The following is a 72,089-nucleotide window of genomic DNA, read 5'->3' on the forward strand; positions in this document are numbered from 1 at the left end:
GGACGACGAGTCCCGAGACATAGGGCGAGGAGGGGTGCTGACCATGGGGACGACGATGACGACCAGCCTGGCCACGTTGGAGGAGGCACACACGATGGAGGTACTAGCACACACGATGGCGGTCATGGAGGTGAGTGGTATGGCACAGGGCTCGGTGACGGGGCTGACACTGGTGACGCTGGACCTGGATCGGGCCCTCTTGGAGATTACTTCGTTGGTGTGCCAGCGGATGATCAGGCTGAGCAGGGTGGTACACCTTGGCGCATATCGAGATCACAGTGGGCAGACTTTGTTGGGTCAGACTCGCTTGTTGGGGACTTCGGGAGTCCACGCTTCCTAGATGAGATCACCGCCATCATGCAGGGTGACGTGACCCCCCGCAGAGGTGGCCAGACCTCAGGGATCCAGCCCCCCTTAGATGTTGATCTGAACGAGCCTCCATCCTCATCCGCTGGTCAGCAGTTTCGTCTTGGAGGTACCCCTACATCCGCCTTCACTGCTGCATCAGAGTCTGTCGCAGGACCGTCGGCAGCACCGTTGCGTGTTGCGCCACCAGTACAGCCTGCTCCGCAGGAGGAGGAGGATGAGATAGAGGATGAGGAGCCACTTGTCCGTCGAGGTCAGAGGGCACGGGTAGCACGTCGCTGTGGTACTGGTTCGCATCTGTTTAGATGAGTCACATTTCATGTATTTTGTTTCCTCTATTTCAGTCATGTATGATAGTTAGGCGTACTTTTCTTGTTATGTAGTGCTCTGTTTATGTATGTTGTTCGTAACTTATGTTCGGGGACGTTGACTATTTGTATTAAATGAAACATGACAAGGTATAATGATTTCGTTTAGTTATTAAAATGAGGATCAACGAGTCCTGTAGCAGTACTTGTAATGAAAGACAACATATTCATTACTACTCGCAACAACCAAAGTACAATGCATTAATCTCAACAAGTTACATACGTGGTCAAGCAATGCATCTAACAAGACAACTTAAATGTAAATAACACTAACAATAACATCATGGAAGCTAATTTCGCCCTATCTGAGACGATCCTACTACCTGTGGGCAGCTACGTCTAGTGTGTCCGGGTTGGCGACAAAGGCCACACCGTTTTGGCCTGTTCGGATCTGCCTCATCCATATTTGTCCGTATCCTTGTGGATCTAGGCCTCCCCTCTCTCGCACGCCGTCTGTTTGGGTCCGGAATCACGGTGGGCCCATCGTAAGGTGGCCAGAAGCCCTCCGGGATTGGAGGTGTGAATCCCATCCGATAGACATTGAACACCGAGGTAATCTGATAGACGCTATGAACATAGGAGCTCCAGCTGACACGTGCGTAGGCACAGCATGCAAGTGCGTGCTGACACGGGAAATGAAGCGCCTGAAAGTACCCACAGTCACATGTCCGGGAGGCAAGCGATGCTCGGTAAGTACCCAATGAGAAAGTACCAGTCGGAGTGGTCTCCGCTACGGTGAACTCGGAGTTATCACGGTCATACAACGTCACCGTGAAGCACCTGGCCGTCTTCAAGTTGGCCTCAATACACTTCACCAAATGCTGACTGAACTGCTGTCCGGTGCCCACCTGGGCCTCAGCCTCTCGCCCCTTGCGAACAAAGAGTTCGGCCAGCCTACCATATGTTGCCTTCACCAGGGATGCTACAGGAAGATTTCTTACACCCTTGAGGATTAAGTTCACACACTCGGAGATATTCGTCGTCATGTGACCGAATCTCCTCCCCTCATCGCGATGCTGCGTCCACAAGGAGTAATCAATACGGTTCGCCCACTCACACATCGCCGGGTTTTCAGACCGCAGTATATCAAACCAGTAATCAAACTCAACCTCAGTCTTCGCGTACGCTGCATTCACGAGAAGCCTCCTAGCGTCTTTGCCCTTGAAGGTAAGGGCGAAATTAGCCGCTACGTGTCATATGCAGAATGCACGGTACGCAGATGGCGGTAACCAACCTTCGTCCGGGGCCTCAAGCGCAGACTTGATGCCGTTGTGCCTATCCGATATAACCAGCAGACCGGGCTGCGGGGTCACGTGCTGCCGAAGGTGCGAGAGAAAGAATGTCCAGGACTCCGCATTCTCACCCTCTACTAGTGCGAATGCGACAGGTAGAATGTTGGAGTTCCCGTCTTGTGCAATCGCAATGAGCAACGTTCCCCCATACTTACCATATAGATGTGTGTCGTCAATGCTGACTAGCGGCTTGCAATGCCGGAATGCCTCGATGCACGGAGGGAAAGTCCAGAAAAGTCTGTGGAAATAAGCTTCAGACTCGTCCACCTGTCCTCCAACTCGAACCGGGCTCGTCCTGAGGACCGCAACAGTACCAGGCATCGTCAGCTGGACACCCAACACCCACCTAGGTATCTCGCTGTATGACTCATCCCAGTCATCGTAGATGAGGCCAACGGCCTTCTGCTTCGCCATCCATACCCTCCTGTAAGTCGGCCTAAAACCAAAATGCGCTGCCGTGGCGTTCAGGAGCACCTTGATCCTAACCGATGCGTCAGCCCTAACCATTGGCATAATGAACGCCGAAATCACAGAATGATCCAAACTTCTGTGATCACTTGATATGGATGTGGCCAGGCAAGTGTGAGGGCCATTGTACCGTTTGACCTCCCAAATGCCCTTGCGCTTCCGGAGACTCAGTCGAATCAACCATGTGCACCCATTCCCGAACTCGGAACACTTGCCCACATACCGGCGGTGATCGGACTCCACCACCTTGTACTGTACCCCTCGCCGGATGCTGTAAGTCTTCACACTTAACAGGGCCTCATCTTTATCCTGGAATTGCTGACCAACCTGGAACTCTGTAAGACCAGCATTCCCTTCCGCATCTCTAGCTCCGAATCCAACAGCGTGCCCTAACGCACCCTCATGCGTCGTGGCGTCCAGGTCCAGCGAAGAAAAATATGGTGGATACTGCTGTGTGCCAGAGCTAGAACCACCGCCAGCCAATGCAAGCCCAGCCGCTACAACCTCGTCCCCGCTATCATCCTCAATTGTTTCGGGCTCAACGTCGTCCTCATCAGGATCACCCAATTCTCCGTCTCCGACGCCAACCGGTGGAACGCCGTGTAAAGCGTTTGGCAGAACATCAAAGGATCCTACCTCGTCACGGACGCCGTCATTCAAATCAACAGCAAATGACGGGGAGGCGACAAGTTGGGCCGTTGGCTCGTAAACTGGGACGGAGGAAGAAGCCACAGCAGCCATGGAACTGGAGCCAGCTGCCGTGGCTACATTGGTGGTATTCCGGTTCGAACCCTCTGAGCTGGATACCACATCAACCAGCTTTGCCAGCAACTCTGGTGTGCGGACCTCCGGAAACTGCCTCCGACAAAGAAACATGACTTGGAGGTCCTCATCACTACCAATCGTGAGACAATCATACTTCACCGTATCGTGCAGGATCGTGACTGGAATGCGATAGAAAAACTTCTTAATCCGCTTCGCACCTTCCAGGCCAAGTTTCATCAGCACAGATCTAACCAGGTCATCATAGCTTGTCGTTCGATTCACCACAATATAGAGAGGATTCTTATCTGTGAACTTCACTCCGGACCGAGTTTTCCTCTTGATGGATCCTCTGTGGTGTACCAAAACAGCAAAACTCTCCTCCTCACTAGCCATCTTACACCCTCTAATGAGAGCAAATCACGTTTACAGCGTTTATATAGAGCTCTGAGTCCTACTAATTCGAACTAACCTGGTTCGAACCATGATACATGTAATTCGAACCAGCCTGGTTCGAATTACTACACTCAACCTCTCTCCTCATAATTCGAACCAACCTGGTTCGAATTATTACACTAAACTACTCTCCACATAATTCGAACTCAACCGGATCGAATTACATGCTCTCCTGGTTCGAACCTAACCGGTTCGAATTATATACATTTTTCCAGTAGTAGTTCGAACTGAAATGGTTCGAATTACTTGCTAATAGAGTTCGAACCTAGGTGGTTCGATTTATATAAATATGCCGCTTGGCTTATTGCTGAAACAAATTTCTGTTTGGCGTATTTTGGTTACACATTTCTGCATGTGACTTAATATGGTTTTTTGCCCTAATTTTTATACTATTTTTAATTTTGTAATTATGTTATTGTCAATGTAAAAAATATTTGAATTAATAGAATATTTTTTTACAAATTAAAAATATCCATCATTAGAAACCTAATTAGATCTTTAGCCACATATTTTTTATAAAGAATATTCCGTTAATTTTAATATTTTTAATATGAAAATGGCCTAATTATAAAATTAAAAATAGTATAAAAATTTAATTGAAAGAAAAAAAAGTATAAAGTCCTAATTACAAATTTAATAAAATGATAAAAACTAACAGAATAATTAAATTTTTAAAAAATTATAACTTGCTCTAACATAATATATAATATTAAAATTTGACAGTAGAAAGTATTTAAATTAATTAATAAATAGAGTTAATAATTAAATTACTTTCTAATTTTTTTTTCTATCATGGCATGTCAGATTCTTTAGTAGTATGTCATCTTTGTAAAAGGGTTGCAAAATCACAACTAAAATATGAAAATCAAGATTCAAGAGAGCACAGACATGGATGAAGAAAAAGAGAAATTATGAAGAAATAGTGCATATATAAAAAACTAAAAATATGAAAATTAAGCATATATAACAAACACATATTATGCGTATGTATAGGCAGAAATAAAAGGGTAACTACAACACTAAAACTATTATTATGCTACCTTATTTTCTAATAATATGGTAGTTAACGTTTATATCAGTGATTAACGTCGTTAATTGGTTAACTGGTGGTAACTTGATTCATTTAAAAACTAAGAACGTAGCTTAATCAGGTTAATTAAATACCGAGAGACTTATTTAATTATTATCTCATAACTTCTGGAGACCAATTTAATTATTTTATTAGATAACAAATTCAAAATACATATCTCAATCCATCAAATTTAGTTGTGATTTTCCTCCTCTCAAGTTATTCTTAACAGTAATGATGTTTAAATCATGAGCAAGAATTACATGATGAGAGGTAGAATCAACAAGTATTGATGGATTTTTTATGCATATATTGTTGGAAGTTTATTGTAATTTAAACTTCTGTTGTGGTCTAATTGTAATTATTTATAAATTATTAATGATTTAATCTCATCCGTTAATTCTAATGTTTGATGGACACATTATATTTAAAGATAATAACACATAAAAGGTGGGTTCTCTTTCTACCTCAATACACACGACGTTTTACAGTTTCCACTCACTGAAAATACCGTAAAACTGCCATCCTGATGAACGTCTGAAGGAAAGGAAAGGGAGAAAAACCAGTGTTGAAGATCAACTCTACTGTAACCAAAGCTCTGCACAATCAGTCTTAAAGTTCAACTCTACTGTAATCAGGACTTGTTATGATATGAAAATCACAACTTTTAAGATCCTAATTAATGTTTCCGCTAAAATAAGTTTACATATGGTATCACATGTATTTTGAAAGTATGTGATTTTCTCTGATCTAATTATGATATTCACGGTGCTTCATGTTTCTGATTAATTATTTATAATTAGATTTTAATTAAGTGGATTTTAAATTTCATGCCATCAAAAAACTGCATATTTGTGGTTGTATATGTTCTATATGTTTTCTTCTGAATATTTTAATTTGATCATAAATTATACTCATGTATGAATTTAATCTTGAGTTTAAGTTTAGTATTGATGACAATTATGAAATTATTTTGAGTACGTAATATACTCTAATTTTATGAAAAATCTATAAATATTTTATTTATAATATTAAATTTATTTAGATTATTTACTGCTTGTGTACACCAAAGTGACCAACTTATAACGTAAAATGCTAGTATATTTAATAATGTGTTAATTAAATTTAGAATTAGATTTACCCAAAGAAAATCTCTTCTATTATTAATAGACTTGAACGAGAAAAATTATTATTCTTGAGTCAGATATATGTATTGTCCAAAGATGGTATATGTATTTGGCAGAAAATTTTAATCTTCAAGTATAATAAATATGGCAGTTATTTGTATGTTAATATGTTAGTATATTATAGAATTTTACCCAAAGGTGAACTGTAATATGCTTGTTATGTTCTATGATCTGAGTAGATGATAAAATTAAACTTAATATGAGCATTATATGATTAAATGAAAGGTATTTCAATTCATTCACAAGCTTCATCTGTTACCATGTTTAATGGTTTAAACTTCTCTGAATGGAGTGAACAAGTGAAGTTCCATTTAGGTCTTTTGGATCTTGACTTGTCACTTTTAGGAGAGAAACTCATTGTCACTGATGAGGATGAAAAGTATGCACTTAAGACATGGGAACGTTCTAATAGATTAAGCCTTATGTTTATGCGAATGACTACTGCAAGCAATATTAAGACTACCCTTCCACAAACAGAAAGTGCTAAAGAATATCTTGCGTTTGTGGAAGACCGCTTCCGTTCTACTGATAAGTCACTCGCTAGTACATTAATGTCACAGCTCACGGCCATGAAGTTTGATGGGTCTAAGAGCATGCAAAAGCATACTATTGAGATGACTAATATAGCTACAAAATTAAAGTCACTGGGTATGACAGTTGATGACTCTTTTATGATGCAATTCATTCTGAACTCATTACCTTCTGAGTATGGAGCTTTTCAAATTAATTATAATGTCATGAAGGAAAAATGGGACGTTAATGAATTGATTGGAAAGCTCATACAGGAAAAAAATAGACTTAAGAATTGTGGTGGTCATTCTGTCAACTTGGTTCAATGAGCTGGCAAATCAGAAAAGAAATTAAAGACAAAGCCCAAGAATTTTAAGAAGAAAGGACATGCCAATACAAGACAGTGTCATTTCTGTAAGAAGGAAGGACATTTCCAAAAGGATTGTCCTAAACGTAAGGCATGGTTCGAAAAGAAAGGTATATTTGAAACATATGTATGTACTTATAAATCAAATTTAATTGATATTCCTCATAATTCTTGGTGGCTTGATTCTGGTGCTACAACTCATGTATCTAATGTAATGCAGGGATTCCTTACGATCTAAACCACAAGTCAAAGTAAGATGTTTCTCTACATGGGAAATCGTGTGAAAGCGCCAATTGAAGGAATAGGAACTTATCGTTTGGTGTTGGATACAAGCTTTCATTTAGATTTACCTAAGACTCTTTATGTACCTTCAATGTCTAGGAATTTAATTTCTATTTCAAAATTAGACAATTGTGGTTTTTCTTTTAATGGTGGACATGGTTGTTTTAATTTATTTAAAAATTCTAATATTGTTGGTTATGGTGTTTTAATTGATGGCTTGTATAAATTAAAACTTCTTGATCAATTTTCTGAATCCTTGCTTATTGAGTACCAGAATGATATAGTTAGGCCAAATACGCCTAAGGAAAGTTCTGCATTTTTGTGGCATAAACGCTTGGGTCACATATCCAAGGAAAGAATAGAAAGATTAGTAAAGAATGAGATTTTACAAAATTTAAATTTTACTGATCTTGGTTATGTGTGGATTGTATTAAGGGAAAACAAACCAAACAAAACAAGAAAGGTGCCACAAGAAGTAGTCAGCTTCTTGAAATTATACACACTGATGTATGCGGACCTTTTGATGCTCCATCTATTGGTGGAGAAAAATATTTCATCACTTTTATTGATGACTTTTCACGTTATGGATATGTCTATTTGCTTAAAGAAAAGTCTCAAGCAGTTGATGCTATTGAGATTTATATTAAAGAAGTTGAAAGGCAATTAGACAAAAAGGTGAAAGTTGTTAGGTCAGATAGAGGTGGTGAATATTATGGAAAACATAATGAAACAGGACAATGTCCTGGTCCATTTGCAAAACTTCTAGAAAGACATGGCATATGTGCACAATACACAATGCCATACACACCACAACAAAATGGTGTGGCAGAAAGGTGTAATCGAACGTTAATGGATATGGTTAGAAGTATGATGAGCAATTCTTCTTTACCCACATTCTTGTGGATGTATGCATTAAAGACTGCCATGTATTTGCTAAATAGAATTCCTAGTAAAGTTGTTCCAAAGACTCCTTTTGAGTTATGGACTAATAGAAAACCCAGTTTACGACATTTACATGTTTGGGGTTGCCCAGCAGAAGCAAGAATATTTAATCCACAAGAAAAGAAATTAGATTCTCAAACAGTGAGTGGTTATTTTATTGGCTATCCAGAAAGTCTAAAGGGTATATTTTTTATTGTCCAAACCATAGTCCAAGAATTGTAGAAACTGGTAATGCAAAATTCTTTGAAAATGGTGAAGTTAGTGGGAGTGAAAATCATCAAAATGTAGAAATAAAGGAAATTAAAATTAATGTTTCTATACATGTTAGTGTTCCTTTATCCACACCTACTCAAAGAGTTGTTCCAACTATTGTTGAACACGTTAATAGTGATGAACAAGATTTGAATGATAATGCTCCCAATGAAGAAACTAACTCACAAATATCAGAAAGAAATGAGTCTCAAGAAATACCATTGAGGAGATCTCAAAGGAAAAGAAAGTCAGCTATTCCAAGCTATTATGAGACTTATTTACAAGAAGAAGATATTGGAATATCTAAAGATCCAGTTTCATTTACACAAGCCATAAATAGTGATGATTCAGAAAAATGGATTGATGCCATGAAAGAAGAGTTAAAATCCATGGAAGATAACAAAGTTTGGGATATTGTTGCATTGCCAGAAGGTGCTAAATGTATTGGTTGTAAATGAGTCTTCAAAGTTAAGCGAGACTCAAAAGGCAATGTTGAACGATATAAAGCTAGACTTGTTGCTAAGGGATTCACTCAAAAGAATGGTGTTGATTATAAAGAAACATTTTCACCTGTTTCTAAGAAAGATTCATTGCGTATCATTATGGCACTTGTGGCTCATTATGACTTAGAGTTACATCAAATGGATGTAAAAACTGCCTTTCTGAATGGTAATCTTGATGAAGAAGTTTATATGGATCAACCTGAAGGTTTTCCAACTGAAGAAAAAGGTCGTATGGTGTGTAAACTTAAGAAACCAATATATGGACTAAAACAAGCCTCACGACAATGGTATATTAAGTTTAATAATACCATTCTATCTTTCGGTTTTGAAGAAAATATTGTTGATGTATGCATATACCGAAAGTTCAGTGGGAGTAAGTTTATCTTTCTAGTCTTATATGTTGATGATATTTTACTTGCAACAAATAATTTGGGAATGTTACGTGAGACTAAAGAATATCTTTCTAGAAACTTTGAAATGAAAGATATGGGAGAGGCATCCTATGTGATAGGAATTGAAATTTTTCGTGATAAATCACAAGGATTGTTAGGATTGTCTCAGAAGGCCTATATAAATAAAGTTCTAGAGAGGTTCAACATGGAAAAGTGTTCCGCAGGAATTGCACCAATTCAAAAAGGGGACAAATTTAGTCTTATGCAATGCCCAAAAAATGACATAGAACGGAAGCGAATGGAAGGAATTCCATATAGTTCTGTAGTGGGAAGTCTTATGTATGTGCAAACTTGCACAAGACTGGACATTAGCTTTGCAGTAGCAATGCTTGGAAGGTATCAAAGTAATCCTGGAATGGATCATTGAAAAGCTGCAAAGAAGGTTTTAAGATATCTTCAAGGTACAAAGAATTATATGCTCATGTACAAAAGGTCTAGCCAATTAGAAGTAATTGGTTACTCAGATTCAGATTTTGGTGGATGTGCTGACACAAGAAAGTCTACATTTGGCTACTTATTCTTATTTGGAGAAGCTGCCATATCATGGAAAAGTTCCAAGCAAAGCGTTGTGGCAACATCTACTATGGAAGCAGAATTTGTAGCATGTTTTGAAGCTACAAATCAAGCTTTATGGCTGCGAAATTTCATTTCAGAACTTGGCATTGTTGACTCAATTGCTAGGCCATTGAAAATTTATTGTGATAATTCTGCAGCAATATTTTTCTCAAAAAATGATAGATATTCTAAAGGTGCCAAGCATATGGAAATAAAGTACTTTGGCATTAAGGAGGAAGTTCGGAAACAAAGAGTGTCCATAGAACATGTTAGTACAGAACTTATGATTGCTGATCCATTGACTAAAGGATTGCAACCAAAGACATTTAAGGAACATGTACATAGAATGGGTCTTGGTTCTTCTGAATGATGCTAACACTCTGAGCTCACTATGTTTATTTATGTGTTTTCTGAACATTGATAGTTTGTTGTTTCTAGTTAAAGTAATATTATTATATGAGTTATAACATAATGATCTAGAAACTTTATGGGACCGATATAAAATTGTGTTATTTATGTAGTTTGTGTAGTAAGATGCTAGTGGTTGTAGTATATGGAAAGAAATGTGTTTCATATTAAATGCATGACTGCCATAACTCACACAAAGTATTTTACCATATTAAAGCAATTATGTAATGTGTGAGAATATGATTACACTTAGGTCAAGTGGGAGAATGTTGGAAGTTTATTGTAATTTAAACTTCTGTTGTGGCCTAATTGTAATTATCTATAAACTATTAATGATTTAATCTCATCCGTTAATTCTAATGTTTGATAGACGCATTAGATTTAAAGATAATAACACATAAAAGGTGGTCCTCTCTCTGCCTCAATATACACGACGTTTTACAGTTTTCATGAAAATACCGTGAAACTGCCATCCTGATGAACGTCTGAAGGAAAGGAAAGGGAGAGAAACCAGTGTTAAAGATCAACTCTACTGTAACCAAAGCTCTGCACAATCAGTCTTAAAGTTCAACTCTACCGTAATCAGGACTTGTTATGGCAACCAATTCAGGTATGAAAATCACAACTTTTAAGATCCTAATTAATGTTTCCGCTAAAATAAGTTTACATATATATGTTTTAGTTGTTATCTACATGTTCATCACTGTGTTTTTTTCTCACACTATTGGAGTAGTCTGATTTTTAATTTTCAGCTGAGTGATAACATTTCAAATGTTGCAGGCATTGGAATCATGGTTTATGTGAAACTTACATAAGAACTCTACCAATGATAGCATCTATGCAAGCTCCAAAATAAGCTGGTGTTGATGATTTGGTGCTGGATGGAGATGATGTAGTTGGGATTATTCAACATATGAAACAACTATTGGATGAGAATTTTCGAATCGAGAATTTGGAAAGCTAAAGGTTCTCTTTTTTTCCCCTCTAGATGGAAATTCCAAGATCTAAATAGAGTAACGGTCAATAAAAACTTGGATTAGTCGAATAATTAGTTTACTTCTTTATTTTAGTATATGTTGAGAGTTTAAGTTTATCTTATACATACAATAATCTATTAGTTAACAACAAATTTTTAAATAAAATTTAAATCCGTAACAGAATAGTCTTTAACTTGTCAAATTAAAAAATATCATATATATAAAAATAATTATATATATAAAAATATCATAGACAAGATAATTAATTAAGCTTCGCAAATCATAAAATAAACCTCTCAAGAAGTTGACACTATATCTAGATTAATAAAAATGCAAGAAATGACTTTATTATTAGGCTTTTATTATTTAATATAGATCTTTGTTTAAAAATATTTTTACTCTTTTGAGTTTAGAAGTTATCTAAATAGAATTGTAGAGAGCAAGTTAGAAATACGATGTTGTCACACATTATCCTTTTATTTCAAGTTTTTAATATCCCGACTTCGTCATCGTCAATAGTGGAGAGTATCTGTAAAGACTTCAATGCTCAAATTTACATGGATCGCAAAAAAAATTAAGATAAAGATCTTACACCTAAATCCACGTATTTAAAATAATACATATTGTGTGTTACAATATTATGAACTTCTCTTCTTGGTCATTTTGAGGTTATAAGATATATTTTAGTTTTATGTTTTTTTTTTTTGTTTTTTGTTTTTTTGTTTTTTTGCGTCTTACATTTTAGATATAGTTGGTCTAGAGAAATAAATTGATTTTCTTATAAATTGCTTAATACGTTGTTGTGATATCATATATTAAATTATATTTTTTTAAATATATATATGTAGTCAATATTATAACTTTTTCTTTTAAGAAGAAAATAATGATTATAATATTATCATTAAATTCGTAAAATAAATTATTAGATATTATGTCAATTGATAAGAAATTAAAATGATCTCCTAAACATCTTTTATGGAATTTTTAAGAAATCGAAATAATCATCAAAACGGAATTTTTTTTTATATTTTTCAATCCAGTTCTTAGTAATAATAAATTTAGGGAAATATTCCAAAACAATCCTAATAAACAAATAGATAGATAGGAGATCGTATGATTAAATTCTTAAAACACTTGAATCCCATCTAATGTAAATCATCAACCAATAAAACTAAGTAATAACTAGTAACTGAGTAACAAACCATCCATCCATTCTTCATTACATTTTTTTCTATTCGTCAAATAAAATCCAGTTACCATTTGCTTAACCCTATCACATTCTCATCACTCATGCATTCTCATTACTCATCAAATAAGCTAAAATATATATATTGCTTAATTTATTTTTAATATATATTTTATATTAATAATTATTTTTTATGTATATCTATTATAATTAATAAAATAACCTTTTTTTTCTCCATTATATTGGTGAAATTCGAATAATTCTCTTCTAAAATAAGAGATTAGTAAGATAAAAAAAATATTGCCTAATTATTCTTAAATTAAAACAATAACATTTATGAATCAAACTCTTTTAAATTAAACAAGTTAATAAACTAAAAGAAATGAAAATTTAATTATTTTTAAATTAAAATAATAAAACCTGCGCATAATTATTTTTTTATTTTACATTTTTTGCTTACTTTTAAAAGATTTTTTTTCACAATTTACATATAATAAAATTATAAATTTAATAATAATTAATCAATTTTGATTTATATTTAGAATAAAATTTTTTTGGGACAAAAATGTTATCAACACGATAGGTCAAAGATTAATCCGTCATGGATCTGAGCTCAATTTAAGAGTTTGCCATTGGCCAATAGATTACTGCATGCATAAGGCAATTTAGACCTCCGACACTTGTTTAAGCAAACGAATGAGCTGACCACTCGACCAACTCAAATTGGTTATATATATACTCTTATATTTATTTACCTAACTATGTAAGCGTATATAAAAAATTAGTTATTATTACAGATTCGAATTTCAACCTCAACGATCCAACGATGACTCGGCCCAAAAATCTGAATCATCCTTCTTAGGTCTAAAATTTTGACACCTATCAAATCAACACATCTCAAGCTCCCAAGGTACCTTACACACACTTATATCAATCCTATCTCTAAAATATATTTTGATTTGAGCGTCGAAATGTCTTTATAAATTATCTCTACCATTTGTTCAATCGGATCGAAAATAACAAAGATTATCAGCTAGATGAACAATAAATCTCAATATTTTAAGTGATTTACGAATATTTATCAAATTAATTAGTAATATAAAATACACATAAAAATAAATTAAATAATATATATTTATATAAAAATATATAATAATTAATTTAGTAACTGAGTTTTGGTACTAGGTACATTTTTGTTATTTACTCGTGAAATGAAGCGTGTTAAATTAGGTGCGTAAGCGTGACTGGATGGTCGCAGGTTCGCTGGTGTTCTAACTTCTAAACCCCAAAGCACACAAAGCACAATCCCGAGTCAAACTTAAATCGCTCTTCTTCGCCTCCATTTCGCTCCTAATTTCTCCACACTTCCCATTCTCATTTCCTCGACCCACCCATCAAATATAATAAAGTAAAATTATTATTATATTTTATTTATTTTATTATCATTACTGTAATAGAGTTGGTTCCATCAAGAGAGAGAAAGAGAAGAATCAAGAATGGGGCCAAGTGGTGGTGCCTTGTCAGCGGCGGCGAAGCAAGCGGAGCAACTCAGAATAGATGGCAACGCTTACTTCAAGAAAGACCGTTTCGGTGCCGCCATCGATGCCTACACAGAGGTATGCTTTCTAACCCTTTTCCTTTAATTAATCAATAATCATATTTCTTTTCAAAAAATGAAAATTTGTAACGTTTTTGGGATTATTGCATTGTTTGTTTTTCTTTTTTGGGCGATTCAAGGCAATTACTTTGTGCCCTAATGTTCCTGTGTATTGGACGAACCGTGCTCTCTGCCATCTTAAGCGCCAGTAAGTATAGTATATGATAACATAACTTCCTGATTTTTAATTTTATTTTATTTTTTTTTAACTTCTGCTTGGGTATTTTTGTGTTATTATTATCTGCTTTATTTGTTTGTAGTCATTGGGAGAGAGTGGAAGAAGATTGTCGGAGAGCGATTCAGCTTGACAACCATTCGGTTAAGGTCTTTGTAATCTCGTTTTTTTTTTTTTTTTTTTTTTTTTTTGTGATCATTGTTTAGTCTTTACTCTTTAGAGATTTCGGAGTCTTTAGCTTCAATGGTTGTGTTGTATTGGTTAAGTATAATATTCGATTTTCTTCTGAGTTTAGTGTTTTTCAAGTTTGGTTTGTTTGGTCTTAGATCTCAGTAATGGCAATAGATTCTGGGAATCTAGTTGTTAGTTCTCTTGGAAAGCAATCATTAGCTGCCATTTTAAGAATAGAATTGCATTTCTATACTGTCGTATTGCATTTTAACAATCATTAGTTGTGAGTTACCTTTCTACATTTCATTATAGCTAGCTAAGCTATTGACTGTGTTTGGCTGTTTGGAATGTTCGGATGCATCGTTTTATAATTTGATATTTTGTTGCAGATTGTTCATGATCTTTTCATTTTTAGATTATGTTCTTTGATCTGATTATCTTGTGCCCAGCTGAATTTTCTTACGTATATATTTTAGGCTCACTATATGTTGGGACTTGCATTGCTACAGAAACAAGAACATACCAAGGGTATCAGAGAATTAGAGAAGGTTAGTCGTCATTGAATATCTCTTGTTCATTTGTTCATTAGTTATAGCTGTTGCTTGAAATTATTTAATGCTTCATTGCATGGTTAAGCCTTTCCATGGTGTATGAGTGTTTAGCTTTTACAATGTTTTGCATTTTACTTTTTGTGAATTTAATAGTAGATCACTTTTGTACCTGATGAATGGTTCAACTACCTATTGGTGCACATGGATCACTTTCCATGAGTTAAAGGCTTGGTTAACAAATATATACTGATCATGCCATTTCTGGAATTATAGCGTCATTTTTACAAATAAATGCACAAGTCATTTTGTGTAGGTTTAATAATATTGCAGAGGTCTATGTGCATTGAAGTTGAAGATAAATTGCAGGGAAAAGAAAGGAAGAACAAGTTACATAAACCCTTAATTATAATATTAGTTCTTAGAACAATTATGATGGGGGAGGTTCCTTTTTTTTTTTTTAATTTCAAAAGTGCGTCCTATGAATTTGAATTTTGACTATCAGAAATGAGCTCTTGTTATGCTCTTTGATATTGCATGCAATCACCAATCTTGATCCCTCTATGTAAATTGCATTTTTAGGATTGTGGTGGGGTTGCCACTCAAACCTTTGTCATGGAAAGATTAGCAATATGGGTTTCAGTTAGTGCCTTATAATGTCCTTTCATGTGGTTTAGCCCATTGGTAGTGTGATTTAGTGTTTGCTTGCTGTTCTGGTGGATGGCTGGTGCAGGATATTTTGCTTTCCCATTACTGTTCTCTAAATCATGTATTGTCCCTTATTTTCTTTTGTTGGTATTGCAATTTGCCTGCCATGTTTGAAGATATGAAAACATGGATACCTAGTAGGTTCATGTTAGGTTATGAGAGCCAATGGAGAAAAGTAACGGCGCTACAAAACATTAGTTAGAGACAATTTGTATCCATTCCCACATTAGCCAACACTCATGTCTCCATCCTTATCATTTCTTATTTCGATGATAATATACTTTGTTATAGATGACAAGTCACAGATTATCTGATCAATTTGGCTTACTATTGAATTGCTAAGGGACATTGTGCTTCCTTCTCTTTGATTTGACTAGCATCTGATTAAATATAAACTTCACTGCTGATTTTCTGTGTAATGAACTTTTCTAAGATATTTACATTGATTTTTCCTTATTCACACTGATTGTGATACTTAATTTAAGGCTTTGGATCTTGGGAGAGGCGCCAATCCCAAGGGCTATATGGTAGAAGAAATATGGAGAGAGCTTGCGAGAGCAAAATACCAAGAGTGGGAACGGACATCTTCCAAGCGATCGTGGGATTTGCAGAGCTTGAAGTATGTTTTTCTGGTGATTGTCAGACCTATTATCCAAGGGTCATCATGAATGATTGGTTATTACTATCAGCTGTGTTGATCATATTTTTTATAAACTACGTTGTGATTTTTCATTTTTTCTTCCACCAGTTACCAAAATTTCAATTCTATATTGGTTAATGGTTATTGAAAATTTAGCCATTGTATCTAATATTATTTTCATAAAATATCTTCTTGTATCAGGGAAGCTTGCGAGTCCGCTCTAAAGGAAAAACACTCTCTTGATATGTCCCACATGGAAGGATTTTTAGATGATGCTACCACTTCTCAATTGGAACAGTTAGAGGCTTTACAAAGAGTCTTCAGTAAAGCTGCAGAGGGTGACACACCTACTGAGGTGTGTACATGCCATTTGATCACTATCCTTTCATATGTGGTGTCTCAAAAATAATGGCATATCATTGATCACATGGTTTATTGAGTCTACAGGTGCCAGATTACTTATGCTGCAGAATCACACTTGATATTTTTCATGATCCCGTAATCACTCCGAGCGGAATTACATATGAGAGGGCAGTGATTCTTGATCATTTGCAGAAGGTTATTTGATTTTCATGTTCTAATCTTTTATATCAAATGCTTTTAATTTTAAATTCAGTATGCATTCATCTAAAATATTGTAAAATAGGTTGGTAGATTTGACCCTGTGACGCGAGAACCACTGGATCCGTCGCAACTAGTACCGAACTTGGCCATTAAGGAAGCAGTGCAGGCATACTTGGACACACATGGGTGGGCCTACAAGGTTTAAAAATTTAAGTTAGAAATTAACAGTTTTATCTATTCAACAAACACATCAGGATTCTTTGTTTTTTGGTAACTATGTTTGTGGATTCCCTGTGGTGCCGTCCAGAAGATGAACATCTTGAGAGCATCTTATTATGAATTGTACATATGGTCTTGATTCTCATATAATGTGAAAATGTATATAGTTGTCAGCTTCCTAATAGTTTCTTGCTGGCTCATTGTCTTGTTAAGTACTCTTACACACACACCCTCCTTCCCTTTCCCAATGGGCTCCATATATCAACTTCCTAGACATAGCTAGGATTTGAACCCGGTGCACCTCCTAGCAAGTTAAACATAGTTGTCACTAAACCAAGCCTTGCAGTGCGTTTATGTTTATCCATTAAATTCATCTTTTGCTTTCTATTCTTCTTGGTTTTGACGACCTTTCATTCAATAACGTTCAGAGAGGAAGCATGGTTTTCTATAGCCCAAAAATTCTCCTATGTTATTTAATGTTTTGGAATCGATGCATTGGAAATGTATGCTTTTGATTTTTGTAATCTCATTATGGCTTTTCCAATGCTCACTCTTTGTATAGGTTATAACATTTCCCATTTCCTAATTAGCATGATGCAATCAATAAATGCAAACAGGATGGTATTAGCATGTACATTTAGGATAAGGATGCAATGTGACCGTAAAATGTTTCAGTGTAAAATGTAAAATCTTTTAACTTTTTATCTATAATTAATTGAACCACCAAAATATTCCATGTGTGAGATGTTTCACGTGTGAGGCAATGTGAAATTGTGAATATTTGATAATAGAAACAGTAACATGGCAACTCCTTTTTGTTACTGTCCCACACCTTTTTGTAAACACCATCTAATGCTATAATTGCATTTCTTTCCAAGTTTCCTCTAATTTTTTATTTTTTTTCAAGAGTGTATTTTTAATGTATTGATAATGTAAAATATTATATGATTATTTAGTTAAATTTATGTATTTGGATGAATTGTGAATTTGAAAATTAGTTATATTTAATAATGATGTGTTAATATTTGATTCAATGTTTGTATAAAATTATTTTATCCCATAATTCTAAAAATCAAACTGAATCGACCGAATCAGAAACCAAAAGTCAAGTAGTTTTGGTACTTGAAGTCTTAAAACAGGCAGAAAATCAACTAACAACTAAAAACCGATGAACCGAATTGAATCAAGAACTAACAAACTAATTGGCATTTATTTAAGGTGTTTGTTATGGTGCTTAAAAGATGTTCTTTAATTGCTAAAATAGGTTAAATATTTTATTTTAAATTTAAAAGTATAAAAGTTAAAAAATTTTAAATAGTTTAAAGTTATTATAAAAGATAATTTAAGTAAAAGTTAGACCTCAAACAAAAGATACCATAGAATTGGCCTTTATTTAAATCGTTTTAGGCGGGAAAAGGAGGCAAAATTTAATGAAATATGAACATATCCTAATATTATTTGTCGGTTTCTCGCTCAAGTTTGCCGTTGTTTTGGCCATCGTAGTCGTCATGTTCTCACCTTCTTTCAGATGCCGTCATCTCCTCTTGTCGCGATTCCAGGAGATATTATTGTCTCTTGCATCTTGCCTTCCAGCCACCCTCTTCTTTATTGTTGCTTCATTGCCTCACTGGTCTCTCGTCCATCTTTGGTCATGTTCTCTCTCTTTTCTTAGATGAACATTTCTGGTCCATTTATTGTCCTTTTACTGTTATTGATTTTTTTTAGTTATTGTTGTATCGATTTAGATGTTTAATTGTTAGTTAGTTATTGTTGTTACCTGTTGTTAGATCTAGCTTCTTCTTGTTACTATTGTAATTCTGTAAATTTACTAAATTGTAATGGTTAGTGTTATAATTGTTAATTGAATTAATTGTTTTACTGTTGTGTTACTTGTTCAATGATAATTTTCAAATCAATTTGGATTATTCAATCGTCAGCTCACTCGTTTGTTTAAGTAAATGTGTTAGAAATTCGAAATTCACCTTGTATATGCAGCAATCTATTGGTCAGCAATATATTCTTAAATGACACTTAGATACAGAACAGATGAATCCTTAGCCTGCCAAGCCAGAAAACAGTAAGAAAAAAAAATTCAGACTACCAACAAATGCTCAAGTTTGATACATCATTTCAAGCCGAAAGGAATTTCTGTTTTACATGGTAGTCCTAGTAGAAAAAAATGGTTGAAACTAGAAATCCTATCTTCACTTCAGTATTTCATACTCACTTTATTAAGTCTTTCTATGCCAATGAGCTTTAACTCACATAGCATATCTCCCCTTCCTCACCTCAAAGGTCACAGGTTCAAACCCTACCGGTTGCAATCAAGGAGAAAATGCGATAAGTGTGTGAAGAGTGTGTGGATATGTTGTATACTTAAGATTGGGGGTTGTCCAATCCACTTACCAAAAAAAAAAAAAAAGTCTTTCTATGGTCTCCATATTCTTGTCAAATGATTCACCACTTGTCAGATAAATCGGTGTGTTGGTTATAGACTTATTATCATGCCATGCCATGTCCGAAAGCCACAAGAACGTCCACTCTGTCATGAGGTCCTTGATGTGAGGCTATATCTTGCCATTCTTAATTGTTGGAGGACATTATTGTGCACTTGGTGTAGTTAATGAACGACAACACTTGAACGAGACTTTTAAGAGTACAAGGTACTTATCCATTATAGTTAGGAGTTACTCTCTCATTTGAGATTTTTATACAAAACGTGAATTAATAGACATGTTACACCATAATATATAATGCAAATTTAAAAGCTTCTCAAACCTGTATCATTACCACAAATTAAGTTATTTTGAAATACCAAATCATTCTTAATCCATATTGCATATATTATGGCAAGCCAAAAAAAGCCTTACCAAACACATTTCTCAGCTTCACGCCTTTGCATTCCTGGCCAGCTTTGTAATGTGACTAGTGGGAATTGCCTTAATCCTCATAACCGTATATCCTATACATCGTTTATGTTCGTTATTTATTTGTTTTCCGAAAAAGATGTTTACTCAATTCTTAGATAAATAGATAGATGTATGATAATGTAGGAGTGATCTTCCCTTTTTCTTGTTTGTTTATCTTCAAACAAATAGCAAAAAGCCAAAATCTATTCTTGAGATTTCTTATTACCTACCCGGGCTACCCCTATCTCATTCAAAGATCTGCTACTGGCCAATGAGTTGCGGCATGCACAAGACGGAATTCAAATCCCGACAATTGTTTAAGCAGACAAGTAAGTTGACCACTCGGCCAACCTAAGTTGGTTTCCCCTCCCAACTTTAATTAGTATGTAAGCGACTAAGGTCCATGTATAACTGAAAGTAGTACATTAATAATACTATGTGGATTAATTTTATGATCACGTATAAAACATAACATGTATTTTTAGGAAACATGTGGGATTCAGGCAATTTAAATGCAATTTAATTATCCAACGGCACAAAGCCAAACTAAAAAATATATATACTTGATAGATCCACATTGGTGATGATTTATGTGAAAATGTCATCCAATGATGTCTACTACATATTTTCCCTGTAAATTTCTTTTTCAATCACTGATTAACAAGCCAAGAAGGCAATGCCTTAATTAGGGGTGACAATGAGTAGGGTAAGATACAGTTTAGATCCAACCCTAATCCTACCTGCGGGTTGACAATATTCCAATTCTAACTCTACCGTTCTTAACCCGCGGATACTCGACCCTACCCATGGGTTACCAAAAAGATGCAACATTATTATATAACTGGATGATAATTTACAATAGAACTGACTTTTATATATAAAAAAAAAACGTATTAAATTATCAATTAATGATCTTTTCTTAGTGGCTAAGGATCTTTTGCATTTAGTGAGAAGTCTTTGGTTTCACATCTAGTTGAAACATATTTTTATATAAGTATATAACATATACATATATAGGGTGCAGGTTGGTCGGGTAAGATTGAGGCTCAACCCGCACGAGAACCCAACCCTACCTGCTACGGATTGGGTTGGCAACCCTACCTGACCGGATTGGATATCCGCGGGTAGGGTGCATGTTGCCACCCTTAGCCTTAATATGCAATTTAAAATTTGGCATAAAATTTGTTCAGTGCAAAAACTGAGTTTGAAAAACGTCTCGAATACGAAAAGTCCAACAAATGTCAAACAACATTCATCTTCTTTGATGCAGTAGTAGGTATGGACATGAGAACACAGAGATGCAGATAAAAGATTCTTGTCTAGAACAACAGCAAGCAGAGAAAAACTGTTTTCACCCAAATATTTATCATCAAGGTCTTTCTAATTGCCCTATTTTGTGGTTGAAATTGTAGTTAACATATTAAAGAGGAAGCTTTCAGCTGAAAAAATCTAGTTTTGTATGAAAACTAACCAACAGGTTTATAGTTTATACCTAAGAAGCACAGACACGGACACGGACACGGAGACACACCAAAATTAAAATTTTACCGGACACGGACACGGCATATATATATTAAAACTCAAAATTACCTCCCCCTTCAACCTTATTTTTTTTCACAACAAATTTCCATAAAGGCTTATCCGCAGAGTCCTCATTTTTTTCAGTTCCAGTAACCCCAAGAGAACTCATCATTCCTAAATAATTTAATAAAAAAAATCAATAATGCAGATAACAAGTAACTATTTGTAGTAACTAGTAACTATGGAGTATAGACTTAGTGAGCTAACATTCTAACGATAAAATAAAAGTTCAAAAGAAATTACCTCAACCCCTAAGTTGCTAAGTTGCTGCAAGCAACGATTTGCAACAACTATTGTGGCAAAAGAGTGCCACCGGTGAAGAGGAGCAAAGCAGAGAGGAGAAAAGCACGAAGCAAAGAAGATGAGAACATAGGGAGATGAGCGCACAGAGGTAGAAGGAGCGGCGTGCAGTGGAGCGACTCGCAGAGGAGCATCGCCGGAGGAGCAATGCACAGAGGACCGGCCTGCAGAGGACTTGCGTGCAGAGGACCGGCGCGCAGAGGACTTGCGTGCAGAGGACGGTGCGTGGAGGAGGGTGACTTTTGCTATGCTCTGAAGGTGAAGGGTCGTGTAAAAAATGAGGGTTGTTTTTTTATGAGTTATTTAAAATGTGTGAGAGACTCCTTGTGCTTATGGGGTCCAAGATTTTTTTTGGGTTAAAGGTAATTTTTTTTTTAAAAAATTTCTGCAATTTTTACATGCCAATCGTGTCCTGGCGTGTCCAATGCCGGGTCCTCGTGTGTCCAGTGCCGTGTCCTCGTGTGTCCAGTGCCGTGTCATGGCGTGTCCAAGTAAAAAAAAAATTTTTTTTTGCGACACGTGCTCAGGTGTGTCGGACACGTGTCCACCGCGTGTCCACCGCGTGTCCGACACGTGGACACGGCAGTAATTTGGTGTGTCCGTGCTTCTTAGGTTTATACTAACCATGTGCAGATTGTTAGGACAAGGCTGAGGTGTGACAGCCTCTATCTGCTGAAAGGGCACTTTCGCAAGCATAGATAAGCCAACAAGCCAATTGATCTTATGCCGAGGAGCAACAAGATTCACACACTTCGATCGCGGACTCATTTTGGATAATGCCTTTAGTAACTCTAACACATCTCTTTGAAATACATCTATTCAAATGCTGTTCAAAGCTTTGCAGCTTGAGTTTATCACAGAACTGTACTAAATATGAAATATAGTCAGTAGAATCTAAGACACAGGCAGAAATATGAATCTACACCAAATAACAGACAAAATCTCAACAAACTCGATGAACCAGAAAAAGGATATATATCAGCTCAGAAACTTTTGAAACCAAATTAAATCAATTCAGAAAGGAAATCCTTTTCGAACGCTCTTCTTTGATGACTCAGCTAATCTCTTAACATTTTTTGTTCTTCTATAGAATTCCATTAACTCATTGGCAACTTCCTCCTCATGGCATTTGATAAACAAATTCACAAACTTCTCTTCTGTCATCCTGAGTGCCCTAAGAATCGGAGGTCTCCTGATTTTCTGCTCACCATCAATCTCATGTACCTTCATTGCTAGAAGCACTCTTGGCTTCAAAACCGTATCAATATTAAAACACAATAGCAATGGGCATCTTAAGATTGCCTTGACATCGAGCTTCATTGTGGCCAGAATGAAAGTCATGTTCCTCTGAACCTTGTCAGTTGACAATGTCAAAATATGAGGGGACTTCCCAAGAAGCCAAAAGACCTCATCCTCAGACAAACCGAATTTCTCCAAATTCGCAACCTTATCACGAATTGTTTCGACACGTGACACACCTATTAGTGTTACCACATACTTATACATCTTTGAATCCTTGGAAAGCCCTATCCTGCGTATGTATTCCATCTTATCATCGTTGAACGATGTCCTTGAAATGATCGTGGGACGCAATAGTATCATCTGAATCAAGTCCCTTTTCTTAATACCCAACTCCTCATAGAGTGCAAAGGTAGCTTCAATGTCAACTCTACCATCATAGACCAAAAGTGAAGGGTTTCTCACAATGGCTTTGGTAAGCAAATCCTTCGTCTCAAACAATGACAAGAAATAGGCAAGCCTCTCGTTGAAAGATTGGTTAATCCGAGACTGGAAAAACCGGGGCCTGCAATTGACTATCTTAACAACATCAGATGCCCCTATTCCAAAAGCACTCAGAAGATCAAGTTTTGATTGGATTTTGGTAGCATCAGCATTGCGCAAAGCTGGGCAACGGGTGAATATTCTCATCAATTCACCATCACTACAACCCCATTTACTTAAAACCTCAGTAGCATTAATTGGTTTCTCTGCAGGATCCTCCTTTTCAGCTTTAGGTTGGGCTAGGCAAATGGTCGAATAGGTGGCATGCGTAAAAACTTGCAATGCTTTTATAAATGGGGGATTTGAAAATGACTCAAACAGATAAGACCCAGATGAAAACAACCGAAGCATTTGAGATTCTTGAAATCCGGAGTGTGTTTTCGAAATTCAGCAGTTGCAGAAAACAATTAAATAGCAAGTCTCTTTGATTGAACAAACTACAACAAAGAATATAACACAGAGAGAGAGAGAGACCTGCAAATGCAAAGTGAAAAGGTTGTAGCTGCTACAAGGCGATTTCGGAGCGAGCTACAGAGACTACAGACTAATGAGGCTATAGAGATACCAGAGGTTTGACCATGGTCAACGATTAGAAGAGTTTTAGGTTTTATTTCTTACATGATTCTCGAATCTTCGGTTTTGTGGTCTAATTTAATATACGGTTACTAGCTTTATTGGGCTAGTTCTACAATGCTCCGAGTCAAGATAGTGAATTTCATGGACCCTGTCCAAAACAATGTTACCAACCCTTTTACAAAATCAAACATCTAAAATTTGTTATTTTGGCAGCCCAAATAACTAAATTGTTTTTTAAAGCGTTCGGTAGTCGGTACAAGCTCGACCTAGCAGCGGAGGTTTAGACCAAGTGACAATCATATTGTCTCTTAATCAAGCTGCACTAAGTTCGAACCCCAGTTAAGACTGGAATGAGGTTTGAGAAAACCTTAAAGTGTGGGTGTGTGAGTAGTGTAATGACAAAAAAAAAAAAAACTCAACCTAAAAAGGGAGAAGACCTAAAAAGGGAGAAATAGAACCAAATGATACCATTGTATCTATTGCTAAGTCGTATTCTCCAGGCCACATTCACACAAGTCAATTATCACCTTTGAATGTCCACGTTCCACCCGCTGTGTTGAAATTGATAAGCATGTTATCCCTTTTATATCATCAAAGCTAGCTTGTTATTCTTGATAATGTCCACCTATCAAGTATTTTAATTTAGCGTACTATGGCCATCCTTCAAGCCACTCACTTATCTAATTTCCTTCATTTTCTATTACCATCTCTTCCCATTATTTTTTATGCTTAAATCTTTGCTCTCCTTTATCAACTAATTCCACATTTTTGAGAATCTGACATTCATTGTCTGTTCTATTTTTTTAGAAATTTTTGGTCTCACCCTACTTATTTTTTTTCCATTAGCCAACCTATTATATCTTTTTTTTTTTTTCATGGTATCTCCCAAACTGGCAAGTCAAGAACTAATCTATTGCGGTACTGAACTCCATTTAAGGGTTTGTCGCTTATCAACGAGTTGTTACATGCATAAGGCGAGATTCGAACCCTCGATACTTATTTAAACGGACTAGTGAACTAACTACTAGACCAACCCAACTTAATTACCTACTATATCTTTATTCTTGATCACTATGATTATATATTCTCTTTCTTTACGTGCGTTTCTTCCAAATTCCACTTGAATTCCTTTTAATGTAGCGTTACCTAATGAAGTTTCATTTGTTATTTCTCCCATTAAACAATACAATCTGTCCTCTTATCAGTCAAGTATCCTCCTGTTATATAAAAATTTGAATCCGATCTATATACAACACAACACCACCTATCTATTTTTTTTATAACTATGTTGTACTTTATTCATTTCTTTGTTATTTGCACTTCTTTCTCTTTTTTTCTACTGATTTACTAAGGTCTTTAATTATTTTCTATCCACTATCAACACTCACCATTTTTTCTCAAACACTTTCATATTTCTACAACTCCAAATTACCCATATATCGGCAAAAAATAAATTACACAAATCATGTTTTTTCATTTTATGCTCTAACATTTCCAAGTTCCACCCGTTCAACGACAAATACCATAATTTTGAAGAGAATATACAAGATAAAAATAAATGATATACCGTTTCTTCTTCAACTCCACATAAGGCACACTTTTGTTCCCCTTGGCTAATGACATTTTTTCTTATCAATTTGTCCTTAGTGTTCAGAGCATTATTTATCACAAACCATATGAGTAATTCTATTCTTGGTGGTGCTCTCCCACTCCAAATTATGTTATACACATGCTTAGACTCTGGAATTCTATATATTTTTGCCATTGCCACCTCCACCTCCGTAAATGATTTGGTAGAGTGTATCTCCTATCTGAATTGAATATCTATGTCACGCTATCTTTAAAACTTGCACATAAAGAAACAAACCCCAAAAAATTATGATAAAAGGTGAATATATAAATTATGAAATGTCTTAGATTTTTTTTTGAATAATTTTTTTTCTAATCATTTTTCGAATAATATCTAATATTTAGACTTAAACTTATTTTTATTAAATGGACTAAGTCCAATTATACTAATTAAAGCACAACAGCTACTCTTCCCATTTTCATAGAATCTTCTTTGTTGGATATACAAGATAGATTGTAAATTTTATGATGATTATGAATTTATGATTCAAAAACACTTAATTATTCAATCTTTTCTTATGTAATTTAATAAAAAAAAAATTCAAAATTGTTATTTATCCCTAACTCTCAAAATGTTGCTTCATTTTTTCTCAAATTCTTGGCCATGCACACCAATCATATTTGTTAAGTAAACTCATAATCAACAAATAAGTGTTCAACTAATGGTTTTAACATTCTATAAGCTCTTTTTCTCTTTAACTAGATTTTTATACAATTCTATCAATATATCCTCTCTTCCTCTCCAAATTAAGTCACTGTAACATGCATCTCATAAAACATATTAAGCTCATTTTTTTGGTTTTGGCTATTGAAAATTCTAAACTACTAATTTGTTATCAGATCTGGCTCAACTCGGCCAGTTCAACCAGAAATCCAGTCACCCAATTATACCTGATTGGGGCGAGCCAAATTTTGAATCTTCTAAACATCAGACTCGCTAAAATTCGAGTCGACCCACATGGGTTTCAGCAAATCTGGTGACCCAACAGGTTTATGTAACTTGGACCGAATGGTCATGCTTAATTCTTTTTTTTAAAGTGAAGCAGCCCTAGCCTTTAACGTCTCTCTTTGCTCGAGTCACTCACCACTGGCCCTCAGTCCATTTCTCGCCACTCTCTCACTCAGGCTCAAGCTCTCTAACTTCTCTCGTCTCTGATCTCGGTCACTTATTCACCGTCTCTTATTGTTGCGCTCTGTGCCATTATCTCGCACATAAGCTCGTCGTCAGTCGGCAACGACAGAAGCAGACAGAACCAAGTCTTCTTGCTTTGACTTAATTGGTCATCTTCCTTCACCTTGCTTCGACTTGTGCCTGATTATCATCACTGGTGGTTGAATTTATTGCTGTCTAGCTGAAATAATAACTTAGCTAAATTTTTTCTTGCTATGAATCATATTTGGAGCTAAAGTTTTTTTTATCAGTAAAACCTCACAAAAATCCCGCAACAGGGACATGAAGGCCAGTTTGAAACAAACAAACAATAGAACAGAATCATCATCTAAACATAAACTAATTAAACTACTACACTACTAATTCATAAACAAGTCATGAAGACTACAATATCAACATTTTTCGGGTTCTCGTGCATCCTTCCTCCTTTGATTTCTAAAGTTTTTGTTGATGAAAATTATCATAGTTGGTTTTGTTATTGATGTTAGCACAAAAAGAATGACGTAACATAATTGTTTTGACTATAGTAAGTGGTTGACAACACAAAGGTTTTGGTCGAAGAGTATAGTCAGAGTCAAAAGGGAGAGTTTTAAGTCGAACTAGTAAAAAACACGTGGAAAATAAATTTGATTCTTAATGGAGAGAAATTGAGGACGACTACATGACCATCAAGATATGGTAAGAACATGGCTAATTAATCTTGGAAGGTAAGTAAAACAAATCCGTGGTTAAGAAACCAACAACTACTCAGTGCAGTACAGATCTCTTCTCTATAAATAGGAAGGTCAAAGAATTTCAAAGGGACCTCAATTTTCAACATCTCTATAAATTTGATCTCTTAAAAAAAAGTCATGAAGTGTCAATATATGTGAGTATTTAAAGTTAATTTTTTTTGTTTTTTATTCTTTATTTATTCTTTCATTTCCAATTTTAGAATATTTTTTCATTATTTTCTGTAACACCCTAATATTCAAATTCTTATACTCGAGTCATAAGTTAATGATAATAAGGTGGTACGACTCTCAAGGGGGATTTTTAATACATAATTACAAATAAAATTGAAAGGAGTATTAATCGAGAAGACTGAAAAGAGTAAAAATAAAATCGCGAAGTCGTATCACTCACGCATCGACAACTAGAAGATAAAGCGTGAAGTCGAAAGCGATATACAGTTAAAGGCGTTAGGGAGAATAAGAGAAGGACACTATATAGATATATAACATAGGTAAATAGCCACTAGCCGCGACCTGCGAAGTTTAGGCCGGCTAGGGTACAGTATAACAGTAGTTGATAACAGTATCTCCTAATCTCTCCCAAAAGGAACATAAAAACCTCTATAGGCAAGTTCAAAAGAGTTCAATACATAATATAGGCTTTTCAAAATAAAGATGGAGAGATTCTAAGCAGAATATAAAGTAGAGAATATAAAGATCTTCGCCGTCTCTCATATGAACCACAGCTCACTTCTGAGCACCTGGACCTGTATCTGAAAAACAAGAGATATATATACGGAATGAAAACCCCCGACCCATGGGTTTCCATTACGGTAAAAGTTCCAAAGAAATACAATGCATTGTAATAAAAACTCACTAAGTATCCTAAACTTCCTTTCACCACATATTCATCCTATGTTCTCGCTAATCCATGAATAGGCATCTGTCGTAAGGAAATGCTAAATCTGATTCATTTTTCTCATGCTTCCCAACTTTCTAACTCTCCGGTAATTCACAATCAGAATTATAAACAAAACCATCTCCAGCTATTCTGTCTCAGCAATTCTATATCATTACATCATATCCTCACCTGGAGCAAGTGAAATCACTTCACTGCGTCTACCCAGGGAGCTCAATTATCTTATTCAATAATCATCATCATTATTCAATTACATCATCAACTCATCTCATCAAGAACAATCCTCAGTGTCAACCGATACCAGTATGAGGGACCTCTCAGTTGCACAAACACAAGCAATACAGGCAAGTAATACACAATAAGGTACAAGTAGAACAAGTAGCACATAATCATGTAACATAGCATATATGATATAGCAATCCAAAGCAAATAGACAAACCCAAACAATTCAAACATATGCAAAATGATGTATGCCTACCCTATGGCTGATGATATCATCTGTCGGTTATCAAGCCAACACGACGTGTCCGGTAGCTAACCTGGGCACAGTCTCTCTGTTGCGCCTTATTACCATTAGAGGGTATCTGTGCCCTGTCACCATTGGAGGGTATCGGTGCCCTGTCACCCTTACAACCAGAGAGAAAGCACAAGCATACTCACATTCAACATTTTTCATCATTATTCATTTACCACATTCATTCATAATCACTCTTCATTATTACCAATTCTCAAATAATGACCCAGAGCGAGCAAGCGGGACGAACCACGACCCTTGCTACTACCCAGGTATCACAGACATACATTCATTTAAAACTCCATAATTAAACTCATTTATCATAATTCTCCTTCCCCATCTCATACCTGGAGCAAGTGGACAATGCCACTGCCTACTACCTGGGGTCACACGTTACATTCATTTTCAAACCATCATTTCTACACTTCCTCAATCACAATTCATTACTCCAAGTCTTTCTTCATCAACAAGTTATCACATTTCCTAGCTTCTTCTCATTACTAGGCATACTATCACAATTTAGGACTTAAAGGATGAAAATGGAGGGTTAGAAGTCTGAAATTCGGCTTTAAAAACTCAAAAATCAATTTTTGCTTAAAACGGGGTCATGCGTTCGCGTCGCCCACGCGCACGCGTGGGAAGCGGATAAAAGAGGGTGACGCGTAAGTGTCGTCCATGCGCACGCGTGGAAAGTAGAGAGGTAGGGTGACGCGGGCGCGTCAGCCACGCGTATGCGTGGATGCGTTTTGTGCTCCTCGCACAAAAATGGCACGTTACCATCACAACTCTCTGGAATTTATACCACGCACCAGCATCAATACAACGACGCATACGCATCGGCCATGCGCACACGTGAGAGAGTAAAAATCGTGAGTGATGCGTGCGCGTCAGAGTACGTTTTACCAAAAATTTTACTAAGTTAAAAAGCTACAGGATTACATTTTCAAACCCCAAACTTCCGACGGGCATAACCTTTTCGTTTCAAGTCATTTTCCACCCGTTCTTCGAACGGCATAAACATCTCGAATCCAATTTTATTTCTAAACAAGTTTAATATAAATCGGGGATTCACAGACCAAGTTATGCTCCGTCAAAGTAGACCAAAATCACAACTTTCATAAAAACCAACAAAACTAAATTTTCAACACAAACCAATTTCAAACCTTTTCAAAACCAACCAAAACTTATCAAAATCAACCTCAAGCCTCCTCAACTCATATTTTCAACATTCTTATTAAATTCACAATCCACCAATCCGCCATTTTGACCAATCTCAATCAAATAACTCAATTTCAAACAAAATACCATATCATATATTTCATTCCACATCTCAAGTTCCAACAATACCAATTCTATCAACTTCCAATACATATAAATTCATATCATCATATACAACTCACATGCATTATCAACAAAGACATCAATTCCTCCCTCAAAACCAATAACCACATAATTCATGCAATCTATTGTAACCAAATAACAACAATCACAATTCTATTCAATCTCATATGATATCACACAATATACACATCACTTACCTTCCTTACCAATTTCCGGCCTCCAGTCCAAATTCACAATTTAAATGTATATTCCACAAACTAATATTCATCATCCAATTCATCAAATTCTCAACGCACCAAACATACAAATTCACACAATTCTCAATCCAATCATTAATTTACATTATATATCAACTAAACATATTAGTACCAACCATTTACACAATCCAAACTTGATCCTAGGGGAATCTAGCCTAAGAATTCTCATCACACCACACGATATTTAAATGAAACTTAAACCGTACATCTTGGAGTTAAAATAATTGAGCCTATTCTTTAGAATTCTCTACCAACCCTTAGCTCTAAGCCTCACCAAGGCCCCACAAGCAATATCAATCTTCTAATTATGTACCAAAATCACCCAATATTCTTAACCCACAAAATTGGTTGATGGAACTCACCAATGACTCATACTAGAGTACTCTACAAAACTTAGATAAAATTGTAGAGGATGAAAAGAGCGATTCATGGCCATAAACGGCTCATCAATCGGAGTTCCAGAGAGAAAGTTATAGTGATTTGAAGTTTGATGAAGTTAGGATTTTCTCTCTTCTTCCTCTCTTCTCCATTTCAGCGCCCCATACCCTTTCTTTATGGTTAATGAGCTGAAATACTCATAACTAATATTTATATATGTTGAGTCTTGGGCCCACTTGGGCCCGGTTCACTTGTTTTAGTCCGTTGGTCCAATTTTGGGCCAAAACATTTAAGATTAGAGTTTTAAATTGTATTTTAAATATTTCTAGCTTTCCAAATTATAATTTCTCATTTCCTAACCTTATTCACTTATAATTAATTTATTCAGCTGCAGTACCAGATAGATCTCAGCCGGTATTATTGCCGGTCAAATTTTCAGTGCGCATTTTTACGAAAAAAAACTATGTTTTCCGACTCAAAAAAATTCACTCAGTCCAAATATCATATTTAAATTATCGAATTCCGATTGCTAAATTTTCTAACCATGTTCGCTCCTATTTAATTTATTATTTAATTAATTACGATTTGACCAGATTTTACACTTTCTTTCGAATTTCAATTCGCAAAGTTGTTTAATTTTTATTCTATCTTTATCCATGTTAAGCATTTTATTGTAATTTCATTATTAATATAGGAGTTTTAGCATTTGTCCATTATATGCAAAGTCCATTTTGACACTAAGTTAGTAAGTCTTAGGTCAAGCTCTCTTCTTTAAAGAAGTCGTACATGCTTTGCAAATTGAGATCTTGGATATAAGCTTGATTGACACATATGTTAAAGTTAAATAAAAATCAAGAGAAATAGTTGAAAATAATCAATGAGCTGAATTTGTTGTTGAACATATCACTGAGCTAATTTTTTTATTGCTAGAAAACATCCCTGAATTGAATTTACTGATTTATTTTTCTATTTGTTTTTTTCTTTTGCTAAAATTTTAAAAATGTCTTCGTTCACATATAGCATCAGAAATACCACCATCTTAAGAGCAAGCATCATCAACTCTTGATGTTACAACTAAAAGAGTTTATAACAACAAAGAAAAGACTGATCTTACTTGGGGACATTGTAAACAAATTGTTAAAAAATCAAGAAAAATCACTACGATATATATATATTGTGACAAACTTGTTAGGAAATATGTATATGGTGATCTAGATTTAAATTCTAAGCTAACAAAGGAGATGAGAATATATAAGAATGCTGAAGAAGATTTTGGAAGACAATTTGCAATATGTGAACATAGCACAGTGATGTCAGATAAATATTTTATTAAGTTTTATCTTTCTTTATTTGTAAATTATGATTGTAATACATTGTCTCCTTTTGATTTTAAGATTCATGGTGAAAATTTTATGGAACTTAAGCACCAAATTTGCAAAATAATCTTATTTTTGTTCATTATAACTTTACAACAAAGATATTTTTTTAATTATTTGCTTACTTTGATATGCATAGCACTTTTAAAATGTACAGTTCATTAATTTAATCTTTAGTTTGGTAACTAGATAACTTAAAAACGTAGGAACCAAATGAGAAAGTAAAGTTATGATTCAATTTGTCTTTATGCATTTGATTACCATTCGGATTGGATATTGAAAGATTCACCACCATTTTTCAATTGCTTGAACATTTTAATTGTCATTTGCTATTTTGAATTATTCTTGATATTGATTTGTGAAAATACACAAACATAGATCAATGTATTTGGAAGACATTTAAGATAATGATTGATCGAGTAACAATGCTATGGAAGATATAGATGCAAATCAAAATAAGAGAAATATTGGTCAAGCTTCAAATTTATCGTATGAAAATATAGATGCCGACTTTGAGATCACCCTTTTGATTTGATTTACCGATCTTTTACTCGCTTTTCTTCATTTAAATTAAGAAAATAGTTTGTATTGACGACTAATTTATTATCTTTTTTTATATCATTACTTATGTCTAAAAATTAATACTTGATTGTTATTAATATATTTGTGAAAAAATATATTTTAATTTTATTTTTATATTTTTATTTAATTATGACCGAATTAATCGGGTGAACTAGTAATCCACCGATTGAATCAGTAATTCAGTAATTCAATCATATAACCAGATCAATTACTAATTCGATTCTGATAACTATGAACATATCTCAAATAATGGAGGCTGAAGAAGGCTGGCAGCGTCAAGTAAGCAGAAGAAGTAGAAGACTGGGAGGGACAAAGGTCGAAGTAAGAGACAAATGGGCGGGTGATCAGAAGAACAAATGGGAGAACATAAAGAGGAACTCGCATTCGGTGTTTGTCAATAATTTACCATGGGAGATAGCTAAAGGGACTCTATTTAAGGCGTTCGGATTTGTCGGTGTGGTGACTGACATATATATCTCGAGGAAGAAGAGAAGAGGCATTGCATCTCCCTTTGCATATGTAAGGTTTGATGCTAAAGGTGGAGCGGAAACAGCGGTTTATAAGCTTAACGGGGTGTGTATTGGAAGCAAATGGATGACGGTGACTCATACAAGCTTCAACAGAGGGCTAAGAAGACAAAAGGAGCAATAAGGGGCATGGAGGAGTAAGAAGAAAACCGAGGTAGATTATGTGATAAAGAGCAAGGAGATAGTGCATAGCCAAAAATCACTAAGTGTGGCTATTAAAGAGAAGAGAGGTAAAGAGTTAATTGAAGCAGAGATATCGAGCGCACAAGTCGAGATGTTGAAGAGGAGTATTGTACGAGAGAACTCCAAACCGATAGTTTTCTCCAAGATGATGGAAAGTATTGGGGAGAAGTGGGAAGGTCCGGGAAGGGTGGAGTGCATAGATATTGGTCCTTTCAGGTGCTTGCTTACCTTTGAATTGGAGGAATATAAGAAAGTTGCTTTGAAATCAGAGGCCTTGGCCAGATTATTTGATGAGTTGAAACCTCATAATGGGATGATTTAGAATGCCACAAGGAGGATATGGTTGGAAGTTATAAGAGTTCTTATTCGAACTTGGTCTAAGTCCACTTTTGAAAAGATTGGGAATGTATGGGGTCATCTAGTAGTGATGGACGATCTGACAGAACAGTCGTTCTCTTACAGTTCTGCGAGATTGCTGATTGATACACAAGAATAAAATTTTATCTGTGGGTGGGTGGTGATGGATGTGCAGGGCCTAAGATTCCATATTCATGATAGGGAGTTTAGAAGGGAGGTGTATAATGCACAAGTAAATCCAGGGAAGGCCTCAGAAGTGAGCTTATGCGAAAGTATGTGTCTATCATCTACAGGGAACGAAAGTAGATACTCACCGGAGGAGGCGGCTATGAAGGTTAGAGAGACTGATACAAAAGTCCAAAAATCCATAATGCATGAAGATGATGAGATGATGACTAGGGAATCGGGAGTCCCGCAGGAGAGTGTTGGATATAGTGCATGAGTTGGCTTTGATTATTTCTATGAGAAGAGATGTTACGATGGAAGTAGTAATAGTAATAAAATGGAGTTAAATATGAAGAGGAGTAATGAATGTGATGACATGGTGCAAGTGGCGGTGGAAGATGAGATGGATAATATGAGATGTGAAATGAAGAGAGATCTGAGCTTGTTCTCTTGGCCCATATTAAGTGAAAAAGAAAGGTTTAATTATTTTGTTAGTCCCTATAGTTTCGCAAAATTTTTAATTAGGTCCCTATACTTTTTTCCTTTTAATTGAGTCCTTGCACTAATTTTTTTAATTGAGTCCCTACACTTTTTTTTTCCTTTTATTTGAGTTCCTGTACCAATTTTTTTTTAGTTGGGACCCTATACAATTAAGCCAATTAATACCAAGAGGGACCTAATTGAAAAACAAAATTGGTGCAGGGACCCAATTAAAAAGAAAAAAAGTATAGAGACCTAATTAAAAATTTTGCGAAACTATAGGGACCAATAGAGTAATTAAACCAAAAAGAAATGATAGGTGGTGAAGGGCCATGTATTTCTCATGCTTTGACTGAACAAGGAACTAAGGATTTATTTCTTGGTTTAGATGGGCCTTTTAATCATAGTTACGAAGGGGGTGGCTTTATACAAGGTGTGGATATACCATAAGGGTCAGATCAATCCTGTCCCTTCTTGCCGGGTTTTGGGCCATGCTCAAGTACAAACCATGTCCATCATCTTGTTACTAGGAAAAACATTAATATGAGTCCACAAATATCTCATATTGATGGTGAGGAGGAGAGAGAGGCACCGAATAAAAATAGAGAGAGCGACAATGAATCTTTGGAGTGGCATCAACTACAAGATGCTTATGAAGCCAAATTATTGTGCGAGGAAGCTGGCATGCGCTTTGACGAAGAAGATGAGACCCAGGTAGTAAAGCACCTTAAGGAGATTGAAGGAGGACCGATGAGCGAAGGGTAAAATTTTCAATTAAAAAATAATATCTCAAAGAGGAATAAAGAGAAGAAGGGAGATGGATTGTCTCTAGTGCACTGTTCAGGTGAGAATTTTATCTGATATGTTAATTGCATTTTGGAATATAAGAGGTTTGGGAGGCACCGAAAAGATTAAAATAATTAAGGGTGTGTGTAAAAAATAAAGGGTAGGTTTAATTGGTTTAATAGAAACTAAGAAGGAGCTTATGACAAAGGAGTTGGCATCGAGAGTGTGGGGGAGAGGAGATTTCTCATGGGCATGTGTCGATTATGTGGGAACGGCTGGGATTTTGTTGTGCATTTGGAGTAATAGTTTCATAGAGCAGAATAGAGTAGAAAAGTGAAAGAGATGGCTAGCAATTAGGGGTATTATTAAAGAAGTAAAATTAGAGGCGACAATGTGTGTGGTGTATGGACCGCGCGAAAGTGAAGGAAAAATTGAAGTTTGGTTAGAATTGTGAGAATTAAAGAGAGCCTGGATGGTGCCATTTGTGATGGGAGGAGATTTCAATGTGATATTGGAAGTGAGGGATAGGTTCGGGTGTAACATACTAACCCAGAACAGCTTAATGTTTAGGAAGTGAATGGAGGCTATGGATTTTTTGGAATTAGAGTTACGGGATCGGAAATACACTTGGTATGGAGGCAGCTCGTGTAGTAGAATTGATAGGGTGTTCATTCATGCTGAATTTTAAGAATGTTTTGATATAGTTCGTCTGAAGACCCTGCCAAGAAGTTTATCTGACCATTGTCCATTGTTGGTGGATTCTGGAGTCGTCAATTGGGGTCCTAAGCTGTTTCGAACGATAGATGCATGGTTGACGCATGTTAGATTCAAAGAAACAGTAAGAAAGGAGTGGGAGAAATCAGGGGGAAGAAATTTATTAGAAAAATTAGATTTATTGAAGCAACCTCTTAGAATATGGAATAGAGAAAAATTTGGATCCATCAACTACCAAATAGAGAAGATAGAATTTGAAATCCAAAGTATGGATAAGTGCTTTGTCGAGGATATCCAAGATGTGTTTCTACTTGCATGGAACAAGGCCTTGAAGATTTTGTTGGAAAAATGGTATGAGCGAAAAGATTATTATTAGAGACAATTGTCAAGATCGAAGTATGCTACACAGTTAGAACGAAACACTAAATACTTTCATGCTGTGACTAAGGTGAAAAGGAAGGGCAAGGTCATGGATTCGATTTGTATTGATGGGGAATATTTGAGGGAGCCATGCATAGTAAAAAGAAAAATAAGATGGTATTTTGAGAATTTATATAGGGAGGACCAACACTTATCAATTGGGTTTGATATGTCCCTAGTGAAATGGATTAGTAGTGAAGACTCAATTTTTTTGGAAAGGAAGCCAACAAGAGAGGAAATCAAGAGCGCGATTTGGGGTGTGAGCCGTTTAGAGCACTTGGCCTGGATGGATTCAATTTCAAAAGTATTAGGAACTTATGGGACATCGTAGGAAAAGACTTTAGTCAAGTGGTTGAATATTTTTTTGAGAAGGAAATTTTACCGAAGGCTAATTTGACGAGGGGTTACTCTTGCTCATAAGGAGGGGCTCAGATGATCTGAAGGATTAATGGCCAATTAGTATGGTTGCCTGTGTTTATAAAGTGGTAGCTAAGATGTTGTCAAAAAGACTTCAACCAGTTATGTCAGAATTAGGGCCCGTTTGGGAAGCTTTAAAAGTAACTTTTTTGAGCTTTTGACTTATGAAAAGTAGTAGTATTAATGTCCGATGCAATTTTCAAAACCAAATTGCGGCTTTCTAAGAAGCTATTTAGGAGCTTATATAGAAGTTAAAAAAATGACTTCTCTCATAATAATACTACTTTTTATCACATTTCTATAAAATAATAAGCACTTTTAAATCTAAAATCCCAAACACCAAATAACTTATTTATAAGCTACTTTTAATATAGTCATTTATTATTTAAGTTATTTTTCAAAAGGTGCTTAATTAAGCTGTTTACCCAAACTGGGCCTTAGTAGGGGAGGAGCAATCTGCTTTTATGTGTGGGAAGAAGGTTGTTGATGGAGCTCTTATAGCGTGTGAGGTAATACATTGAGTGAGAAAAAAGAAGATACCAGCTTGGCTAATCAAGTTAGATTTTCAGAAAGCGTATGACAGAGTTAGGTGGAGTTTTGTTGATAAAGTGTTGAAGAACATGGGTTTCGACGAGGTGTGGAGATCATGGATAAGGACTTGTTTATCAACAGCATCTATGTCAGTGCTAGTGAATGGGACAGCAACCAGACCCTTTAAGTTATAGCGGGGATTGAGACAAGGAAACCCATTGTCTCCTTTTCTTTTTGTTCTAGTGAGCCAGGTCCTAAATAGTATGTTGGGCAGATTATGTGAGAAGGGTCAGATTAGGTCTCATGACATTGGTCATAATAGGGTTAGTATCACGTATCTTCAGTTTGTAGATGATACTATCCTATTTTGCCCGTGTGACCACGAGTCCCTAATGAGCTATAGAAGACTATTAGGAGGGTTCGAGTTAATGACAGGATTGAAGATAAACTACAATAAATTTGTCTTGATCGGAGTAAATTATGAAAATGAGGAGGTGGAGCTAACTTGCAAGACGTTGGGATGTAGGAAAGGTTTGTTACCTATGAAATACTTGGGAATTTCGTTAGGCGCCAATCCAAGAAGAATAAAAACATGGAATTCGGTTATTAGAAAGGTGGAAGATAGGCTTAAGGGATGGAAAAGTAGGTACTTGTCTAAAGCGGGAAAATGGTTCTAATTAAGGCAGTCTTGAATAATTTGCCTATGTACTATTTGAGTTTGTTTAAGATACCTAAAGCAGTGGCAGCAAAGATAATGTCTCTTCAGTCAAGATTTTTCTGGGGAAAAAGAGATGGAACGAAGGGGATGGCAACAGTGAATTGGAGCCTAATTTAGAAGCCAAAGAACTAAGGCGGTCTGGGTGTGAGAGATCTAGTATTAAAGAATGCAGCGCTCTTATTCAAGTGGTGGTGGCGTTTTGACAAAGAGGAGTGTCCACTTTAAAAGAAAGTGGTGTGTTCATGTAATAAATTGGATTCTCAAAAGGGACTGGAAAAACAACAAATGAAAAATACAGGGAGTCTTTGGAATACTATTGGCAACTTGAGATTTAGTGAAGTCAAGCTATTTAGCATTTTTTATGAAGGTATGCAGCTGCAACTGGGAGATGGAACTAGAACGTTATTTTGGGATGATGTATGGATAAAGACGGGAGGCTTAGAGAGAGATTCCCAAACCTCTACAGGACAGTACCTGATAAGGCATGCACCATCAACAATTGTGGTTTTTAGGACGAGTATGTATGGAGATGAGGAATGCAATGAAGGAGAGCTTTAAGGTCGTGGGAAGAGCAAGAGCTGACTAAGCTACAATAAGGCCTAGCGAACGTGGGGATTCGACAAAAAGAAGTGGAGAAGCTGGTATCGAAACATGATAAGGAAGGTACTTTCTCTGTACAATCTTTTTTAAATATGGTGTATAAGAATAAAAATCTAAGACAAGAGCCGAATATGTTCAATTTTTATAACGACTTATGGAGGAGTTTGGTTCCTCCCCATGTGAAGATATTCGTTTGGTTTGTAATCTTGAAAAGAGTGAATACCAAAGATATATTGGTTGGGTGTGGAATCTTACTGGTGCGGTAATTTACAACCACACTTACTAACCGGCAAGTGCATCGGGTCGTACCAAGTAATACCTTACGTGAGTAAGGGTCGATCCCACGAGGATTGATGGATTAAGCAACAATAGTGTCTGATAGGATTAGTTAGACAAACAGAAAAGAGTATTTGAATATTCAATCGTTCAGAAATTAAAATAGTAAAGTAAATAAATTGGGAAGAAAATATGGAGAAAATAGTTAAGGTTTCAGAGTTATCTATTTTTCCTGATTAATTTTTCTTACTAACTATTTTAATCATGTAGGATTTAATTTATGGCAAACTATATGTGACTAGACCCTAATTCCTTAGACCTTCCTAGTCTCCTCTAAAATTCATCAACAGCCAATTCCTTGGTCAATTAATTCCAATTAGAGGGTGATAATCAATTTCTAGTTTATATGCCACAAAAACTCTAATTACCCAAAAGTAAAAGGATTATATGTCACGTATTCCGTTAAATCCAAATAATTAAAATTTAGGAGAAATGGTTTTCAAGTTGTTGTTCAAGTAAAGAGCTTTTCCAAGTTTTACAGGAACTCAAATAGAAAGAGGGTCATACTTCCGTTCCACCCAAATTCATAAAATAAAGAGCGAAAACAATTCTTAAATTATAAATCCATACATAAATTAAAGTAGAAAAAGCAATAAAATCAATCCATACAAATAGACAGAGCTCCTAACCTTAATAGTGGAGGTTTAGTTGCTCATAGAAAAGAGAGAAAATTAGGATTGTCAATTATGTTCCCCTGATGGGATGAGGTGGAATCTCCCCAGGACCTCTACAAAGGAAGAAAAGCTTCCTCCTTTTATTATTAATCCTAATAAATTTAAAATCTAATATCTAAAACTAAAAATTAAAATAATATCTTTTCCTAATTTAAGATTTGAATTTAAATTCGAATTAATTAAAATAATCAAGTCTTCAATGGATGGATGGGGACTACTTGATTTGTCCATTCTGCAGCTTCTAATCTGTATTTTCTGGGCTGGAAACTGGGTTAAAACAGTCCAGAAATTGCCCCCAGCGTTTTTCTGCATTTTTTGCATGTGTTACATGTGACGCGTCCGCGTCGTCCACGCGTTCGCGTCATTTGTGCAGATTCCAGTCCACGCGTTCGCGTCAGGCACGCGATCGCGTCATTGCGATTTCCTCTATTTCGCGCGGTCGCGTGAGCCATGCGTCCGCGTCGGTATTTGCTGGTCATCTCCTTGGTTTCTTCTCTTTCTCTGCAGAAACTCCATCAAATTCTGCCAAATGCTACCTAAAATAAACAGTATTGTACAAAACTCAAAATAGCATCCATAGTGGCTAAAATATAATTAATTCTTAATTAAATTCAACAATTTAGATGCAAATTCACTAGGAAAATATAGGAAAGATGCTCACGCATCACAACACCAAACTTAAATTGTTGCTTGTCCTCAAGCAACCAAAACTAATATAAGCTTAGGATGTGAATTTGCATGAGAATGAGATTTCGATTAAGCTCATGTCTTCTCTTATAGTGGGGTTTACAATGGCAATCCTGAACAGTATTGGCATCTCTCTTTATCCTTTGAAATTCAGAATGATTGGCATCCATAGGAACTCAAAATTCAGATAGTGTTATTGATTCTCCTAGTTCAGTATGTTGATTCTTGAACACAACTACTTTATGAGTCTTGGCCGTGACTCTAAGCATTTTATTTTTCAGTATTACCACCGGATACATAAATGCCACAGACACATAACTGGGTGAACCTTTTCAGATTGTGACTCAGCTTTGCTGGAGTCCCCAGTTAGAGGTGCCTAGAGTTCTTAAACACACTCTTTTTGCTTTGGATCACGACTTTAACCGCTCAGTCTCAAGCTTTTCACTTGACACCTTCACGCCACAAGCACATGGTTAGGGACAGCTTGATTTAGCCGCTTAGGCCAGGATTTTATTCCTTTGGGCCCTCCTATCCATTAATGCTCAAAGCCTTGGATCCTTTTTACCCTTTGCCTTTTAGTTTAAAGGGTTATTGGCTTTTTCTGCTTGCTTTTTTTTCTTTTGTTTTATTTTTTTTCTTTTTTTTTCGCAAGCTTTGTGTTTTTCACTGCTTTTTATTGCTTCAAGAATCAATTTTATGACTTTTTCAAATTATCAATAACATTTCTCTTTTTCATCATTCTTTTAAGAGCCAACAATTTTAACATTCATCAGTTTCACTATCAAAAATATGCACTGTTCAAGCATGCATTCAGAATCACAGAAAATACCGCCACATTTAAGTAAATAAGACTATTCTTTAATATAGACACACCTTCTTATGCAATATAACACTCTTGTATTTTTTTTTGAATTCAAGCTCAGTGAGTAATACATGAGACATCTTTTCAGAATTAAAGCAATTAAAAGAAAACTAAACTAGTCCTAGGATTCTAACTAATAAAGGATCATGCAGCAAATAAAGCAAAATAGCAGAAAATCGGAACATAACATAGACAAAGAGGGGAGGAATAAAAAATGAAAGAAATTCAACCACCTTAGGTATCCTAGTAGTCGTTTATTCTTCAGGTTGTGCTCCTCAGTGAAGATGATTCGCCTCCCTTTTGGTGCCATAGGAATAAACAGAAAACTTCTAAGCGAAGCGTCAACACCAAACTTAAAGGTTTGCTTATCCTCAAGCAAAGAAGAACTGAAAATAGAAAGAAACAAATATTATACTGAAATAAGAATAAAAGGATAAAAGAACAAGAGAGATTTAGGATTTTGGAGAGAGAATAAAAAATAAATAAAAAAAATGGCGGCGAACTGGTGGAGGTGTGCGGCGCAAGCGGCGCGGACGCGTGAGTCACGCGATCGCGCGATTAGCGCGCTGTTGAAGTGACGCGAACGCGTGGGGGATGCGATCGCGTGGATGGCCGATATTGAAAAAAACGACGCGGACGCGTGGGGTACGCGTTCGCGTGACCAAATTTGTGCTTTTAGCACACTTCTTTCCCCAAGCCAGCACAACTCTCTGCCCAAACACTCTTTTACGTCAATTCTGCAGGTCACGCGTTCGCGTGAGTGACGCGGACGCGTGGATGGCGAAAATCACAAACGACGCGAACGCGTGGGCCACGCGTTCGCGTGGGCTTGTTTGTGCGAAAGACTTCATTCTGGCGCCACTCCCACGCAACTCTCTGTAACTTTTTTTTCTTGCACCCCTAGATGACGCGTACGCGTCAGCGACGCTTTCGCGTCGGGTGTTTTTTTTTTTTTTAGCTTGAGGTGTTCGGTTTCTGTGATAAAATAGCTGCATGATCAGAAAATTAGTAAGAACTTAATAAAAATCAACTACGTAAGAAAACTACTATTACAAAAAACAACTAAGAATGAAAAAGAACGATCATACCACGGTGGGTTGTCTTCCACCAAGCACTTTTAGTTAAAGTCCTTAAGCTGGACATGTTGTGAGCTTCTTGTCATGGTGGCTTGTGCTTGTACTGATCCAGGAATCTCCACCAATGTTTGTAATTCCAATGGATACCGGGATCCCAAACTAGGCGCCTAACTCCTTCGAGGAAGTTGAAGCAAGTGACAAGACCCCAAGATTGTTGATTGTGAGAATGAATTCCAGGGTCCCAAACCTTGCTTTTACAACCGTCTTCTTGTGGATCACCATTGTTTTCACCGGGTGGCAAGCAATCTGAATTCTCACAGAGGCATCCAAACAACCTTCTAGACCCATTCAATTGAGCTCTACACCAATCCTTACACTTCGATTTGGAGCATACAACCAGATTGAACCTTGCTTGACAAATCTTACCACTAACCATCTTCCTCTTACTCTTAATGCCACAAAGAGCTCTAAGTTGACCATCCGTCTCCAGTAGCCCATATTCAAGTGGGAAAGTAAGGATTAAGGATAGGAATTTTACCCACTTGAATGTTGTATTGGATGGTGATGGCTTTGGAAGAGGTCTTGCAAGCTCTACTTCCTTGTGTTCTACTTTGAATTCTACCACCTCCTTGCAAGCTTCCTCAATTTCAACCTCTTCTTCTTGGTAGCTTTCTTTTAATTCAATCTCTTCTTCATTGCTTACCAAGGGCATGGGAGATTGTGTATCTTCCTCCTTTGTGGGTGCATCTTCCTCCTTTGTTTTTGCATCTTCCTCTTCTTCCATGTGTGAGGATGGAAAGTTCTCTAATGCACTGGAGTATAAACTCCTTTGATTGATTTTCTCACTTTCTTCCATAGGATCTTGCATTATATCTTTAGGGAAGGAATTTGCTTGTTCCTCTTCCTGGTACTTGATAATCGACTGCATATGCTTCTCTATATTTTTGACACTTGTCTTTATATCATGTAAGCATTCTTTCATGAGAAGCTCAAGATCTGATGGTATTTGAGATGAATAAGAAGGAGGTGATGGTTCTTGATAAGTGTAAAAAGAGGATGGTTCTTGGTATGGATAGGGAGATAGTGGCTCTTGATATGGGTAGAAAGATGATGGTTCATGATACGGATAGAGAGGTGGTGGTTCTTGATATGAATATGGAGGTGGTGGCTCTTGATAGTTGGAACATGGAGCACTGAGGATTCTTTGGTTTTGACCTTGCCAACCAAAATTTGGGTAGTTTCCCCATTCATAAGGATATGAATAACTACTCGGGTGTGAGTAGTAACCCATATGATCTCTCTCCATTATTTTTCCTTAGCACAACACACCAAAAAGAATTAAACGCACCATGTGGTAAACAGGAAAGCAAAGAAAAAAAGAACAAAATTCTAAAAATTAAAATAAGAAGAATCAAAATAAAATTAACTAGGAGACACCAAACTTAATTTCAGAAATTAAAAAAAAATTACTAGTATTAAATTATTATTAAATAAATTTTTATTGAAAATTAAAGATAAAAATAAAACAAAACTAATAAAAAAATAATAGAAGGAAAAAAACGAAAATAAAAATAAAATGAAAATAAAATAAAAAAAGGATAAAATAAAAATAAAATTAAAAACGGACAAAACAAAAAAAACAAAACAAAAAAATAAAAAAAATAAAAATAGAACTAAACAGTAAGGGAGCAAACAAAAAAAAAGGAAAATTAAATTTATTTATTTTTTATTTTATTTTTTTAATAATAAAAGAAAAAAAAATTAAAGAGAACGAAACAGGGCATTGCTAACGCGAAACAAAGGAAAATTTTTTTTTCGAAAAATAATAAAATAGTTTTTTTTAAATAAAATTAAAATTAAAACACCTAATTTAAACAATCAAACAACTAATAGTTATTAATCACAGTCAATTCCCAGTAACGGCGCCAAAAATTTGGTGCGGTATTTTACAACCACACTTACTAACCGGCAAGTGTACCGGGTCGTACCAAGTAATACCTTACGTGAGTAAGGGTCGATCCCACGAGGATTGATGGATTAAGCAACAATGGTATTTGATAGGCTTAGTTAGACAAACAGAAAATAGTGTTGAGATGCAGTATAAAAGACATTAAACAATATAAAAAATTATTGAAGAAGGGCAAGTAATTAAGATGGAATAATATATGGAGAAGACAGTTAAGGTTTTAGAGTTATCTATTTTCTGGATTGACTTTTCTTATTAACTATTTTAATCGTGCAAGATTTAATTCATGGCAAACTAATTGTGACTAGACCCTAATTCCTTAGACCTTCCTAGTCTCCTCTAAAATTCATCAACTGCCAATTCCTTGGTTAATTGATTCCAATTAGAGGGTGATAATCAATTTCTAGTTTATATGCCACAAAAACTCTAATTACCCAAAAGTAAAAGGATTATATGTCACGTATCCCGTTAAATCCAAATAATTAAAATTTAGGAGAAATTGTTTTCAAGCTGTTGTTCAAGTAAAGAGCTTTTCCAAGTTTTACAGGAACTCAAATAGAAAGAGGGTCATACTTCCGTTCCACCCAAATTCATAAAATAAAGAGCGAAAACAATTCTTAAATTATAAATCCATACATAAATTAAAGTAGAAAAAGTAATAAAATCAATCCATACAAATAGACAGAGCTCCTAACCTTAACAGTGGAGGTTTAGTTGCTCATAGAAAAGAGAGAAAATTAGGATTGTCAATTATGTTCCCCTCATGGGATGAGGTGGAATCTCCCCAAGACCTCTACAAAGGAAGGAAAGCTTCCTCCTTTTATTACTAATCCTAATAAATTTAAAATCTAATATCTAAAACTAAAAATTAAAATAATATCTTTTCCTAATTTAAGATTTGAATTTAAATTCGAATTAATTAAAATAATCAAGTCTTCAATGGATGGATGGGGACCACTTGATTTCTCCATTCTGCAGCTTCTAATCTGTATTTTCTGGGCTGGAAACTGGGTTAAAACATCCCAGAAATCGCCCCCAGCGTTTTTCTGCATTTTTTGCATGTGGCGCATGTGACGCGTCCGCGTCGTCCACGCGTTCGCGTCATTTGTGCAGATTCCAGTCCACGCGTTCGCGTCAGGCACGCGATCGCGTCATTACGATTTCCTCTATTTCGCGCGGTCGCGTGAGCCATGCGTCCGCGTCGGTATTTGCTGGTCATCTCCTTGGCTTCTTCTCTTTCTCTGCAGAAACTCCATCAAATTCCGCCAAATGCTACCTAAAATAAACAGTATTGTACAAAACTCAAAATAGCATCCATAGTGGCTAAAATATAATTAATTCTTAATTAAATTCAACAATTTAGATGCAAATTTACTAGGAAAATATAGGAAAGATGCTCACGCATCACTTACCAACATCAGAAATTAATTGTGTTATCTGCGGCAAGGCACTAGAATCTGTTCATCATCTATTTTTCATATACAAATATGCATGGAAGCTGTGGGGTTTGACTCTTAGGTCTTGGAATATAGATTGGATTTGGGCAGGTGATCCTAAACAACGTTTTGAGATGTGGATATACAGAGTTAATAGGAAGGGTGCAAAAGAGGAGTGGATGACAATCTTCTTTGCTGTGATTTGATCCTTGTGGAAACATAAAAACGCTTTTGTCTTTAAGAAGGAAAGGTTGAACATCTCTCTATTGAAACAACATATCGTACTTGGTGTTAGCTTGGTCGAGGGACTGAAGGCTTCGAAGAACAGGTGCTAAGGATTGAGATCTCTTTTACCCTCTTTAAAATTATAACAATTCATTGGTATCTTGTCTTTCCTGTATGCATATGTGACTGGATTTTATTTCTTTGTTTTTTTTTTTTTTGTGGTGTCTGGTTTGAGATTTGGTTATCCCCTAATTTAGTTAGGGTATTGGTACACGAATTGTAAATTACACTTTTCACAACTCGTACCACTAACCAGCAAGTGCACTGGGTCGTCCAAGTAATATCTTACGTGAGTAAGGGGTCGATCCCGCGGAGATTGTTGGCTTGAAGCAAGCTATGGTTATTTTGTAATTCTTAGTCAAGAAATTAGTAATAAAAATAATTGGGTTTATGAAGAGTAAATAGCATAAATTAAATAATACTTGTTATGCAGTAATGGAGAACAGATTGAGGTTTTTGAGATGCTCTGTCTTCTGAATCTCTGCTTTCCTACTGTCTTCTTCTTCACGCATGTAAGTCTCCTTCCATGGCAAGCTGTATGTTGGTGGATCACCGTTGTCAATGGCTACCATCCGTCCTCTCAGTGAAAATGGTCCAAATGCGCTGTCACCGCACGGCTAATCATCTGTCAGTTCTCACTCATGTTGGAATAGGATCCATTGATCCTTTTGCGTTTGTCACTACGCCCAGCACTCGTGAGTTTAAAGCTCGTCACAGTCATCCCATCCCAGATCCTACTCGGAATACCACAGACAAGGTTTAGACTTTGCGGATCTCAGGAATGGCCACCAATAATCCTAGCCTATACTACGAAGACTCTGATCATGAACCAAGAGGCTAAGAGATACACACTCAATCTAAGGTAGAACAGAAGTGGTTGTCAGGCACGCGTTCATAGGTTGAGAATAATGATGAGTGTCACAGATCATCACATTCATCACGGTTAAGTACAAGCGAGTATCTTAGAACAGAAACAAGCGTGATTGAATAGAAAACAGAAGTAATTGCATTAATTCATCGAGACACAGCAGAGCTCCTCAACCCCAACCATGGGGTTTAAAGACTCATGCCGTCAGAAATACAATATGAAACGTATAAAATATCATGAGATGCAAAATAAATCTCTAAAAGTTGTTTAAATACTAAACTAGTAACCTAGGTTTACAGAAAATGAGTAAACTACAATAGATAGTGCAGAAATTCACTTCCAGGGCCCACTTGGTGTGTGATGGGGCTGAGACTTGAGCTTTACACGTGCTTTCTAGAGTTGAACACTAGGTTGTAACCTGTTTTGGACATTTAACTCCAACTTGTAACCTGTTTCTGGCGTTTAACGCCAGAATAGAACATGGAACTGGCGTTAAACGCCAGTTTACGTCATTTATCTTTGAGCAAAGTATGGATTATTATATATTGCTGGAAAGACCTGGGTGTCTACTTTTCAACGCAATTGAGAGCGCACCATTTGGGTTTTTGTAGCTCCAGAAAATCCATTTCGAGTGCAGGGAGGTCAGAATCCAACAGCATCTACAGTCCTTTTTCAGCCTCTGAATCAGAATTTGCTCAGGTCCCTCAATTTTAGCCAAAAAATACTTGAAATCACAGAAAAACACACAAACTCATAGTAAAGTCCAGAAATATGAATTTTGAATAAAAAATAATAAAAATATAGTAAAAACTAACTAAATCATACTAAAAACTACCTAAAAACAATGCCAAAAAGTGTATAAATTATCCGCTCATCACAACACCAAACTTAAATTGTTGCTTGTCCCCAAGCAACTGAAAATCAAATAGGATAAAAAGAAGAGAATATACTATAAATTTCAAAATATCAATGAAACTTAGCTCCAATTAGATGAGCAGGACTAGTAGCTTTTTGCCTCTGAACAGTTTTGGCATCTCACTTTATCCCTTGAAGTTCAGAATGATTGGCATCTATAGGAACTCAGAATTCAGATAGTGTTATTGATTCTCCTAGTTTAGTATGTTGATTATTGAACACAGCTACTTTATGAGTCTTGGCCATGGCCCTAAGCACTTTGTTTTCCAGTATTACCACCGGATACATAAATGCCACAGACACATAACTGGGTGAACCTTTTCAGATTGTGACTCAGCTTTGCTAGAGTCCCCAATTAGAGGTGTCCAGTGTTCTTAAGCACACTCTTCTTTTTGCTTTGGACCTCGACTTTAACCGCTCAGTCTCAAGTTTTCACTTGACACCTTCACGCCACAAGCACATGGTTAGGGACAGCTTGGTTTAGCCGCTTAGGCCAGGATTTTATTCCTTTTGGGCCCTCCTATCCACTGATGCTCAAAGCCTTGGATCCTTTTTATTACCCTTGCCTTTTGGTTTTAAGGGCTATTGGCTTTTTGCTCTTACCTTTTGGTTTAAAGAGCTTTTGACTTTTTCTTTTTCTCTTTTTTTTTTCGCAAGCTTTTGTATTCACTGCTTTTTCTTGCTTCAAAAATCAATTTTATGATTTTTCAGATTATCAACAATATTTCTCCTTTTCATCATTCTTTCAAGAGCCAACAATTTTAACATTCATAAACAACAAATTCAAGAGACATGCACTGTTCAAGCATTCATTCAGAAAACAAAAAGTATTGTCACCACATCAGAATAATTAAACTAATTTCAAGGATGAATTTGAAATCATGTACTTCTTGTTCTTTTATGGTTAAAAGCATTTTTCATTTAAGAAAGGTGATGGATTCATAGGACATTCATAACTTTAAGGCATAGACTCTAATTCTAATACTCATGTACTCTTAAAATGGATAAAAGGTTATCACAGAGTTAGGACTCAACAACCTTTATTTTGGGAGGTAGATGCCTCTTTAGTCTGTGGGGTGCTTGGCCCTTCAAGAGATAGCTTCTGGCGCTTCAGTTCCTTCAGTTCACGCCCTTGCTCTTCTTGTTCCCTAAGCAGCTTGCAGAGCATGCTGTTTTGATTTTGCTGTTCTTCCTTCAATTGATCCATAACTTCTTGCAACTTGGTGATAGATGCTTCCAGGCGCCCCCAGTATTCAAATTGAGGAATTTCCGGGAGGAACTTCTGTGCTCTCCTCTTGATAGGGTCGTCCTGCACTTGTCCTTCTATTGACTTTTTGGTGATTGGTTGCTCAACTGAGATATACTCATCTACTCCCATTTTTACCCCAGCATCTTTACATAGCAGAGAGATTAAGCTTGGATAAGCTAATTTGGCATCTTTGGAGTTCTTGTTTGCAATTGTGTAAAGCTCACAAGAAATCAGCTGATGAACTTCCACTTCTTTTTCCAACATAATGCAATGAATCATCACTGCTCTTTTGATGGTGACTTCAGAGCGGTTGCTAGTGGGCAGTATAGAACGCCCAATGAAGTCCAGCCAGCCTCTGGCGACTGGTTTGAGATCTCCTCTCTTGAGTTGGTTTGGGACACCCTTTGTGTTGTTTGTCCATTTGGCTCCAAGGAGGCATATGTCCTCTAGAATTTTGTCCAAGCTCTTATTTGGTCTCATCATTCTCCTATTAAAGGAGTCTGGGTCATCTTGCAGTTGAGGCAGCTTGAAGATCTCTCTTATTTTGTCAGGGTGGGTGTGAATAATCTTCCCTCTGACCAGAGTTCGATAGTCATAGAATGCGGTTCCAACTATTCTCTGCCTGTCTGTCTGCCACAGATTAGAGTAGAATTCTCGAACCATGTTTCTTCCCACCTTTGTCTCAGGATTAGCTAGGATTTCCCAGCTCCTGTTTCGAATTTGCTCTTGGATCTCCAGATATTCGTCTTCTTTCAGATCGAATTTAACTTCCGGGATCACTGACCTTAGACCCATTATTTTGTAGTAATGGTATGAATGTTCTTTGGTTAAGAACATCCCTTGATTCCAAATTGGTTTTGGAATATTCTCTTTCTTGCCTCTTGAGGTGGTTTGTTTTCCTTTAGGAGCCATCATCTTGGTGGGTATTGGCTTAGTGATCACGGATAAACACAGCAAACTTAGAGGTTTGCTTGTCCTCAAGCAAAAGAAAGGAAAGGAGAGGGATATAGGGAGAGCCAAGTTCAAATTGTGGAGGAGAGGAGGGAGGCCGAACGAGAATTTAAAGGGAAGGGGGTGGGTTTTCGAAAATTTTTGAAAAAGATATGATAGAAAATGTGATTTGGAAAAGATAAATATGATAGGAAAATATGTAATTTAAAATTGAAAAGATATGAAAGATATTTGAAAAAGATAGATTTGTTTTTTAAAAATATTGTGAAGATTTGAAAAAGATATTGATGAGTTTGAAAAAGATAGATTTGTTTTAAAAAAGATTTGAGAAGAGGCTGAAGAAGAATTGAGAAAGATTTAATTTTAGGATTAAGATATTTTTAATATTTTTGGAAAAGAGTTTGAAAAATGAAAGTATGGGAACATGATTATGCAAGAAAATATGGATGGAAATATGAAAATTTGAAAAAAAAAATCAAGTTGGGAACAAAAACTTCCTCCCCTCCACAATCCTGGCGTTAAATGCCCAACTGCTGCTTGTTTTGGGCGTTTAACGCCCATCTGTAGCCTCTTTTGGGCATTTAACGCCCAGCTGTTGCTTCTGGCTGGCGTTAAACGCCAGAAATCTTTCATCACTGGGCGTTTTTCTGAACGCCCAGGATGCTGCAAGTATGCCGTTAAACGCCCAGTAGATGCTTCTTTTGGGCGTTTAACGCCCAATTGTACCTCTTACTGGCGTTTTCTTGCCAGTGAGCTCCTTTTCCCTGTTTTGTACTCTGAATCCTTCTGTAACTCTGTGAACTTATGCAATTGATACTTTATCTTGAAGATTATTTATATTAAACTCGTATAATTATTATTTAAATAAAAATAGGTTTTGCTAATGGCTGGGTTGCCTCCCAGCAAGCGCTTCTTTATTGTCCTTAGCTGGACCTTGCTGAGCTTTTAATCTAGCCTCAGCCTTGAGCACTCTCGCTCAACATTGCCTTCAAGATAATGCTTGATTCTCTGTCCATTAACAATGAACTTCTTATTAGAATCAATGTCTTGAAGCTCCACATAGCCATATGGTGACACACTTGTAATCACATATGGTCCCCTCCACCGGGATTTCAGTTTCTCGGGGAATAGCCTGAGCCTAGAGTTAAACAACAGAACCTTCTGTCCTGGTTCAAAGACTTTAGATGACAGCTTTCTGTCATGCCACCTTTTTGCTTTCTCTTTGTAAAGCTTGGCATTTTCGAAAGCAGTGAATCTGAATTCCTCTAGCTCATTCAGCTGGAGCAATCTTTTTTCTCCAGCTAATTTGGCATCAAAGTTTAGGAATCTGGTTGCCCAGTAAGCCTTATGTTCCAGTTCCACGGGCAGATGACAGGCCTTACCATACACAAGCTGGTATGGAGAGGTTCCTATAGGAGTCTTGAATGCTGTTCTATAAGCCCACAGAGCATCATCCAAGCTTCTCGCCCAATCCTTTCTATGGGTACTTACAGTCCGTTCCAGGATTCTTTTTAGTTCTCTATTAGAGACTTCAGCTTGCCCATTTGTCTGTAGATGATATTGAGTTGCCACCTTGTGGCTAATTCCATATCGGACCATAGTAGAGTAAAGCTGTTTGTTGCAGAAGTGAGTGCCCCCATCACTGATTAGTACTCTAGGGACACCAAACCTGCTGAAGATATGTTTCTAGAGGAACTTCAGCACTGTCTTAGTATCATTAGTGGGTATGGCAACGGCCTCTACCCATTTGGATACATAGTCGACTGCCACCAGAATATAAGTGTTTGAGTATGATGGTGGGAAAGGCCCCATGAAGTTAATACCCCATACATCAAACAACTCAATCTCCAAGATTCCTTGTTGAGGCATGGCGTAACCATGAGGCAAATTACCAGCTCTCTGGCAACTGTCACAGTTACGTACAAAGTCTCGGGAATCTTTATAGAGGATAGGCCAGTAGAAATTGAGAGCGCGCCATTTGGGTTTCTATAGCTCTAGAAAATCCATTTCGAGTGCAGGGAGGTCAGAATCCAACAGCATCTGCAGTCATTTTTCAGCCTCTGAATCAGAATTTGCTCAGGTCCCTCAATTTCAGCCAGAAAATACCTGAAATCACAGAAAAATACACAAACTCATAGTAAAGTCTAGAAATGTGAATTTTGAATAAAAACTAATAAAAATATAGTAAAAACTAACTAAATCATACTAAAAACTACTTAAAAACAATGCCAAAAAGCGTATAAATTATCCGCTCATCAGGTATGACTAGCCTTGTTTAGGTTTGGTCTTTTATTTGTTTGTGTGTAGTCTTTTCTCTTAAAGGTTGGTTCAGCATAGAACTATCCAAAAAAAAAAAAAAACTATGAATGTATATCAAAATTCACTCTTATGACAGATCCATGAAATTAATTATTTAATCATCATCATATCCGATAGTTCATCCTTTAATAATAACAATAGCAAGAACGATAATAATGATAAAAATGAAATACTCGTCAATATAATTTGTAGTATTAATATAGAGATAATATTCAATTTGGTTCTTAAACTTATACGCAAGTTTTAATTTAGTCCCTAAAATTTTAATTACCTTTATTTAGTTCTCAAATTTTGTGTGTGACTCATGTTAGTTCCTAGAATAATCTTCGACGCACAGACTTTAATGGAATGCTAACGTGGCAGCCGGTTGCCATGTTGAACTCTTTAAAACAACGTTGTTTTTGTTTTGGCACTCAAATAGTTTAAAAACAACACCGTAAGTAGTGTTTATTGAAAATTTTTCTCTCAAAACAAGTGATCCAACGTCCTTTTTGAGCTATTTGAGCGCCAAAATCAAAACAACATCATTTTATAAGTTCTAGTGTGGTGTTTGGCTGTCTATATCAACGCTCTATTAACATTTGTGTGCAAAAAATTATTCCAGAGACTAATATGAATCACGTTTATAAAGTTTGAGGATTAAATAGAGGTAGTCAAAATTTCAAAGACTAAATTAAAATTTACGTATATATTCAGAGATCAATTTAAATATTAACTCATTAGTATATGCTTATGGAAATTTTTTTTATCACCGCTAAAAATAAATTAGTGGCTGCTAAAAATGTTGTTTTAATAATCAATAACTCAATGTGAAATTATAAATACATCAAGTCTAATTCAATAAAATATAAGATGAATTTAGATTGTTTAGAGTGAAAGAATTAGTAAAGTGATAAAATAAAAAATTAATTATTATTAATTTTATAATTTTTATAAAATGTGTATTTTATTATCTTAATTTAAAAATAATCAACTTCTTATTTTATTAATTTATCAATTTTTTCACTTTAAATTATCTTGATCCATATAAGAGTTTGCTCTCTAATAATAATACTTTTTAAGGTTAATAACTGAAAAAAAAAAGTTTTATAAAAAGTATAAAATTTATATATTTATTAAAATATTAAAATTATTATTAATACTAAATATAAACTACTAAAATGATACTAAAAAATTTACATCACTAATAAAAAAAATCCTAAAAAATACTAATTACAAATAAATTTTTGAAAAATTTAAAAACGTGACAAAAAATTATATATTAAATATATATTTTAAAAAAAGACTTTAGAAATTAACTTTTGATATTAAATTTTATAATTATTATTTAAAAAAATATCTTTTCATCTTTAAAATTTGATAATTTTATGTCAAGTAAATTTTTTTTAAAAAAAATATTGTGAATTAATTATCATATTTTTTAAAAAAATAAAAAAAAATTTAGAGATCAAATTTCGTTTCGAATTTTTTTTGTGTACTTTTAAAATATTTATTCAAATGTTGGCACAAAAATTCATATCAATTAGATAAGTCGTTAGTTAAATATAAAAATTTTTTCACTTACAAAAAATATAATAATTATCAGTTATTTTTGTCATATTTTTAAATTATTTAAAAAATATTTAGTCGATAACATCGTTTATCTGTGATTATATCTTTTAGAAATTAAATTAGTAATTAACCTTAATACTAACTTTAACAAGTGACTTTTGTTAAATCCATAAATATACCCATTAAATGTCTTCTCAAAGGTGTTTTTTCCCTTTTACAGATTGCACGCATTAGCTAGTAATAATAAGCATATAAATAATTATCAGCGGCATAAAAGAACATTATCCTTTTGGGGGGAAATAAAGGGAAAGTTATCCTTTCAATTTTCAGGCTCTGGTTTGATCCTTCATAAACTTTATGTCTTTTCATGGCCGTTCAATAAGATAAACTCCATCTTTGTGTACGACAGCCTGTAATTACAACCCAAGTGTTCCCATTGTTTCCAAGTAACTAAAAAAAAAAATAATTAAAAGATAATATATTCAGACAATATTTTTTACTTAGATACATCAATTTTTAATTAATTAAAAAATAAAAGAAATAATTATTTTTAAAAAACAAATAGTAATTATGTAAATAGATTCTTTTAATTTTGTTTTCAATTATTATTATAAAATATATTTTTCACTATACATTATTTAAATAAAACAAAAAAATATGTAAAAAGAAATATTAAAAAGTATAAAATCACATTTGAATAATATCAATTGAAAAAAAAATATTAAGAAGATCCAATCACATGCCAACACTCCGCAAATAAATAAATAAGTTAAATAATAATTCATGAAAGTATTAGACAATGTTTTACAAGTACTATATATGAAGTTGGTATTGACAATAAACAAAAAGTTATTGTTTTAGATTAAATAAGATTTTAAGAATACAAAAATACATCTTTAAAAAAAATAAAGTTAAAATTGTTAAATATATAAAGTTTTTGTTATATAAGAATTTGTTACTTTTTGGTTTTTATAGTAATTTTATTAGCAAAAATCTATTAAAAAAAACCATGTTACTTGAATATTAAAAATCATATAGTAATGAATCATTAGAATAAAAATATAAAAAAAATTAAGTTGGTGTTAAGTATTTTTTGTTAAGTGTTTTTTATTGTTATGAATTGTTGGTGTGTTTTTAATAGATATAAAAAAAATTTAAATATCAATTCACAAATCGGAGGTTCAAAATTGTAGGAAAGAAAAAATATAGATTCAATTTGAAAATTGATGAATTTGAATTTGGGTGATGAAAAAATTAGATTCTCAGTATTGTGTGAGCATAACTTTTTTTTAAGTTTAGAGCAAATCGACAAGTCAGTTTTGTGATTATAAAAATTTAAAAATCTGAAAACCCAAATTGGTGAATCAGAATTGTAGATTTAAAAAATTTTAAATTAAGATATGTTTACCTTAGGGTCTGATTTGCAATGTATATATAACTCGTGGATCAGTTTTGCAAAGCGAACTTCATCTTCTTCACCTCACCTCTTGCTAGGCATGGTAAAAATTCACGGCAGGACGGGTACTGCGGGAATTTATTTGTCGGGGAGCAGGTATAGGGGATATTTTTTACTCGTGGGGACGGGAGACGGGGCCCCGTATAATAAACGGGGCGGGGGCGGGGTAGCGGTTCCCGCCCCGTGAAAACCCGTTAAATCCCTGTTTGTGTGAAAAGACAAAAATACCCTTATATATATATATATATATATATATATATATATATATATATATATATATATATATATATATATATATATATATATATGTGTGAGCCATTTCCCATTTGAACATAACCTAACCCTAGCCGTCACATTCTCCCATCCTTGCTTGGCTGCTTTAGAGAGACAGAGAGCGAGAATTGGGCTGAGAGTCTCGTCTCCGCTCCTTCTCAAACCCTCAGCCCCTCTTGTCTCCTTCCCGCTGACCGCCGACCGTCGCCCGCCGCCTTCCACCCTCTGGTCCTTCCGCGTCGCCTCCCACCCCAAACCCCCTGAGTGGCTCGGTTACTCACTGAAGGTGTCAAGGCAGTCGAGCTCACCGTCGTGGGCTCCGGCAATGTCATCTTCTTCTCCTGGTCGCAGCAGACTCGGCAACGTCGTCGTCTTCTCCTGGTCGCGGCAGACTTGTTGCCGGTCGTCGTCTTCTCCTCTTCGCATCGCCGGTCTTCGCAGGTCTTCCTTCCCCTTTTCTCCGTCAGGTTCAGGTAAGTCAGCCCTGGTCTTCGCTGGTCTTCCATTCCCTTTTTTGAATTTAGATTTCTGAATTAGGGTAAAGAATTTCTGTGTTCTGAATTAATGAGATTCCAATTAATCTGAATTTCTGTGTTTTGAATTTCTGGATTTCTGAGTTTTGAATTTCTAAATTTCTGATTAGGTTAACGAATTTCTGAATTTCTGATTAGGTTAATGAATTTCCGACTATGAATTTCTAGTTGTGTAATTATATTTCTGAGTTAGGTTGATATGAAATTGATTTCTGATTCTGATTAATATTTCTGAGTTAATATTGAGTTAATCTGAAGTTAGGTTAATCTGATTCCAATTATGAATTTCTGGTTTTGTAATTTATATTTCTGAATTAGATTGATATGATTTTGATTTCTGATTCTGATTTATATTTTGGGTTGATTTGATTCTGAATTTTTTAATTAGGGTAATTAGGTTCTGAGTTTTGAATTTTCTGATTCTGATTTCTATTTAGGGTTGATTTAATTCTGAATTTTTTAATTAGGATAATTAGGTTCTGATTTTTGAATTTTCTGATTCTAATTTCTAATTAGGGTTGATTTGATTTTGAATATCTGATTTAGGGTAATTAGGGTCAGATTTTATTGAGTTATTATATGATTTAACTTTTTAAATTGTTTTCTTGTTGATGTAGGACTCAAGTAAGTCGGAATCTACCATCACTACCATTACGGGATGAAAGAAAGATTGAGATGGTGGAATTATGTTTTTATGATATCATGAACTTTATTTGGTTGTTTATGAATATGGTTGGTTGTTTATGTAATATTTGGTTGTTTATGGATATGTTTGGATGTTTATATTTGTTGTTATTGCTATTTAAGTCTTTAAAGACTATGAATATTATGTTTGTAATGACAATTGAGGATTATCTTTGATTTTCTCTAATTTTTTTTTCAATTTTTATTAATTTTTACAAAAATCCGCGGAGACCCAGGTCCCCGGCGGATACAGGGTCCCCGTTATCCGTCATGGGGACGGGGACAAATATTGGGGCGCAGGGTATGTCCCCGCCCCATGGAGACCTGTTGCCATCCCTACCTTTTGCTTCTTCTTCTCTTCCATTTCACTTTGTTATATTTCAATTATTGTGGAGGAGAGTGAGTGAGTGATCCTGGTTAAAAAAATAGAGGATAGAGTTATGCTAAAATTATATTATGATTACCAGATCTTGTTACAAACACATGAGAGAGTGAGATTTATGTGCAAGAATTCATGTGATATTATTATTCCTTTTACATTACTATTTGAAGAATTAAAAGGTGTTATTTGAGAGAGTATAAATTCTTATTTAGTGGGTTTGTTCATTTTCAAACGAAGTATGTCATCAACTATGCGAGCATGTAAGAGATGTTTTCAATCTACTATGAAACTTGATCGCATGTGTCGTTTATCGAGTTGTACATTGACTTCGAACAACCAGAAGCCGATCAAAATATCGAAGGGAGAGATTACAATAGTGACGGCGAAGATTAGTTCGAAAGCAACTATGAGGTTATTGATCTACATGAAGACGATGATAAAGTTGATGACACTATGGAGGCAGATGTGGCGAAGGTGACAAATATATTAGCAAACTAACATTCATTTGAAGAGCTCTCTTTTATACGCGCGTTGGATCTAGAGACTATGTATGTACCAGAATTTTCTAAATATCTAAATGCGAGTATGTAATTTAGTGTACTATATGCTAACTTTATGAGATAGAAATAGTAAAGTATGATATAAAATAGTATGATAATTATTAAATTTTTTATGCAATGAGTGATGACTAATTACATTTGTAGAATAAAATAAAATGGTATTAGATATTTATTTAGTATAATTTTGTATTTGTTTAATTTATTTTGTAGGTGTAATTTTTTAAATTTTTTATATTTAAAATATATATATATTATATATGTATTTTTATAATTATTAGTTTAAAGATTTAAAATTTTGAATATATATTATATATTTTATATATATGTATTTATAATATGTTATACGGACACTTTATATTTATATTTTTTATATTTCTACGTACTATATTATATTTATATATTTTTAAAAAGTACGAAACAGTGTCATAAATTTTTAGTGAATCGCTGATTTAGATTTATCAACAAATAAAATTGTTCATTTAGATGCAATCTGTTTTTTATATTTCTAATCCAAGTCATCTTAATGTAACTTTTTTTATAATTATTGGTCTTCGGTGCAATTTTGAATTGATGTAAGCATTTAGGTAGTGTTTATTTTGAGGTACTGAGACAGAAATAGAAAGACTAAGATTCAATATCATATTTGTTGGTTTAGAGATTGGTACTAAAATTTCTGTTTTTATTTCAAAAATTTTAATATTTCAATATATTCCTCTAAAAAATAGGGATGCAGGGAATTGAAAATTTTAAAGACGGAGACTGAAACTTTAATAACATTTTATACCTAAAATACCTTCATTTTAATTAATTAATTCTAATTTTACTCTTTGTACAAATTAAATTAGAGCTTTATTTTTATTTCAATTTCTGTCTTTCACTTTGCACTAAACAGAATACTGAAATTTATTTCATTCTCTGTCTCTGAGTCTCTGTCTCTCAGTCTCAGTCTTTCAGTCTTTGTCTCTCTACCAAATACTATCTTAGCTTCCGGACCTCGAAATTAGTTATGGTTGTTTCTGTCACGAGAAGACCATCTATCATAATACCTAAAATTTGAGCCATATCTTTCAACGTAACGGTGCACTCATCAATCAAAAGATTAAAAGTGTGAATATCGGGATGCCATCTCTTTACTAAAACGGTTACCAAAATCGACTGAATTTGGATCATTACAATTTGAGATATGTGATAAAATTTAGTAACCCACAAAAAAAACTCAACAATCGAATTGTATTCATCGGATAGATTCATGTACTCGTATACTCTACAAAACGTTAACAAATAATAACTCAATTTGTCTAAATTAATTAATTATATATAAGTTAAAACACTGATAACTAACATCAATATTGTAAAAACTACTTCAACCACTATACTAAACTAACTAATCTAATTAATAAAATTATCTACTAAATTAATTTTAACTTAATTATCATTATAACTAATTTTGTTATACATACATACATCAAAGTAAAATAATTAATTATATTTCTGCATAAACCCTAAATATTTCCATTAGCTTAATTATTAACATTATAGCAATAATTAATTCTAATCTCTAAAAAATAACATTAAAATTACTACAAAAATATAACCATTTATTTTCATTAGCATTTTAACTTTATCACTAATCCTAATATTACCGAAAATTTAAAATTCAAAATGCTATCTATTCTATTACATATAAGTCTGGTTAATAAATTAAACTAATCATTTTAATTTATATTCTCATACAATCTAAAATAATTAATCAAATTGTCAACAAATCTCGCATTAAACTCTATTAATTAAACTCTATTAATTTGGTAACATTGCTTAATTAAATCGTTATGCACTAACACTAAATAAAACTAGCAAATATTCTAATGTGTATTATTATCAATAAAATTATCCAATAAACTCAATACTAATTGCTATTATTTTCTAACAAATAGAATTAATAACCTATAAAATAAATCTAAATTCATCATGCAAAGGTTAACTCTACTCTACGCCGATAGATTATTATGTTTAATATAAACTAACTATACATACATACAGACATATATACATACATAAAAAACTAATTTTATATCTACACAAAACATTTTAATACTACCATTTAATCTATAAATAACATTAAATCTACAAAAGTATTATGTTCATATTTAAATAAAAAAAATTAAAATAAATACTTACATAATTTGACTGACTAAAATAGTTAATAACGTGAAATTTAAGACGATCAATTTTTTTAATTTATTTTCTTAGGCATTGTGATTTTGGTTTAACAAAATTTTAGTGTTCTGAAGGTATGAAAGTTGACGAGATGAAAGGTTTGAAGAAGAAAATGACAGTGAGAGACATCAGCGTTGAGGAAGAGAAGAATTAGAGGAGCCTCGCATTCCCACCAAAACAGTATGCATGCACGACACGTATTGTTGAACATAAAATTGAGGGTTTGATTTGCGTGTCAATCCCTGATTGTCAGATTTTTTCTGATTCAGCCCTGTTCGTCGGATTTAGGTTTGGCACAAAATTGAGGCTCGGTTTTGTGGATCTATTCTCCTTTGTCCGATCTTTCTGAATTTAAATTTGGACATTGGATAGACTCAAATCTAACCTTCTGATTTGAGTCAATACTAACCTCCAATTTGTGACAATCCTAAATCGAACTCTCTGATTTGTTGATAGTCGTCTTCCACACTCTTGAATAACACATAAAATTCCAATAACAGTAAATAACACTACTGTTTTCTCAATATGAAAATTAAAAAGTGTCTATCATCATGCTATGGTGGTTGTCTCATGTAATAGAAGGTCATGGCTCAAACATGGGCATAAAACAAACAGAGACTCAATAACTTTCAGGTATAATCTCTCATCAATTCATGCGTGGCTACGTTTGAAGGAGAAACTGAGACTGAGAAACTAAAACTGAGAGATAAAGATTGAGATATAGAGACTAAATAAAATTTCTGTATTGTGTTTCGTATAAAATATACTGGATTAAACTATGTCTCAGTATTATATTTGGTTTACGATAAATATAAAAATTAAGGAATAAATTTAAAATTTGAAAAGTTGAATGAGCATATTTTTTAAAAGAAATATTATTAAAGTTTAAGGTTTAGGTTTCTGTTTTTGTCTTTAGAAATTTCTATCCCTTGTATTTCTACTATTTAAAGATACTAAATATATTAAAATTTTGTGTACTTCTAATTTCTAACTATCAAATATAATGCTTGTGATACGGCAGTTACAAATACGAGTTATAACTCGGTTTCACACGTTACAGCTCGGTTTTTATGAGCTATAACTCAGCCGATTAACGTTTCAATCATAACCGCCGATCAAACGGTACAATGATCAAATACGTTATCAATCTCTCCCAGACCGACGTTAATGCCCAAACCATAATTGACAGGAAGCTCTCCATATAAAAACAAGGTAAAGTATTTTCTTTGAGGATATTCGAACAATACACAATACTGACTTAAGTATTGGAGTGCTTTTGCAGGTACACTCCTCCCCCCCCCCCCTTTTTCCGCCATTCACACTCTCTCGCCTAGTCCAAAGGAAAAAGCTCGGATTCGAAGGATCGGCCATTCAGTCTCCAAAGAAGATAGCTCGGCAAACGTCTGTCACCAAAAGCCGACCTTCTCTGCAGGCAAGAACAATTGGCGCCCACCGTGGGGCCTGAAAAGATAAATTTTTCCTCTTTTGGTCCCGATACCTTTACCTGTACCTATGGCTGACGTGCTACCTCCCTTCCCGTCCGAGCTTCTCCGGATGGTAACCGAGTTACAACAAGCCAACCAACGTATGGCAGAAGAGAATCAGAGAATGGGTGCCCAAATCACCGAATTGAACAATGTCTAGATCGAAAACAGCAACGCTCATCAACCACGACCAGAGGATGATGAACACCATTCCGATCCCTCTCATGTGTCCGAGACCATTCGAGTCGAGGGAGCCCAGCCTGAAGATGAGAATGAGGAGCCCGACGAGCTCGTGGGACCTTTCACACCAGAAGTGATGAACTTCGAATTACCACGAAGATTCACCTTACCACTGAACCTCACACCTTATGACGGACTCGGACACCCAAAAAAGTTCCTCAAGAAATTCTGATCAATAATGATCGTTAACGGTGCATCTGACACTGTTTTATGCCGTTGTTTTCCGAATTATTTAGACGGTCCTGCACTTGATTGGCTTTGTGCTTTGCCTGCAGGTTATATTTTGCTATTTCAACAGCTGGCCAAACTATTTGAGGACCATTTCGCTGGATCTGCAATTTATCTGCATGACTCAGATTATCTGAATACAATCAAGCAGGGACAAAATGAGAGCCTGAAGGACTATATGACTCGCTTCACGAAAGTCGCCATAAGCATACCAGACCTCCACCCTGAGGTCCACCTGCATGCCATCAAAAGTGGACTCCGACCTGAGAAGTTCCAAGAGACAATCGCAGTAGCCAAACCAAAAACCCTTGCCGAGTTTTGCGAGAAGGCCAAGGGCCAGATTGATATTGAAGAGCTTAGACGAGCTTGAAAGTCTGACAAAACATACTACAGAGATGAAGAAAAAGTGCCTAACAGTAAGAAAAATTTTAAACTAACTCATCAGTTTGATTCTTACACGCAGTTTAATGCCAAGCGGGAAGACATAATCAAAGAGATCCTAAATTCAAAATTAATTAAACCACCAAGGAAGGCGGGTACATATCAAGATACCAAAAACGTGGACAAATCTAAATACTGCGCCTTCCATCAGAAGCACGGCCATACCACTGATGAATGTGTGGTGGCAAAAGACCTCTTGAAACGGCTAGCTCGGCAAGGTCACCTTGACAAATACATTGGAGGTCACATCCAGAGACGTACCCCATCTTCCGCAGGCAATGCTTCATCTGAACAACAAAACTGAGGAAAGGAGAAGCCATCCTCAAGCCAGTATGAACAACCTCGAGGTATAATTAATTGTATTTCAGGAGGAGGTGCCAGTGGTAGCTCATCAAATTCGGCTAGAAAATGATCTTTCTGAGCAATATACTCGGTGGATAGAACATAGCACGAGCCCTAAATAACGCCTCAATTCCCACGAATGACGTTTACTCACGCGGATTTCAACTCTAATATTCAGAATCTAGACGACCTCGTGGTCATCACCATTCAATTAGGAGATCTATTAGTAAGGAAGGTACTCCTAGATCCAGGGAGTAGCGCCAACATTCTGTTTTATTCAACATTTCAGAAATTGAAGCTCAGCAACAACACCCTCCAACCAACGGGGGGAGACCTAGTCGGTTTCTCAGGTGAACGAGTCCCGATATTGGGATCAGTGTTGTTGCAAATCACACGGGGTGAGCATCCTCTATCCAAAACATGTGATATTCAGTATTTAGTTGTAGATTGTTTCAGCCCCTATAATCTTATACTCGGCCAACCTTTCTTAAACAAGTTCGGTGCAATTGTATCTACCGTTCACTTTTGCGTTAAGTTTCCTGTGCAGGACGAATACATTGTAACCATCCATGGAGATCATAAAGAAGCACGACATTGCTACAACATTGGCATGAGGCTTCAAAACCGACCAAAACAGCCTCAGATCAACAATGTCCACCTCACAACTAATAGCTCGGCGTTCGCCGACCTGGATCCTATGACGGACTTTCTTGAACGACCTACACCAACAGGTGAGTTGCAAAAAGTATACTTCGATGATGATCCTAATAAATTTACCTTTATAGGTACAGTAATAAACACAGAGGAACTGACTGCAATAAAAACCTTCCTACAATAGCAAGCCGATCTATTTTCATGGATGCCTTCTGACATGCCCGACATCGACCCACAGATCATCAGCCACAGATTGGGCATCAACGCTTCTGTAAGACCAGTGCAACAGAAAAAAAGAAACCTCGGGGATGAAAAGAAAAGGGCATCATTAGAAGAAACTCAAAAGCTGATTCATGCCGACTTCATTAGAGAAATCAGATTTACTACTTGGCTCGCCAATGTTGTAATGGTAAGGAAACAAAACGGTAAGTGGCGCATGCGCGTCGACTTTACTGACTTAAACAAGGCATGCCCGAAAGATTCTTATCCTTTACCGTCCATTGACTCTTTGGTGGATAACGCTTCTGGTTATGCCACCTTAAGTTTCATGGACGCCTATTCGGGTTATAATCAAATCCTTATGCACCCTTTCGATCAAAATAAAACGGCATTTATCACTGAGTTTGGGAACTATTGTTATAAAGTTATGCCTTTTGGACTAAAGAATGCAGGGGCAACCTATCAGCGTCTTATGGACAAAGTCTTCGCCAAACAGATCGGCCGAAATATAGAAGTCTGCGTCGACGACATGGTCGCCAAGACCAAGGTCGGGAAGAACCATATCGACGACCTAACCGAAATCTTCGGCCAGATACGCTACTACAACATGCGCTTGAATCCTGAAAAATGTGCCTTCTCCATTCAAGGTGGTAAGTTCCTAGTTTTTTTACTAACCAGTAGGGGTATTGAAGCAAACCTTGACAAATGTCGAGCAGTGCTGGAGATGACAAGCCCGAAGACATTAAAAGATGTCTAGCACCTCACAGGAAGACTTGCTGCACTATCCAGATTCATCCCATGTTTGGCTTTAAAATCTATTCCCTTTTTCCAAACACTTAAAAAGAAACATACCTTTCAGTGGAATGACGATTGAGAGAGAGCTTTTGTTAATCTGAAAATAACTCTCTCGCAACCGCCAATTTTACAAAAACCCTTACAAGGGGAAGATTTATACTTATACTTATCAGTTACTGACTGGGCGATAAGCTCTGCTCTTGTTACAGAAAGGGATAACATTCAGCATCCAATATTCGAAAGAACTGGCATTAGCACTACTATTTTCAGCAAGAAGGCTCCGACCTTATTTCCAGAGCCATGTCATTCATGTTCGAACCAACCACCCATTACGCCAGGTGCTGCACAAACCAGAAATTGCTGGCAGACTTGTTAAGTGGTCAATCAAATTGTCCGAATTTGATATCAGATACCAAGCCAGAGGACCGATCAAATCACAATTTCTTGCCGACTTCATAGCAGAACTAACAATGCCTACTGAAGACGACCATATAATACAATGGACACTATACGTCGATGGTTCATCAAACATTCAAGGGTGCGGCACGGGCATCCGGCTTGAGGGTAGCGATGGCTTCATTTTAGAACATTCAATTCACCTATCCTTCAAAGCCAGCAATAACCAATCAGAATATGAAGCCCTCGTCGCTGGACTCCGACTTTGTTTAAATTTCCATATCTCAAACATAAAGGTATATTGCGATTCACTCTTGGTAGTACAGTAGGTAAACGACCTTTTCCAGGTAAAAGATCTTCTCCTTTCTAAATACTTAATGCTAGTAAAACATTTAAGTTCAAAATTCACTGAGTTTGAAATACATCATATACCACGAGAACAGAATCATAGGGCTGACATCCTATCTAAACTGCACACAAGCTGATCTATCTATATTACATCAATCCACTATAACATCCCCAAGTGTTACTCTAACCGATGTTGTGAGTGTTACACAGGAACAGGATTGGCAAAGCCCATTTATACATTATTTGCAAACAGGGGATATACCGGATAATGTCGAGAATACAAAGAGGTTTCGACGACAAGCGTCCTTCTTTACATTAGTAAACGAATTTTTATATCAACGAGGCTACTCCTGTCCGCTTTTAAAATGCCTCAACCAAAGTGAAGCAGAAATAGCATTATCCGAAGCCCGTGAGGGCATTTGCGGAACACACACTGGAGCTCGGAGTTTAGCCTCCAAAATCCTCCGGGCAGGTTTCTTCTGGCCGACCATAAAAGAAGATACCCACAATAAGGTTAAGACATGCAACAATTGCCAAAAGCATGCACCACTAATACACATCCCAGCCGAGCAGTTACATTATTCGGACATCAGTTGGCCCTTTAACCACTGGGGGCTCAATATCCTCGGTCCATTCCCAATGGCACCGAGTCAGGTAAAATTTCTTATAGTTACAATCGATTATTTTTTAAAATGGGTGGAAGCCCAACCTTTAGCTAAGATTACATCACAACAAATGACCTCTTTTATCTGGAAGAATATTATTTGTCGTTTTGGTCTTCCTCGACATATCATTACTGACAATGGTCATCAGTTTGCCGATCAGAAATTTACATCTTTCTTACAGAACCTCAAAATCAATCATCACTTCTCATCTATTGAATACCCCCAAACTAACGGACTAGCAGAAGCAGCAAATAAGGTGATTTTACACGCTCTAAAGAAGAAATTAGACGACGCCAAAGGACTTTGGGCTGAGCTCATACCCGAAGTCCTTTGGGGTATAATACTACACCACAATCATCAATAAAGGAGACTCCATTCAGACTTGTATACGGATCTGAGGCAATGATCCCATTAGAAATTTCACAGGGTTCCATCCAGACACAAGTTACCAACCACGACGAAGCTCAGCGAACCGAGTTAGATATCATCGAGGAAGTCAGAGATATTGCAACACTCCGACTCCGTACGGCACAGCAAGCTATAGCTCGGCAACCCAATAAGTCCGTCAGAAGCCGATCATTCCAACAAGGAGACTTAGTGCTCCGAAAGCCAGAAACTGCTCGGAAGCCATCAAATCATGGAAAGCTCACCGCAAATTGGGACGGCCCATACCGAATTGTAGATGTCCTCGGCAATGGAGCATACAGACTAGAATGGATAAATGGTACACCTATACCTAACACCTGGAATGTTTCCTCCTTAAAGAAGTTCTATTGTTAAAAGTCAGGGGCAGGCTTGTACTCTTTTTCCTACTACCAAGATTTTCTCCCAAAAGGGTTTTGCTTGGAGAGGTTTTAACGAGGCTAGCCTACCTGCACCTTTGTACCCAAAGGTTCACGAGTTTATTGTATATAAGCAATAAAGTTTTTCTCAGTTTTTTCAAATAAAGTCTCTATCAACTCTATTATTTATTACTCTGATAACTGACTTTATCACTAAATCAGAAATCCGAGTTTATTATTTATCAATCTCAAAACCAATTCAAACAACAAGCGTTTCTGCTTATACAAACTCCAACTCGCCAATGGATGGCAATCAAACCATTCAAACGAACAATGAATATCCTAACCAAGGATTCCTATCAACAAATCAAAAGTTTCCAAAAAGCCTCAAACACAAAGAGGTCCAAATATATTCTAAAAAAAAAGTTAAACAAGTCCATCAGAAGACTAAAAACTTTACATCACCATTATCAAAATGTATCGCCTTTTCAAGTGTCAGAAACGAAAAGCAACTTCAAACAAGCAAAAAGCTTTAACAGAGCATTACAAAACAAGTACAAAAAACACATAGTTTTCAGAAAACACTAAACATTATCAGCCCCATCCTCGGCAACACCATCATCTTCAACCATCTTCCCATCTCGGACGATCTTCCCCGGATCCATTTCAGACAGATCAACTTCAGGAGCCAAGAACTTAACCTGTAGAGACGCTCTTTCAAAACCCTCAACAAAGGAATCCAATATCTCATCCCCTTTTTTCTTCTCCATCTCTTTTAGTTGAGCAGTAACTTCAATCAGTCGAGATTTCATACTCGCCAAATCAGCTTCTTTTTTCTTTAAATCCTCAATATCCTTAGCATAATTATCCTTTGTTTCTTTCAACTGCTTCTCAGATTCAGCCAATTTAGTACGTAACTCCACCACAGTAACTTTATTTTCAGCCAATTCTTCTTTCAACAACAAACACTCCTCTTTTTCAACTGTCACTTTCTTATGTTTCAACTCTTGGCTACGCCCTAAACTGGCCAGCCGCAAACCAACCACCTACAAACAACAAATATCAACAAATTATGCACACACTTTATTACCAAAAAATAATAGTAACAATAAATTAGAATTCAGACTTTACCTGCATATATTGCCCAATAGCAATTTCACCAACCTCGTTAGCCAAAGATACATCAGCCGAGGACTGACAAAACTCGCCCGCTACAGCCATATAAGGATACTCTTTTCCCCACACTGACAAACCTTTGCTCTGCTCGGACATTTCATGAAGCTTTTTCTGATTAACCATAAAGGCTTGAATTTCTTCCAAAGATATACCTCTATCCTTTTCACTAGATTCTTCAGACAAGTCCACCACGTCAGATTTCCTCTTCTTCACAATCACTTTCCTATGCCCACGAGGAGGCTGACTAACTTCTCCAGCCACTGGCATTTTTTCACGATTTGACGAAGATACCTCCTTATCCAATTGTTTATTCTTAAACCGCGACCTCAGAGAGGCAGCCGAAACACCAGGATATTTACCACCTACAAAACGCAATACCATGCATCAGAAATTTTCAGAAAAGTAAAATGAAAATAAAGCAAATCCCGAACGCACCCAAATACTCTATGACAGCCTCTTTATCTTCCTCCCATTTGAGCAATTCATACATTGAAATCAAATCCTTACAATCAATATTTTCTACCAGAAACTCAATCAAGCAAACATTCCTTGGGGATATAACCTCGGGACCGAGTATATTCTGAGGCTCCGAACACCAATACAACGGAAACCTCTCCGCCAAATCCTCATCCACATAAAAGGGAAAGTCTTTTTCCAGATTCCTAACTTTAACCTACATTTCTTTAAACTCCTTAAACGAGGATTTATATAGCTTAAAGATACCAAATCCAGGGGTACTGTTGAAATTAATCCACCCCCTTTCCAGACCCCTTTCGCTTGAAACAGAGAAAAAAAAACAAATCTATTGATGGAGTCTCCTCAAGAAACTCCATCAGAATTTCAAAAGACCGTAAGAATGCCCACCCATTAGGATGAAGCTGAGACGCAGCATAATTTAACTGTTTCAGTACCTGACACTCAAAATTCGTAAATGGCAACCTCACTCTAAGTTCTTCTAAAACACAACTGCGCATATAGAAATATTCGAATCCCTGCCCCCTGTGATAAACCCTATCATCACTACTGCATGGAAGCAACTCCACTTGTACCCCAGAGCCAACCCTCACAACCTTGGATACATTTATTTCCTTAACAGCTATCTCATCACAAAACAGGGATACTTGAGACTTCACATCGTCTCTAACCCAGTCATAGGACCAGTCAATCTTACCTTTCTTCTCCTTCTCAAAATCCATTAACAAGCACATAAAAGAAAGACGGAGGAAAGAAGAATGAAATAACAATTAGGAACAAAAAGAAAGACCATGCATACCTCTTTTACTCATGCTATTTTCAACGAAGCAAAACCAAACATTAAGTGTTATCAAAAGATAACTTCAAATTGGAACTCAACAATATAATTAATCACACCACTAAGCACGTTTCAAATCCAACAACTGCTGCCTCAGTCACATCAAACGGCGCATCTTGCTTTGGAAAAACAACAAGCCTTTAATACTCTCACATATTTTTCTCTTTCCTCAGTAAAAAGTGGACACGAATTCTCACGTTCCCACTCACATTTTTAATGAAGAATGTTGAACTGGGGGCTCTGCCATTAACCCATCTAACCGAGTTATAACTCATCAAGAAGCTCAACCTGCTTCATTAAAAACACACTCCTCAAGCTAAGCTTGGGGGCTGTGATACGACAGTTACAAATACGAGTTATAACTCGATTTCACACGTTACAGCTCGATTTTTATGAGCTATAACTCAGCCGATTAACGTTTCAATCATAACCGCCGATCAAACGGTATAATGATCAAATACGTTATCAATCTCTCCCAGATCGACATTAATGCCCAAACCATAACTGACAGGAAGCTCTCCATATAAAAACAAGGTAAAGTATTTTCTTTGAGGATATTCGAACAACACACAATACTGACTTAAACATTGGAGTGCCTTTGCAGGGTACACTCCCTCCCCCCCCCCCCGGGACCCCTCCCTTTTTCTGCCGTTCACACTCTGTTGCCTAGTCAAAAGGAAAAAGCTCGGATTCGAAGGATCGGCCATTCAGCCTCCAAAAAAGATAGCTCAGCAAACGTCTGTCACCAGAAGCCGACCTTCTCTGCAGACAAGAACAATGCTTAATCTCAATCTTTTAATTTTATTTTTAATCTCAAAAACAAACACTACTTAACAAGTCTCATAACCAACCTGAATTCCATCAATCATCATCTCATGGTTTTGAGATAATCCCCTTCTAAAATAAGTACGAATAAAAATACAAAAATAAAATAATAAATTTTTAATAGTTGACTTTTTTAGTGTTCAATAAAAAATTAATTATTTTATTATAAAATATTATTTGTTTTTTTATAAAAATAAATTTGATTATTTGATGATTAATTTAATTATGTTGTTAAAAAAATATTGAATAAATATAAATATTATAAATATATAATAACTAATTTCTAGTATTTATACATATTTCAAAAATAATAGTAATGAGTCATGTTTTAAAATTCTTATCCCCTTGTTGAGCATATTGCCATATTGTATTCACATACAAACTTTTAAATGTTGGAATAGCACACAAAAAAATATTTAACAGGAGAAAAACAAAAGTTGAGACGCCAAAAGTCCAAAACCAAATAAATGAATAGTCAAATATTACTCGTTGATTAGTAAGTAAAAAAATTTTTAAAGTGATAATACTAGTAAAGTAATAAAGTATTTTAATTATTTTTAAATTTATTTTGTAATCTTGGTTTTAAAATATATGATAGATAAATTTTTAAAAATTTAATAAAATTATAGAGACTAATAAAATAATTAAATTTTATATTTTTTTTTATTTTTTACAATTTTTCTTAGTTTGATAAGATAAGAATTAATTTGTCGAATTTATGGTTGACTAATAAGTTATTACATATACAATACGAAATTTAAATATCTGACACTTATTTAAATAGACTAATAAACTAACTACTAGACCAATTTATTTTTTGATTATTTTAAATCTTGAATTTATGATAGTGAAATACGACCCGTATACATTCCTAAATTGATCAGAACTCTGTTATTCCAAATCCAATCCCAATCACAATTGACTCAAATGGTCCCACGCTTTTGTCCGTCCAAAATGAACGGTGTCGAGTTTCAAAATCAGAAAAATCCAAAAGTTGCATGTTTCTCCGAGTCCAACATGGGTTACCTGCAATTCCTCACAGACAAAGAGACTGCACGCTGTTTATTTGCCGCATATGCCATTCACCCCCAATAATATACTCCACTCTCACCAACCATTTTCAATAGTTTCTTTTTTTTTTTTTTTTTGGCATGAATTAATGGTGTTACTCTTAAGATCAGAATCATTATATTTTATACTTATAATTCATTACCTAATAATAATAGTCAACAAAAATAGAGTCACCAAAAGAACTTACGCGTAAATTATTAATTAAAAATTAATTAATAATTTTCTACTATCATGTAAATATTCATCTTATCTAATAGTGTTATTTTTTGTGAAAAGACAATATTGTTAATCACTCCAAATCCGAGAAGATTGAATTTTTCTACGAATAACCTTTTGATAATTAGAACTACAACTTATACACCTAAAAATCACTTAATCAATTTGTATAAATTATAATTATCTTATTAAAACTAAACTAATAAACTGAAAAAAAAACAAAATTGATTCGCAAATAAAACTTCAGAAACCATGATCTCATTTAATAGACTGTAGAAGACAATTTAGCATGTAAGAGAACCGAATGAATCAAAATCTTATTTCATTTTATTAATATATGAAACAAGGCTCAAAGACTTTGCAGATCATTGAGGGGAAAAAAAAGGAAAATAAAAAAGAAAAAGCCTGATTTACAGAGTCGATCTAACAGCGCGATAATGCCAAATCTGATCATCCGAAAAAAAAAAAGAAAAATAATATTAATAACAAAATTGTGATCAATCGACAAAAACACCGCCGCGTCTGGCTTCCAAAACGGCGTCGTTGAATCCAACGAACCTGCATTTAGCACCGGTCACTCCATCAACAACCGCGGGAACCGGGTT

At 35.5% G+C, this 72,089-nt stretch overlaps 4 protein-coding genes across 4 annotated transcripts in view; 2 read left to right on the top strand and 2 right to left on the bottom strand.

Moving 5' to 3' along the window:
• The first annotated feature begins 13,582 nt into the window (after positions 1–13,582).
• Positions 13,583–17,268, top strand: LOC112776913 (E3 ubiquitin-protein ligase CHIP). Its single transcript, XM_025821185.3, has 8 exons — positions 13,583–14,018; positions 14,140–14,207; positions 14,320–14,383; positions 14,882–14,953; positions 16,147–16,280; positions 16,503–16,656; positions 16,749–16,859; positions 16,948–17,268. The coding sequence occupies exons 1-8, from the start codon at positions 13,899–13,901 to the stop codon at positions 17,068–17,070; spliced, it is 846 nt and encodes a 281-aa protein (XP_025676970.1). The 5' UTR covers positions 13,583–13,898; the 3' UTR covers positions 17,071–17,268.
• Positions 17,269–22,655: 5,387 nt separating this feature from the next.
• LOC112777523 (uncharacterized) lies at positions 22,656–24,400 on the bottom strand. Its single transcript, XM_025821910.3, has one exon. It carries the CDS (start codon positions 24,005–24,007, stop codon positions 22,889–22,891), a length of 1,119 nt encoding a protein of 372 aa, XP_025677695.1. The 5' UTR covers positions 24,008–24,400; the 3' UTR covers positions 22,656–22,888.
• A 10,967-nt stretch (positions 24,401–35,367) lies between these two features.
• LOC112777952 (uncharacterized) lies at positions 35,368–57,454 on the top strand. Its single transcript, XM_025822332.3, has 3 exons — positions 35,368–35,585; positions 55,957–56,387; positions 57,065–57,454. Exons 1-3 carry the CDS (start codon positions 35,368–35,370, stop codon positions 57,073–57,075), a joined length of 660 nt encoding a protein of 219 aa, XP_025678117.1. The 3' UTR covers positions 57,076–57,454.
• Positions 57,455–71,789: 14,335 nt separating this feature from the next.
• LOC112777386 (uncharacterized) overlaps positions 71,790–72,089 on the bottom strand; it is a 1,426-nt gene continuing 1,126 nt past the window's right edge. Inside the window, exon 1 of the mRNA XM_025821740.3 lies at positions 71,790–72,089. This exon is cut by the window's right edge and continues 1,126 nt beyond it. Coding sequence (XP_025677525.1) covers positions 71,982–72,089 — 108 coding nt within the window. The 3' untranslated portion in view covers positions 71,790–71,981.

Source organism: Arachis hypogaea, chromosome 19, assembly GCF_003086295.3.
Source record: "Arachis hypogaea cultivar Tifrunner chromosome 19, arahy.Tifrunner.gnm2.J5K5, whole genome shotgun sequence".
NCBI lineage: Eukaryota > Viridiplantae > Streptophyta > Magnoliopsida > Fabales > Fabaceae > Arachis > Arachis hypogaea.

Excerpts from the sequence above, each read along its gene's own strand:
- LOC112777952 (XM_025822332.3), top strand. The coding sequence starts at position 35,368 with ATGAGTCCACAAATATCTCATATTGATGGTGAGGAGGAGAGAGAGGCA. Across the intron at positions 35,586-55,956 it reads GGAGGACCGATGAGCGAAGG|CCATTTCCCATTTGAACATA; the intron begins GTAAAATTTTCA and ends TATATGTGTGAG.
- LOC112776913 (XM_025821185.3), top strand. The coding sequence starts at position 13,899 with ATGGGGCCAAGTGGTGGTGCCTTGTCAGCGGCGGCGAAGCAAGCGGAG. Across the intron at positions 14,019-14,139 it reads CCATCGATGCCTACACAGAG|GCAATTACTTTGTGCCCTAA; the intron begins GTATGCTTTCTA and ends GGGCGATTCAAG. Across the intron at positions 16,281-16,502 it reads TGGGATTTGCAGAGCTTGAA|GGAAGCTTGCGAGTCCGCTC; the intron begins GTATGTTTTTCT and ends TTCTTGTATCAG.
- LOC112777523 (XM_025821910.3), bottom strand. The coding sequence starts at position 24,007 with ATGCTTCGGTTGTTTTCATCTGGGTCTTATCTGTTTGAGTCATTTTCA.